The sequence below is a fragment of the Heterodontus francisci genome, chromosome 34, assembly GCF_036365525.1.
Source record: "Heterodontus francisci isolate sHetFra1 chromosome 34, sHetFra1.hap1, whole genome shotgun sequence".
NCBI classification, from domain to species: domain Eukaryota; kingdom Metazoa; phylum Chordata; class Chondrichthyes; order Heterodontiformes; family Heterodontidae; genus Heterodontus; species Heterodontus francisci.
Window position 1 is genome coordinate 9,372,624 of NC_090404.1, and position 71,452 is coordinate 9,444,075.

Sequence of the window (71,452 nt, forward strand, 5' to 3'; positions counted from 1 at the left end):
AAGCTTTAGATACTCACCCAGTATTCCTGATGGCATCAACGACCGCCGAATCCTGTTCTCAAGTTCGGGATCAGGCTCCAGCCAACTCCCCCTTGGTCCCTTTGTTCCCTTCGCCCACTGAAATCCTGGCCGTCACGTGGGACTCAGTCCTCTTAATTCCGGCTCAGGCTGGGTGATTGGGATATCACGGTCGCAGAAGAGTTGACTTACACCTGATCCTGCCGACTACGCCAATTGTTAGCGGGAATGAATCTAGAAGAATTACTCGACACTCAGGTCTGCTCCAATGTGAAACAGTTTATTTAGTTCCGCCAAAGGGGAGAGGCATCTGGACAGCCCAGTGACCTGCTCCCCGCTGGCATAACTAAACAAACTGTTTGACATTGGAGCAGACCCGAGTGTCGAGTGATTCTTCTCGATTCATTCCCGCTAACACCGAGTCTCAGGGCTGCTCCCTGGGGATCATCTTTTAACCATTGAGTTCAGAGAGTCTCTGAGCTGATCCACTGAGAGAATCCGTACTCACCTGCACAGGAACATTGATCAGATCTCCTTTTCAATATGTATAATTGTCTTATTTTAACCTGCTGCTTTTTTTTCTCTGTTACCTGTCTGAATTCTTTTCAATCTCGCTTTCTATTGATTTCCCGCGACTGTTCATGGCAAAGGGGAGCCTGGGGGTGTGGAGGGAATAGGGGAGATGGGGAGAAAGCAGCAAAAGGAAAAGCCGAACAGCTGGGGATAAATTGAGCTAAAAGAAAATCCGGTTAAAGCACAGAAAAAGAAACTGCTGGTTAAAATTGTGCAAGAGTGCAATGAAAGAAAAATCTGAGCAATTCACCAGTGGAAGTGAGTGAGACCCCCAGGGTTGATCATGCCGGGGCATGTACTCAATGTTTAGAAACTGAGCAATGTACCTGTGCAGCTGAGTGAAGCTCCCCAAGGCTGTATCCACGACTATCAACTTTCTGGGGGTGACCATTGACCAGAAACTGAACTGGAGTAGCCGCATTAATACTGTGGCTACAAGAGCAGGTCAGAGTTTGGGAATTCTGCAGCGAGTAACTCACCTCCTGACTCCCCAAAGCCTGTCCACCATCTACAAGGCACAAGTCAGGAGTGCCTGACTTGTCTGGATAGGTGCAGCTCCAACAACACTCAAGAAGCTCGACATCATCCAGGACAAAGCAGCCCGCTTGATTGGCACACCATCCACAAACATTCACTCCCTCCACCACTGACGCACAGTGGCAGCAGTGTGTACCATCTACAAGATGCACTGCAGCAATGCACCAAGGCTCCTTAGACAGCACCTTCCAAACCCGCGACCTCTACCAACTAGAAGGACAGGGAGAGAAAATACATGGGAACATCACCACCTGCAAGTTCCCCTCCAAGCCACACATCATCCTGACTTGGAAATATTCGCTGTTCCTTCACTGGGTCAAAATCCTGGAAATCCCTCCCTACCAGCACTGTGGGTGTATCTACACCAGATGGGCTGCCATGGTTGAAGAAGGCAGCTCACCATCACCTATCCAGCACCGCCCACATCCCGTGAAACGCATAAAAAAAACAACAGAGGGAGATAAAGATCAGATACAGTGATGCACAGATACACTAACAGGGGAGATAGATAAAGGTGAGACTGAGTACAGTGACACAGAGAGACACCAATAGAGGGAGATAGTTTAAAGTCATACTGAGTCTAGTGATGCAACTTGCATTGATGTAGCACCGCATCACCCTCTGCAGGAAGTCCCAAAGGCTTTCAGTGTGACTAATTATAGATGAACGTGACTACTTTATGCGCATAGATATCAGTAATAGAGAGAAGGTGGCTCTATTGCTTAATTCCTAACATCCTACCCCATGCATATTTCTGATACGTCGATAATAGTTTTGCTATATCTGAATCTGCAGTTTTTTTTATTCTTTCATGGGCTGTGGGCATCGCTGGCAAGAACAGCATTTGTTGCCCATCCCTAATTGCTCTTGCAACTGAGTGGCTTGGTAGGTCATTTCAGAAGGCAGTTAAGAGCTGACCACATTTGCTGTGGGTCTGGAGTCACATGTAGGCCAGACCAGGTAAGGACGGCAGATCTCCTTCCCTAAAGGAGATTAGTGAACCAGTTGGGGTTTTTTATAACAATCGATCAAAGTTTCATGACATCATTTACTATCATTATGGCACTAGCTTTCAATTCCAGATTTTTTTGTATTAATTAATTGAACTAATCAATCAATTGAATTGAAATTCCATCAGCTGCCATGGTGGGATTGGAACCTGTGTCCTCAGGGCATTGTCCTGAGCCTCTGGATTACTGGTGTCAGTGACGCTACTGTCTCCCCTACGTGTAAGAATTTCAATCCACACCTTAATGCGTGCCATCCCGTGCTCAAATCCACCTTTGAAATGTAGCAGTTTAATGAGCTCCCTTTGCTCGATGTGCTGGTTGAGAAATCCACTAACAGCTTCCCGATTACTGCCTATTGCAAGCTTATCTTGACTGGTCAGTATACGTTTTGGGATTCCTACAGCTGCACGCAAAATCTCACACATAGGGCCTGACCTATTTGCTCACCGTGCAAACGGGAGGCCAAAATAGGGCACATCAAGGCTATCCTGTGGGATAATGGCTACTCCGATGAGGTCACAGATCATTGTGTATCACACCTATTCACGAATGGGCGCAAGGCCTCAAATATCCTGGAATGGTTAAGGTATTTCAAAAATCTGAGCAACAGATGAAGCGAGCCGTTTCATGCTGCTGCAATGCGGTAGCAACACGAGTGGTACATTCCACTAACATGGTGCTGCTGTCACGCTGAAATGACGTTCTGTAACGCGGTATATGAATTTCAGTGCCAGTGTAAGGCCAGGTATGTAGGCTGTAGCTCCCAACAACTGGTAGATCATATCAAACAACACGTCTCTGCGGATGTTCGCAATAGGCAGAGTACTGACGACTCAACCAGCCCCTACTTGCAAAACTCAGAATGCCACTTAGAACCGAGATGAGGAGCAATTTCATTACTCAGAGGGTTGTGAATCTTTGGAATTCGCTACCCCAGAGGGCTGTGGAAGCTTAGTCATTGAGTATGTCGAAAGCAGAGATTGACAGATGTCTAAATATCATTAAGGAACACGGGGATAGTGTGGGGAAAAGACATTGAAGTGGATGATCAGCCATGATCGAAATGCATGTGGGAGCAGACTTGATGGGCTGAATGGCCTACTCCTGATCCTATGTTCCTAACGCAATGTTAGATGCAATTCCGTGATTGGATAACATTGCTGTACAATCTCGAGTGTGCTAAGAATTACACTGACGACCAATTTAAGATTATCAGTCAGGCTCGCAATGTGGCTCACTGACACTGCAAAGAACTACATATATTCATACACAGGGACATGTCCGGGTTTTCTGCCTTTTTTGAATTAAACAAAAGCGTGGGGGGACAATAGTTTCCTGGTGCATTCTCCATGGCAATCGGAGTCGGCTTGCCAACCAATCAGCACCCTTTTCTCATGTGGGATAAATTGTTCTCCCTTTGAAATTTTGCATTCTTGCATCTGTCTTGATGAGTGCAAGACAAAACCTCGACAGCATGTCTCTTTTTTCAGCAATACTCAAATATCTGTTACTATTCTTTAGTGGATCCTGATTGAAGGGAAGAATGTTGTCCTGGAGACAGTGTGGCACCATGGGAGATTTAATGTTATTGGTTCAGATTATCCCCGGAAAGACCGTATCCTTTCAGCACTGCACCGATTGGAAACCTGGTCAATACACACAGCTTCTGAAGTTGAGGTGGAATCCACAATCTGATTCTGAAACCAGAGTCGTCACTTTAGCCAAGCTGCTACGAAAATCCTTAATAAGATAAGATGCCATTTTATATTTACAATTTCACCATGACAATGATTAATACTGCTAAGTTACTGCTAAGCTGCTAATACCACAAAAATATGTAACTTCAGGGGATAATTTTAGAAAGTTTTAATTGATGCAACTGAAATTCAATAAATCGTGAAATCTGTCAGCAGGGGAGGAGGCCATTCGGCCCATCCTGTCAGCTCTTTGAAAGAGCTATCCAATCAGTTTCATTCTCCTGGTCTTTCTGCAAAGCCCTGGAACGAGCAGTTACACTAAAACTGAAATTCACAAATCCATTTGTGACACTGCAATTTACTTCTTGTCCTTTGCTGCCCTTTCCGTGCCTGCCTGCAATATTGAGCAGCTCTTTCCCCGTCTCCCCTGTCAGTTTCCCGGAGTCTTTGACCGAAGCCTGTTCACAGGGTTTATTTGATCAGAGTGTGTTGCTGATTCAGAGACCGTTTATACACAATGCACAGATTTCACAAGGTGGTGACTGTGATCTTTAAAACAAGCTCCTAGTACAGTTCCCCCTGTGTCCATTGTGCTTCAGGGTGTCTCCTTAATGCTGGAATGTTTTCTGTCACCATCAACAATCCCCATCTTGCTGGTGATAATTAACAGACCAGGGTTTCATTCCCACCCCCGGTCTCTAAATGTGCAACCATTCCCCTGTCAGGTCTCTGACTGGAACCCAGCTCGGGATGTTTCCATTCACTGACAGCCAGCTCACCACCTACCCGTCTCACATCACCACTGGGGACACAAGGAAGTGAGGTGAGAGAATCCTGAGACAGGACAGCAGATTATTGAGGGTGGGGATTAGAACGGGTGTCTTCAAATATGTGTCTGTGTTGGATCTGTCTGTCTGACTGGATTCTGCAGATTGTTTTCTCGGCCGCTCCTGGAAACAGTTGGGTGACAGTTTGATCCGAGGTTAATTTGGTTTCCTCTCGGTGTGTGTTTGAGAGCCTGACAGCGCGCTGCACATTGTGGCTGCATCTGAAGTTACATATTTTTGCGATTCTACGCAACCCCCAACAGACAGGAGCTCCCACCCACAGTCCAAAGGCAGTTTTTGTACAGGGGTGAGACTGCTTTCCATCACTGTGAGGCTGAAGGCGCAGTAATACACGGCAGCGTCAGTCAGCTGCAGCTCCGAGATGGTTAAACTGGTGAATTTAGTCGCTTTCTGGAGCTTTACAGAGAAACGGATTTTAGCAAAATCTGCTTTATATTCACCACCGCTCGAGTATTTCCTCAGTATAAACTCGGGCTGTGTATCTGGGTGTTGTCGATACCAGTATAATATATAGCTGCTCATTGTAGTATCATAGGTACAGCTTAAAGTCAACGCTTCTCCTTCTGTCTTAACATCTGAGGGCAGGAGCTGAGTGACAGAATCTCCATGACTCCGATCTGAAAAACATGTTTAAACAGGAAAAGATCAGACTGACGACTGTTTAAAATTCAGATTTAAACCATGTTTGTGAAATGGGAGAAAAGATGAAATGTGTTTAGTCCATAATTACCTGTCAGAAATGCTCCCCACACAACCCAGATGCTGAGCAGCCGCATTGTCGCTGTCAGCTCTGTAAAAGGGGAGTTGGATATTTGAAGACACCCGTTCTAATCCCCACCCTCAATAATCTGCCGTCGTGTCTCAGGATTCTCTCACCTCACTTCCTTGTGTCCCCAGTGGTGCTGTGAGAGCGGTAGGTGGTGATCTGGCTGTCAGTGAATGGAAACACCCCGAGCTGGGCTACAGTCACTGTGCTTATATGGGGAATGGTTCCGCTGTTGGAGACGTGGCGCTGCATTTTATAAGCTGCGCCCCAAAGTAGGCCGGGCGCAGGCGCGACTTGTGGGCCATGGGAGCTCATTTAAATAGAGCGGGCGGAATGCCGCTCCGATGACGTAATCGAAACGTTCGGTGCCACCGCGCAGGCGCCGGCGCCATTTTTAAAGAGCTTTAAAGCCCTTCAGATAAATTTACATTTTTAAAGGTCCCGCTGCACGAAACTTGTAAATATAATTTGATTTAAACTTCGAATTCTCTCTCCCACCACCCCCACCCCCACTAAGTTTCCCATAAATAAAATGACCTATCCCTCCAGAAAACCACCTTTTAGTGTGTCGAACATTCACCCACCAACGTCAGTACCTTTGGCCCTCAACGCCTTGCCACCATCCCCACAACCAATCGGAGCGGTTTTCCTCTCACACCCCCCCCCCCCCACCTCACCCCCACCCCTCCCGTCCTGCAAATTTCACTCCTCCTCCTCTCCTCGCCAGTGTCACGCCTCGGATCCCGTACGGAGATGGGATGGCCGTCGCTCCCAGGTAAGTGTTTATTCATTACTTTTAATATGATTGGCATATTCAGATGTAGGCATCGCCGCCGCCAGTAAAATGTGGTGGGGCCTTCCGGCGTCGGAGAGCTGGTAATATTCAGCCCGTGAGCCCGAGGACTGAAACCCACGGTCTGGTAAAGCCTTGATTAACCCTTCTATAACCCTGGTTATTGTACCGGAAACGTGAGATTGTTAATCGATTTGGTTAATTCTGGCGTCAATTCTTCCTCTCAAATTCCAGTCACTTCACCATCAGGACACTGGTAACCGTGACTGCAGTGAGATTTCCCTCACCGAACAGTTAACTAGTGAACTAACAATGATTCTGTAATTTGCCGGAGTGATTTATAGATCCGTCATATTGGAACGATGATATCTGCTGTTACAGAACGAACAATTGAACAGACATAAACAGAATAAACTCTCACTGTGATTTAAACAGCATGTCACTGGTTTGTATTTAAAATGCTGTCTAAATCCTTTCTGTTAAATTCTGACATTCTTTGTGCCCGTAATTATTAACTTAAATGTCCATAATCTACGGATCTACAGATTTTGGATTTGCAATGCGAGAAAATTGAGAGAGCGGCGCATCGATTTTTGTTTAACAATTTGCCGCTCATCGGCTGATAGTGGCGGGAGCAGAGCGCAGGGAGCGGGTTCAAAGCCTCCAGGGTGAGGTGTCGGGCGGATTCTCATAACAAGAACCCAACACCAACAGGACATGAAAATCTTCCCTTACAACTTTCACTCAGAATCGAAAAAGGAGTGGAGCAGAAAAATAAACAAAATGCAGGCGGTTTTGGTGGGTCTTTCTCTCCTTTGGCATCAATCTCCACTAATGGGTGCAGAATCAGATCTCATGTCAGATCAGATATCTCTCATTCACATTTTAATATACTTTTCCCATCTTCTACACCTCCCACTCATAGATCAGAGAGAGAGACAGCAGCAGAGGGCAGAGCTTCTTGGGGCAGTATCCATTTGTAAGGAACTGAATTAAATAATAAATTCCTCTTCGGAAATTATATAACTCGGCCTCGCTATAAAAGCTGCGGTACTGCCACATTCATTACGTTTTGGGGGAAAGAAGGCTCGGGACAGGAGTGTTAGCACTATTATGTTATGCAATAATAAGCAAAATCTTCCTCAGTGAGGTTGGTTTAAACCAGGGCTGAATCTATGGGCAGTTGGGTTGGAGTGGGTCTGAATGAAGGAACAAGTGTTTATATCTGTAATCTAAAGAGTGGAAGAAGGGAATGTATACAATTGTGGGTAAAGACTGGAGGTAGGGTGCGATAAGAAACACGTAGGGGAGGAAAGGGCATCAAAAGACTAAAAGGTGACGAAAGGCATCACAAAGTTGCACTCACAAATCTGCGCAGGTGGACCTCGCCTGTTGATGCTGAAGTTTCTAGTCAGTTGTAGTTTTAAGAATCCCCAGTGACTCTCACTGTGAAGGCGGAATTATTGCTTCTATTTATCGGTGTGAGAGCGCCCTCTGGTGAGCACTAACTGGAACTCTCAGTGTGGGTTTCTGCCCGGGATCTGCTGTACCTCGGCGGCAGGAATGGGGCTCATGCCACAGAAATACACGGCGCTGTCAGAGATCAGGGTGTTGCCGATCGTTAGCTCGGTAATTTTGGCAGTTTTATTAAACGTAGTAGAAAATGAATCAGTGATTTTTTTTAATTTCCAAAATATACTTTATTCATAAAAATCTGTAAAAATACATTACCAAACAGTTTCAAACAGCACCAATTCAAAAATTACTAACAGTGCAAAGGTGATCGGTTTCCTTCAATACAATCATGAGTTGCCTCACAACCCTTCCATTTCACATTTGTCGTGCCAGATACATTTTTACATTTTACAGGAGACAAAATTTTCCCGATACAATTCGAGGGCTTTCCCATGCATCCAGCTCCTCAGTTCAGCTTGGTGGGGGGACCTTACACAGTGGTCTTTCCCCATTGAGCCTTTGCTGCGGCTGCCCCAAGCTTTAGTGCGTCCCTCAGCACGTAGTCCTGGACCTTGGAATGTGCCAGTCTGCAACATTCGGCGGTGGACAACTCTTTGCGCTGGAAGACCAGCAAGTTTCGGGCAGACCAAAGGGCGTCTTTCACCGAATTGATAGTCCTCCAGCAGCAGTTGATGTTTATTTTAGTGTGCGTCCCTGGGAACAGCCCGTAGAGCACAGACTCCTGTGTTACAGAGCTGCTTGGGAAGAACCTCGACAAAAACCACTGCATCTCTTTCCACACCTGCTTTGCAAAGACACATTCCAGAAGGAGGTGGGCAACCGTCTCTTCCGTACCACAGCCACCTCGAGGGAAGCGTGCGAAGGGGATGAGACTTTGGGCGTGCAGGAAGGATCTGACGGGAGGGCTCTTTTCACCACCAGCCAAGCTACATCTTGGTGCTTGTTTGAAAGTTCTGGTGATGAGGCATTCCACCAAATGACTTTGGCGGTCTGCTCGGGGAACCATCCGATAGGGTCCACCATCTCCTTTTCCCATCGGGCCTTGAGGACATTCCGTGCAGACCACTGCCTGATGGACTGGTGGTCAAAGGTGTTTTCCCGCAGAAATTGCTCCACGAAGGATAGGTGGTACGGCACAGTCCAACTGGATGGAGCGTTCCGCGGCAATGTGACCAGACCCATCCTTCACAACACTGGGGACAGATAGAACCTCAGCACATAGTGACACTTGGTCTTTGCGTACTGGAGGTCTACACACAGCTTGATGCAGCCACACACGAAGGTGGTCATCAGGATGAGGGCGACGTTGGGTAAGTTTTTCCCGCCCTTATCCAGAGGTTTGAACATTGTGTCCCTCTGGACCCGGTCCATTTTAGATCCCCAGATGAAGTGGAAAATGGCTCGGGTGACCGCCACAGCACAGAAGTGGGGTATAGGCCAGACCTGCACCACGTACAGCAACAACGTGAGCGCCTCGCACCTGATGACCAGGTTCTTACCCACAATGGAGAGAGATCGCTGCCCCCACATGCTCAACTTTTGCTGTACCTTGGCTACTTGCTCCTCCCAGGTTTTGGTGCATGCCCCGGCCTTCGGAACCATATCCCCAGCACCTTCAGGTAGTTTGACCTGACGGTGAAGGGGACAAAGGATCGGTCAGCCCAGGTCCCAAAGAACATGAAAATTGATCAGTGATGTCGGTGTTCCTATATACATTCCCTCCAATAAGACGAAGCATGTAGTATGGAGATTTCCCGGGGTGCTGACTGTACCAGTACACATCAGGGTCAAAGGCGCTTGTGTCCAAGGTGCAGGTTACAGTGACGTTAATTTCTTCTTCAGCAGTTATTTCAACAACCGGCTTTGTTTCTTGGTGGCCCCATTCTAACATAAAAATAATAGAAATAGCACCATCGTATCATCAACTTCATATTGATCAACATAACTATCATCATCATCATCACTATTATTTTACCAACAAAAATATCTGGATTACAGCAGTCAGCGGGAGAATGGATTTTTACTGGGAAGGAAATACTTACTGAGAAGTGATATAATGATGAGAAGCTGTGAGAGACGGTTCCCCATGATACTTCCTGAATCTGTAACTCTGCAGTGCAGGAAACTCTCTGTCGGAACAGAAATACAGATCCCCGTCCCACTGCACTGCTGATCCAACCAATGACAGGAATAGACCCGCGGCAGCAATCCCTCCAATAACACAATCGGGTCAGAGCGAGAGCAGCAAACGGAAGCTGTGGGCGGGGATACCGCAGACTCAAAATTGAGCGAAGTGTGCGGAGACACTCAGCTGGACTCGGAACTGATGGAGCGGGAATAGCAACGGTTGAATCTCCAGAAGTCTGTGGCCATCCTGCACCTGCTCACTGTTCAATTGACCGGCAACAAATGGAGTGGGAGGGGCATGAAGAGACTGGAATAATAGAAACTTAGAGCACGGAATGAGGCCATTCGGCCTATCGTACTTGATCCTCCTTGACAGAGCTCTCCCATTCATCTTTCACTCCCTGCATTTCCACAAAGACCGGCATTTTTCCTTTTCAAGTTATATACAATCCCCTTTTGAAAGTTACCATTGAATCTTCTTCCGCCATCCTTTTAGGCAGTACATTCGAGATTTTAACAAATCGCAGTGAAATAAACCTCATCTTGGCTTGTCTTTTTTATCATTTCTCTTAAATCCGAGTGCTTGGGTTATTAAATTTTCTGCTAGTAGAAACAGCTACGTGTGATCTACTCTGTGGGCAATTCCTGTGTCTTTAGTCTTGTTCACAAAACAGTCGCTCATCCCAGGTACCACTTTCTCCAATGTTTTGACATTCTTTCCAAATAGTGGTGCCCAGAATTGGACACAGAACTCTAGCTGATGTCTGAACAGTGATTTACAAAGGTTTAACATCACTTTCTGGCATAAATTTCAACGACTGGGTCTAATGAGCTGCAATTTAGATTTCTAGGAGACAGTGTCAGACGTTCGTGTTTTTAGCTGTAATTCAATAAACCCTAAATCCACTCAATGGCCCCATTCTAAACCAGATTGAACAGAATCCGCCAGCAAAGGGCGCTAAACTCAAAATGGTAATTACAAAGTCATGTGATGCCAGCGCGGAGGCCAATAGGGATCGCAGGCTGAGTGAGGTCACAGTAGGACCGCCCCCTGCAGTGTGTGGGTGGAACAATGAACTGAACAGGTCACCTCTCTCCCCTTCTCAATCACTGGCTCATTCCATTCCCATTCACTGCGAGGGATTTAGTCAGACATGACCTTCTCCACGGTAAATACAGACGAGAATTATTCATTTTAGACCTCGCCCATTTCCCGTGGCTCCACACTGATCCTTAAGGGGACCTTCTCTCTCTCTCTAGCTACCCTTTTACTCTTAATATACTGATAGAATCTTTTAGGATTCGCCTTTATCTTATCTGCCAGGGAAATCTCATGACCCCTTTTTGCCCTCCTAATTTCCTTCTTAAGTGTACTCCTACATCCCCTATACTCCCCGAGGGACTCGCTCGATCCCAGCTGCCTATACCTGACATATGCCTCCTTCTTTGTCCTAACCAGACCCTCAATAAGGTTGAGGGCAAGGTTCCCTAAACTTGCCATCTAACAGGAACATGCTGGCCCTGAACTCTTCCTAAAAGATATTAATATCAATACAGATGTTAGCCTGGAAATTGGTCTCGGGTGACACGCGTGCCATCGGATCGGCCGCCCGTTCTACGCGGCGCCTGATATTCAGTTTCATTTCAGTCAATCGAATCAAATATCAGGCGCTGCCTATACCAGGCGATCAATCCGATACTGTCCTTTCTGTGCCTGAGACCAATTTCTACCTCATATATTTATGTGTGTTGGGTGGGTGTAATCATTTTTTGTATGGAGGAATATGCTTAATCGTGTTAATAGCTATCAGTAGCTGCGTGAAATTTCTAATTGCTCTGGTATTTTGTGGGTAGTATTTGTGTTGAAAGGATGGGGTGACTCTCCCAGAGATAAACTGGGATTGAGGGACAGGAATAAAGGTGAGCAATGGTGTATTGCACTTTTCACTACTTAGTAACAAACTCTGTTGTGTTAAACTTTGCTAATTGAGTCTTGTGTTGCATTGTGACAATTCCCCAGTTTTTAATGTAAAGGTTTTTTTTTGCCCTTGCAGCATTTTCAGTTTAGCTTTCACCTCACCTAGTGTTCGTGTTCCAAACAGTCGGGAACTGTGACTTCCCAGTACCGGCTGACGGGCTGCCGCAGGGTCCTAATGACCACCAATTATACCTCTCCTCTGATCATTAGAAAAAACTGAAATGAGAGCACATAATGTGTTATATATACGAGTGTATACGGCAGCGAGGCCTGGACAACGTATGCCAGCCAAGAGCGACGTCTCAATTCATTCCATCTTCGCTGCCTTCGGAGAATACTTGGCATCAGGTGGCAGGACTATATCTCCAACACAGAAGTCCTTGAAGCGGCCAACATCCCCAGCTTATACACACTACTGAGTCAGCGGCGCTTGAGATGGCTTGGCCATGTGAGCCGCATGGAAGATGGCAGGATCCCCAAAGACACATTGTACAGCGAGCTCGCCACTGGTATCAGACCCACCGGCCGTCCATGTCTCCGTTATAAAGACGTCTGCAAACGCGACATGAAATCGTGTGACATTGATCACAAGTCGTGGGAGTCAGTTGCCAGCATTCGCCAGAGCTGGCGGGCAGCCATAAAGACAGGGCTAAATTGTGGCGAGTCGAAGAGACTTAGTAGTTGGCAGGAAAAAAGACAGAGGCGCAAGGGGAGAGCCAACTGTGCAACAGCCCCAACAAACAAATTTCTCTGCAGCACCTGTGGAAGAGCCTGTCACTCCAGAATTGGCCTTTATAGCCACTCCAGGCGCTGCTTCACAAACCACTGACCACCTCCAGGCGCGTATCCATTGTCTCTCGAGATAAGGAGGCCCAAAAGAAAGAAAGATACGAGTGTGTGTGTTTATGTGTTGTGTCTATGTGTGTGTCAGTATACAAAATAAAACATCCTTAATGATTGCAAGGTCATTCCACAAAGATATGTAATTATTTCACCAGATTTTTTTCTGCATTTATTGCCTTTTATTCAAACTGTAATTGCATATTGTTTAATACCGTGTAACATAAATATAAATATGGGCTCGTGCAATAATAACAGGGAGATGGACTTAAGGTGAAACTAAAAGAAACACGGCTTTATGCAATATTAATTGAAACAATACTTTGCAAAATAATAGCTATAAGTGCTCATGGTGTAACATTAACAGAAGCAGCGTCAACTTTAACATAGCAGAAACAGGTTCCTATTGAACACTGACAGGTTTATAGTAATAATAATGGAGGTGGGAACTAGAATTGGAATAACAGGCAGGTTTTTTCTAATAATAACAGTGACAGGGTATAAGTGTAACAATTACAGTGACAGTGCCGAATACAATAAGAATTGAGACAAGGTCCGGAGTAATAACAACAAAAACGCAGCTTCATTTGAGTGTAACAAAGACAGTGTTTGATCCAATACTATCAGATGCAGGATGCAGTGTATTACTGAAGACATCACTGGATCCAGTGTGATGATAACACTGTCAGTATCCAGTGCACCAAAACTAAAGTTTGGGTCTCATATAATAGTGAGTGCGAGTCAGGGCCTACTGATATAGCAAATGCTTTGCCTAATGCCTGACAACAGAGTCAAGGACCAATGCTATCTGAATGAGATAGGATTAATGTAATAACACAGGCAGTGTCCAGTGTAGTGGCAACTGGGAACAGATTATGGCAGCATTGAGTAATTGATGACAGTCTCACCCCTGAATCTGAAGGTTGTGCGTTTAATCCCCACTCCAGAAACTCGACCATATAATCTAGGTCGATGCTCCCAGTGTCAGTATAAATGCAAGTCTTTCTGTTCCTTTGCCCACTATTTTATTAGACTCCGAAGGAGTGAGGGGAATGTCAGACAGAGCAATTCTGGACAATTTCTCCATCCAGCGAGGCAGGGGTTCCCAGGACATCATTGCAGGTTTAATGTGCTGCCCACACTTTTTTAAAAAATCTCTTCAACCTTGCTTTTGTGAAGGGAGAGATGACTGCAAGGCCCGGGACAGACTGGAACTGTGTATCAATAACAGAGGCTGCTTTTACTGTAGGTATTTTTACACTGAGGAAGACGGGAGGTGGGGGGGGGGGGGGGGCGGGGGTGGCTGCAATTAAATACCAGATGTCATAGGAAGACAAGGTGCAGGGAAACAATGATGTTTTGAGTCTAGTGCAGGCTTCTGTGTTATGGTGAGTGAAGCAGGGGTTTGTGTGATCAAATAAGAGTGGAAACATCATGACAGAGGCACGTGTGACCGACTCCACCTGACTAAGAGCCGATACACAAAAGGCGTTGACCATGAGGATATGACAGACTCCAGAGATTTCTGATATCTGAGGTGACAATGGTGGATCTCTCAGAGGAACTGAAAAGAATCTGTTTCTTTCCACCCTTCTGCAGCTGTCAGCTGTGCCTCCGTTGGTAACACTCTCACCTCTGAGTCACAAGATTCTGGATTCAAGACCCACTCCAGGGCTTGAACACAAAAATCAAGGCTGACACTGTAGTACACTACTGAGGGAGTGCTGCACTGCTGCAGGTGCCATCTTTCAGATGAGATATTAAACCGAGGCCCTGCCTGCTTGCTCGGGTGGATGTAAAAGATTCCATGGAACTATTTGGAAGAAAAGAAAGGGAGCTATCCCTGAGTCATGGCCAATATGCATCCCTTAGTCAACATCACAAAAACAAATGATCTGGTCATTGTCATATTGCTGTTTGTGGGAGTTTACAAGTGAACAAATTAGTTTCTGTGTTTTCTACATTACAACAGTGACCACACTTCAAAAGTACTTCATTGGCAATAAAGCATTTTGAGATGTCCGGTGGACGTGGAATGCAGGATATAAAAGCAAGTCTGTCTATTCTTTGCAGTCGCTGTGTTACACAGAAACAAAGCGGCTGGATCTTCTGTTTAAGGCACATTATGACTGAAAACAATTAAACTTCAAACCCTCACCAGAGGAAAATTCAGAGCACTGCAAAACTGAGTGAGCTGTCCAATTAGCCCCATTCCCCATAAAGCTGCGAATTAGCTTCCTGTCAGGTATTTATCCAATTCCCTTTGAAAGTTACTGTTCAAACTGCTTCCAGAGCCCTTTCAGACTGTGCCTTCCAGATCACAACGAATCGCTGTGTTAAAACAAAATTCTCCTCATCTCCCCCTCTGGTTCTGTTGCCAAATATCTTAAATCTCTGGTTGCAAACCCTCCTGCTATTGGAAACAGTTTCTCCCTATCTACTCTATCAAAAATCCTCCCTAATTTTGTACACTTATATTAAGTCTCCCCTTAACCTTCCCTGCTCAAAGGGGGGCATCCCCTGATTCTCTTTATGTTTTATATCAATAATCCCTCATTATTTTGAACAGCTCTATTCCATAGGAACACACATTTGGAGAAAGATACGAGAGAGAGAAAAACTGAAACTTTTAAAAAGGCAGAAACACAAGACGGTGAGAGATAAAAGCTGAGAAATAGAGGAAACAAGGAACACACAGAGAGAATGATATAAACTGAAAGGGAGCAAACTACCAGCTCCCGGCTTCAAAGAGCAGAGGGAGCTCAGTGACTGATCCACAGACATTGCCAGTTATGTCCTGGAGTGGAGACTCGAAACAGAAACAGCAGGTTCATTTGTAAATGTCACCACAATGTGATCTGTGTGACTCTGCACCGACTCTGTGGACAGATATAGGCCGCCTTGGCAGATGTTTCCACCAGATTGTGGCCCCTGGATTTATTTTCTGCTCAGAAGTGAGATGTGCGGTTTGGAAGCGGCAGCAGAGAAACAGGAAGTTGTGTTGCCTGAGAATGGAATAGCAGCTGTCAGTTTCATGTTATCATCATGAACAGTCCTCCTGCATGTGAGGGTGGATTCACTCTGACAGCATCAAGAACCAGCACACAGAATACTTCTGGTCTCAACATTGCCTTCACCTCCATTCTCATTTTTAAAAATAAAACAGATGGGTTTATCTGGGTTTTAATGTATTCACTGAAGGGGAAGATGGGCTGAGGGTTATCAATGGGTGAAATGAGGGGAAATTAACAAAATTAATTTTCCCCAAAGAGAATAATTAGAAAATAGGAGATTTTACATAAGTCAGGGAATGTCTGAGAGAGAGAGAGCGGAGAGAGTTTCAGTGAGTTAGATGCAGCCTGAAAAAGAGGAGAGAGGTTCAGTGAGTTCAGTGGTGTCTGAGAGAGGAGAGATGGTCAGTGAGTTCAGTGGTATCTGAGAGAGGAGAGAGGTTCAGTGAGTTCAGTGGTGTCTGAGAGAGGAGAGAGGTTCAGTGAGTTCAGTGGTGTCTGAGAGAGGAGAGATGGTCAGTGAGTTCAGTGGTATCTGAGAGAGGAGAGAGGTTCAGTGAGTTCAGTGGTGTCTGAGAGAGGAGAGAGGTTCAGTGAATTTGGTGGTGACTGAGAGAGGAGAGAGGTTCAGTGAATTTGGTGGTGACTGAGAGAGGAGAGAGGTTCAGTGAGTTCAGTGGTGGCTGAGAGAGGAGAGAGGTTCAGTGAGTTCAGTGGTGTCTGAGAGAGGAGAGAGGTTCAGTGAGTTTGGTGGTGTCTGAGAGAGGAGAGAGGTTCAGTGAGTTTGGTGGTGACTGAGAGAGGAGAGAGGTTCAGTGAGTTCAGTGGTGTCTGAGAGAGGAGAGAGGTTCAGTGAGTTTGGTGGTGTCTGAGAGAGGAGAGAGGTTCACTGAGTTTGGTGGTGACTGAGAGAGGAGAGAGGTTCAGTGAATTTGGTGGTGACTGAGAGAGGAGAGAGGTTCAGTGAATTTGGTGGTGACTGAGAGAGGAGAGAGGTTCAGTGAGTTCAGTGGTGGCTGAGAGAGGAGAGAGGAGAGAGGTTCAGTGAATTTGGTGGTGACTGAGAGAGGAGAGAGGTTCAGTGAGTTCAGTGGTGGCTGAGAGAGGAGAGAGGAGAGAGGTTCAGTGAGTTCAGTGGTGTCTGAGAGAGGAGAGAGGTTCAGTGAGTTTGGTGCTGTCTGAGAGAGGAGAGAGGTTCAGTGAGTTTGGCAGTGTCTGAGAGAGCAGAGAGGTTCAATGAGTTTGGTGGTGTCTGAGAGAGAGGTTCAGTGAGCTCAGTGGTGTCTGAGAGAGGAGAGAGGTTCAGTGAGTTTGGGGGTGCCTGAGAGAGAGGTTCAATGAGTTCAGTGGTGTCTGAGAGAGGAGAGAGGTTCAGTGAGTTTGGGGGTGCCTGAGAGAGAGGTTCAGCGAGTTCAGTGGTGTCTGAGAGAGGTGAGAGGTTCACTGAGTTCAGTGGTGTCTGAGAGAGGAGAGAGGTTCAGTGAGTTCAGTGGTGTCTGAGGGAGGAGAGAGATTCAGTGAGTTTGGTGGTGACTGAGAGAGGAGAGAGGTTCAGTGAGTTCAGTGGTGTCTGAGAGAGGAGAGAGGTTCAGTGAGTTCAGTGGTGTCTGAGAGAGGAGAGAGGTTCAGTGAGTTCAGTGGTGTCTGAGAGAGGAGAGAGGTTCAGTGAGTTCGGTGGTGTCTGAGAGAGGAGAGAGGTTCAGTGAGTTCAGTGGTGTCTGAGAGAGGAGAGAGGTTCAGTGAGTTTGGTGGTGTCTGAGAGAGGAGAGAGGTTCAGTGAGTTCAGTGGTGTTTGAGAGAGGAGAGAGGTTCAGTGAGTTCGGTGGTGTTTGAGAGAGGAGAGAGGTTCAGTGAGTTCAGTGGTGTCTGAGAGAGGAGAGCGGTTCAGTGAGTTTGGCTGTGTCTGAGAGAGGAGAGAGGTTCAGTGAGTTTGGTGGTGTCTGAGAGAGGAGAGAGGTTCAGTGAGTTCAGTGGTGTCTGAGAGAGGAGAGAGATTCAGTGAGTTCAGTGGTGTCTGAGAGAGGAGAGAGGTTCAGTGAGTTCGGTTGTGTCTGAGAGAGGAGAGAGGTTCAGTGAGTTTGGTGGTGTCTGAGAGAGGAGAGAGGTTCAGTGAGTTCAGTGGTGTCTGAGAGAGGAGAGAGGTTCAGTGAGTTCAGTGGTGTCTGAGAGAGAGGAGAGAGGTTCAGTGAGTTCAGTGGTGTCTGAGAGAGGAGAGAGGTTCAGTGAGTTCAGTGGTGTCTGAGAGAGAGGAGAGAGGTTCAGTGAGTTTGGTGGTGTCTGAGAGAGAGGAGAGAGGTTCAGTGAGTTCAGTGGTGTCTGAGAGAGAGGAGAGAGGTTCAGTGAGTTTGGTGGTGTCTGAGAGAGAGGAGGTTCAGTGGTGTCTGAGAGAGGAGAGAGGTTCAGTGAGTTCAGTGGTGTCTGAGAGAGAGGAGAGAGGTTCAGTGAGTTTGGTGGTGTCTGAGAGAGAGGAGAGAGGTTCAGTGAGTTCAGTGGTGTCTGAGAGAGAGGTTAAGTGGTGTCTGAGAGAGGAGAGAGGTTCAGTAAGTTTGGTGGTGTCTGAGAGAGAGGAGAGAGGTTCAGTGGTGTCTGAGAGAGGAGAGAGGTTCAGTGAGTTTGGTAGTGTCTGAGAGAGAGGAGAGAGGTTCAGTGAGTTCAGTGGTGTCTGAGAGAGAGGTTCAGTGGTGTCTGAGAGAGGAGAGAGGTTCAGTGAGTTCAGTGGTGTCTGAGAGAGAGGAGAGAGGTTCAGTGAGTTTGGTGGTGTCTGAGAGAGAGGAGAGAGGTTCAGTGAGTTCAGTGGTGTCTGAGAGAGAGGTTAAGTGGTGTCTGAGAGAGGAGAGAGGTTCAGTAAGTTTGGTGGTGTCTGAGAGAGAGGAGAGAGGTTCAGTGGTGTCTGAGAGAGGAGAGAGGTTCAGTGAGTTTGGTGGTGTCTGAGAGAGAGGAGAGAGGTTCAGTGAGTTCAGTGGTGTCTGAGAGAGAGGTTCAGTGGTGTCTGAGAGAGGAGAGAGGTTCAGTGAGTTCAGTGGCGCCTGAGAGAGAGGTTCAGTGAGTTTGGTGGTGTCTGAGAGAGAGGAGAGAGGTTCAGTGAGTTTGGTGGTGTCTGAGAGAGAGGAGAGAGGTTCAGTGAGTTCAGTGGTGTCTGAGAGAGAGGAGAGAGGTTCAGTGAGTTTGGTGGTGTCTGAGAGAGAGGAGAGAGGTTCAGTGAGTTCAGTGGTGTCTGAGAGAGGAGAGAGGTTCAGTGAGTTCAGTGGTGTCTGAGAGAGAGGAGAGAGGTTCAGTGAGTTTGGTGGTGTCTGAGAGAGGAGAGAGGTTCGTGAGTTTGGTGGTGTCTGAGAGAGAGGAGAGAGGTTCAGTGAGTTCAGTGGTGTCTGAGAGAGAGGAGAGAGGTTCAGTGAGTTCAGTGGTGTCTGAGAGAGGAGAGAGGTTCAGTGAGTTTGGTGATGTCTGAGAGAGAGGTTCAGTGAGTTCAGTGGTGTCTGTGAGAGAGGAGAGAGGTTCTGTGAGTTCAGTGGTGACTGAGAGAGTAGAGAGGTTCAGTGAGTTTGGTGATGTCTGAGAGAGAGGTTCAGTGAGTTCAGTGGTGTCTGTGAGAGGGGAGAGAGGTTCAGTGAGTACAGTCTGAGAGACAGAGAGGTTTCAGTGAGTTAAGTGACAAACCTGCTTGCCTTGGTAATGCAATGGTCAGTGTGAGATCGCTTTCTCAAGAAGAGCACACAACCGAATGGGTTGTGAATAATTGTGACTGTTCTTTAAACAATTTGCAATGTTATTACATTTTGAATAAATTGGATTTGAATAAAATGCTGAAAAACACTTATTGGACATCATTAGCTTGGTGTAATGTATTGCAAGCATTTAGAATTAGGTATTCTTGGCAAGCTGTCTCTGTTTTATTACACTGGACCCAGCCTCTGTTTATATTACACTGGACCCTGCCTCTGTTCATATTACACTGGACCCAGCCTCTGTTCATATTACACTGGACCCTGCCTCTGTTTATATTACACTGGGTCCTGCCTCTGTTTATATTACACTGGGTCCTGCCTCTGTTCATATTACACTAGACTGTTTGGTATCATATTTTGTTTCACAATGCCCTTGTAAAGCACCTCAGGACGTTTTATTATGCTGATGGTGCTATCTAAAGGCAGGTTGTTGTTGTTTCAGTGATTGGACTCTGCTGTTAATCACATCCAAGACTGAACCATGTTCATTCTGAAAGTGGAGTTTGTTTCTACTGATGTCAATAACCCCAACAACTGGGCTGGAGTTTAAATTTTATATTTACCACAATCAGACTTGTGTCAAACACACACTTGTTCAATCCTTGATTTTTCCAGGAGAGGAGACTAATTGATGTCCTGTTCCCTACTGTTCCATTTTTGGGCCTTTTCTTCTTTCTAACTCTAGATTATTTCAGTTCTCAAACCTTCAGTTACTCTCATGGACAAGATCCAGCTTCCCATCCCTTCCAGAGTACCTCTCCAACCTTGTGATCCAGGGAAGGTGTCAGTAACACACCCGGGATCACTAAACAGAAAACCCAGTCTATTGATCACTTTCAGCAACTGGGCTTAGTGTGTGTCCCACAGCATCTCTCTCACCTTCGATGTGTGAGTAGATCATCACACCTGCAAACCTGGTTTAAATTTAAACTTAAATCTTCTGAGCAAATGTATTTAACAACAGACGAACACCTCAAATAACTGGTAAAATATCAGTGAGTTGCTGTGATCTGGAACGCACAGCCTGAAAGGACGGTGCAAGCAGATTCAATAATAACTTTCCAAAGGTAATTGGATAAATATTTAAAAGGAAGAGTTTGCAGGGCTCTGGGGAAAGGCCAGGGGGGTGGGACTAAATGGCAACTCTTTCAAAGATGCTGCAGGCCCTACACTGCTGCTCCATATTGACAGGAGACAGTCTGATGTCCAACTCCCCGAGAATAAAGATCCAAACTCTCTAATAAATCAGTTTTATTTCAAACCATTTGCCCCACTTCCCTGTCCCCGGGGTACAAACACTGTGAGCTGCTGTGCCCTCTAATTATGGACCTGAGACCGCGCTCCCTGTTTAAAGTGCTGTGGCACCGCCTCCCTGCGGTTCAATCCTCTGCTGCCCCCACACTCACTTCCCTTCTTTCTGGAGATCTAACTGTTGCACCAGCAGTTAACAGGTTCGTGTGAAATCCTCCATCTGCTCTTTTCACGCAGACTTCAGCCAATTTATTTAAACCAGGTTTTTATTAAATGAATTAACGGCTGCCTAAAAGTGATCATCTCAGGTCTATCACACTAACATGTTCAAATGTTGTAGAATCATTACGAATCATTTTCAGACTAGAAACTTAAACCTGCCGTTTCACTTTCAGTCAGTAACAGATCACAGTTTTATACCAATCTGCCGTCAGTGAAGAGAGATGAGAAAGACCAAAGTGCTGTATGTCCCTCTTAGTGTGACCCAGAAGGACTGTGTCCAGGATGAAGTTCTGTTCCTGCCGTATGATCCTACCCCCAGATTGTCCTTTCTGAGCTCCAGCCAGGTGATGGTAAACACTCGGGTAGGAAAGTTAAAAACCTACAACACTGTATTTAAAACAAAGCTGATTTATTTCACATTCATCCAGAATATTAAACCTCAGCAACAAATCATGACTGTCAAAATGAATATGGTTCAGTTTTGGATGTGATTAACAGCAGTAATAACAGCAGAATCCAACCCTTAAAATCAGTTGTGAACTCGCTGGTGTGTTAGCAGGTGGGATGACTGAGTGAATCTTTTCCCACACACAAAGCAGGTGAATGGCCTCTCCCCAGTGTGAATTCGCTGGTGACTCAGCAGGTTGGATAAATGAGTGAATCCCTTCCCACACATGGAGCAGGTGAACGGCCTCTCCCCAGTGTGAATTCGCTGGTGTGTCAGCAGGTTGGATGAATGGATGAATCCCTTCCCACAGACGGAGCAGATGAACGGCCTCTCCCCAGTATGAATTCGCTGGTGATTCAGCAGGTTGGATGAACGGGTGAATCCCTTCCCACAGATAGAGCAGGTGAACGGCCTCTCCTGAGTGTGAACCAGCTGGTGTGTCAGAAGATTGGATGAACGGGTGAATCCCTTCCCACACACAGAGCACATGAATGATCTATCCCCCGTGTGCACTTGCTGGTGTTTCAGAAGGCTGGATGAATTCATGAATCCCTTCCCACAGTCAGAGCAGGTGAATGGCCTCTCCCCAGTGTGAACTCGCTGGTGAGTCAGTAGGGCAGATGAACGGGTGAATCCCTTCGCACACACAGAGCATGTGAAAGGTCTCTCCCCAGTGTGCAAATATTGGTGCGTTAGCAAATCCTCTTTTCTTTTAAAGCTCTTCTCACAGTCAGAACAATTAAAAAGTTTGGTGTTAGAGTGAACAAGTTGATGTGTCAGAAGATGGGATGATTGAGTGAATCCCTTCCCACACACGGAGCAGGTAAATGGTCTCTCCCCAGTGTGAATACGTTGGTGTATCAGCAGATCCTTTTTGCATTTAAAACTCTTCTCACAGTCAGAACATGTAAACGGTCTCTTATCAGTGTGAACAAGTTGGTGTGTCACAATGTGGGATGACCGAGTAAATCCCTTCCCACACTCAGAGCAGGTGAATGGCCTCTCCCCACTGTGAATTTTCTGGTGTGTCAGAAGGTTATAAGAATGGGTGAATCCCTTCCCACATACAGAGCAGGTGAACGGCTTCTCCCCGGTGTGACTGCGTTGATGAATTTCCAGCTGGGATGGGTAACTGAAACCCTTCCCGCAATCCCTGCATTTCCACGGTTTCTCCATGGTGCAGGTGTCTACCTGTGCCACTCCAGGTTGGATATCAGTTGAAGCCTCATCCACACACACGTATGGAGTTTCTCCCTGATGTGAATGGTACAGTGGTTTTACTGGCTTGTTAAAGCTCATTCCACAGTCAGTGCACTGGAACACTCTCACTTGGGTGTGTGTGTCTCGGTGCTTTTCCAGTCACACTGATGTTTGAAATTTTTCCCACAGACAGAACAGACAAACATTTCTCCTTCCACATTCAAAGGCCAATGATATTCAGGTCCTGATGAATCGAGGGACTGTGTCAAATCTTGATGTGATGTTTGGTTTGAGTTTCCTGTGCACAAATTCTCCCCTTCTAATACCCTGTAAAAGGAGTTTACAAAAGTCATCACTCTGAGTACAGGATAGAAATTCAGAACAGACAATTCTAGATTTTATGGAACATTTTTCCCTCTCTTGTTCCCCCAAAGTTGTAAATCCCCGTCCCACACACTCTCCTGCCTCCCTGTGTTGAAATCGAAACCCATCGCAGCATCTGCACCATTTCGTTCCTCCACTGTCAGTTTTCTCCTTCCCTCTACTCTGACTGGGTTCAGTTCTCCAGTCCGTGTGCAGAGTGAGAATCAAATCAATGAGTCAATGATTTTCTCTCCTGGTCACTGGGACCCTGAAGCTCCGCCCACTCTCTATTGCATCACCAAGATGGCCGCGCATGCCCGTGACACCGCCCTGCCCAAGATGGCGGCCAGCGCTCCCGCTCCCTGGCTTGTAACTGCGGAATAAACAAGGGGCCTGTAGCCTCTTATAGGGGCCTGAGGCCTACCTCAGCTGCCGTCCGGCAGAACACACAGGTGACGTTATCGGACCGTAAAGCCCTTCAGCAACTTTCTAACCCCAGCGGCGGGCGGTAGGATCACAGTCTCCCTGCAGTTTCTGAATCTCCCGATTCCACTTCCACCTACCTGCTCCAGAATCGCAGATCCAGCTGGTGACGGAGCAAGCCTCTTCCGCGCCTGCGCACCGGCCTCCTGGAACAATGATCGGGCGGATTCCACCCCGCGGAGCATTCTGGGAAACCACACCTTCCATTGAATGTCAATAATTGGGGAATTTACTGATACGACTGAGAAGCAGTTGAAGCGAAATTAAAGCAACTGAATGAAAATGTGAGAGCCATTAATATTTTGAATAAGGAGACTAAACTGCCGCCCTCCCAGACAACTTTAAATACAAATTTTAATTTGAACGCACGTCAATGATCCTTAAAAGAACAGTACTCTCCCTCCCCGAGGTTGGCAGTTAAAGGGACTGACAGAATTAAAGGCAGAGTGTCTCTCTGTGATGAGTCAGGCAGTTTGTTAAAACAAAGTGTGCAGAATAAATTCACTCAGTCAAGCACCAACATTTACACATTGATAAGACCAGCTCGTTCACACTGTCCAAAGATCTTTTAACTGTTCGAAAAATGAGAAGAGCTTAAAAAGCCAAAACAAAAAACCAATCTGCAGACAAATTAAACCACTCACTCAAGGGACAGACTGTTCACCTGCTCTGGCTGTGGGAAATAAATTACTCATTTACTACGAGTTCATATGTGACTACGGGGGTCAGAATCTGCTATTATTGCTTGTGTTAATCTCATCCAGGTTTGAATCGTCTTAATTCTGACAGTTAAGATGTGTTTATGCCGATATTAATAACCCTCAACTGGGCTGTAATTCAATATTCTGCATAGCTAATCAAAGGCTGAAGGGTCAGGTAAAAATCCTGTGTATGCCTCCAATTAGTTTATTTTTACTTTTGTGAAATACTTCACTCTTCAAAGGACTTCCTTCAAATACTTTTTTTGGAAGGTCTAATGTAGGTGGGAAGTATACAGTAAATGGCAGAACCCTTAGGGGTATTGACAGGCAGAGAGATCTGGGCGTACAGGTCCACAGGTCACTGAAAGTGGCAGCGCAGGTGGATAAGGTAGTCAAGAAGGCATACGGCATGCTTGCCTTCATCGGTCGGGGCATAGAGTATAAAAATTGGTAAGTCATGCTGCAGCTGTACAGAATTTTAGTTAGGCCACATTTAGAATATTGCGTGCAATTCTGGTCGCCACACTACCAGAAGGACGTGGAGGCTTTGGAGAGGGTACAGAAGAGGTTTACCAGGATGTTGCCTGATCTGGAGGGCATTAGCTATGAGGAGAGGTTGGATAAACTCGGATTGTTTTCACTGGAACGACGGAGGTGGAGGGACGACATGATAGAGGTTTACAAAGTTATGAGCGGCATGGACAGAGTGGATAGTCAGAAGCTTTTTCCCAGGGAGGAAGAGTCAGTTACTAGGGGACATAGGTTTAAGGTGAGAGGGGCAAAGTTTAGAGGGGATGTGCGAGGCAAGTCCTTTACACAGAGGGTGGTGAGTACCTGGAACTTGCTGCCAGAGGAGGTGGTGGAAGCAGGTACGATAGCGACGTTTAAGAGGCATCTTGACAAACACATGAATAGGATGGGAATAGAGGAATACAGTCCCCGGAAGTGCAGAAGGTTTTAGTTTAAGCAGGCATCAAGATCGGCGCAGGCTTGGAGGGCCGAATGGCCTGTTCCTGTGCTGTACTGTTCTTTGTTCTTTGTACTGAAAGCTACCACAAATGGAGCAAAGCTCCGTTAAACAACTGGTCATAAACTGAATTGAAGCTCCTTCCAGGTGAATCAGTCCTTCTATGTGTCCTTCTTTCAGTTCAGTATTGTGTATTCACTGCTCACAATATGGTCTCCTCTACACTGGGGAGACCAAACGTTGACTGGCTCACTGCTTTGTGGAAAACGTCCGTTCAGTCTGCAAGAATAACTCTTGAGCTGCTAACCTCCTCCTCCCTTTCACTGGCTCAAAACCTATTACATTTCTACCTTTTCCTAGTTTTGAAAAAAGCTCACAGACCTGAAATGTTAACTGTTTCTCTCTACATAGTTGCTGCCAGACCTGCTGAGTGTTTCCAGAATTTTCTGTTTTTATTTCAGATTTCTAGCACCTGCAGTATTTTTCTTTTGTGTTGAAGGTACAGATTGGGTTTGGTTTATTCTAGGAAAGAACCATTACAGCCTAGATAGGTCTGCGTCCAGGAGATGGAGGCTGGCCCTCCTTTAAGCTCCTCTGAGACAGCTCAGGATCAGACACTGAACATACTGCACCCCGCACAAATATCACAAACTGCCCCGTCCCTGGGGCAGCTCAAGGTCAGACATTGAACACACTGCACCCCACACAAATATCACAAACTGCCCCCTCCTTGGGGCAGTTCAAGGTCAGACACGGAACATACTGCATCCTACAGGGACATCACAAACTGTCCCCTCCCTGGGGCAAATCAGGGTCAGACACTGAACATACTGCACCCCTCAGTAACATCACAAACTGCCCCTTCCCTGGGACAGCTCAAGGTCAGACATTGAACACACTGCACCCCACACAAATATCACAAACTGCCCCCTCCTTGGGGCAGTTCAAGGTCAGACACGGAACATACTGCATCCTACAGGGACATCACAAACTGTCCCCTCCCTGGGGCAAATCAGGGTCAGACACTGAACATACTGCACCCCACAGGGACATCACAAACTGTCCCCTCCCTGGGTTAGTCATTGCTGGAGGGATTGCAGCCAGAATATAGGAACAGGAATAACTATTCAGTCCCCTCGAGCCTGCTGCACCATTCTATTAGGACATGGCTGATTTGCAGCTAAACTCTATTTTCCTGCCTTTGATCTATTTCCTTTGCTATCTTTACCTACATGAATCTAATGAGTCACATCTTGACAATTTCCATGGCCCCCGTCATTCAACCTTTTGGGGAGATTGATCCAGATTTCCACCACCTTTTGTGTGAACAGTTTATTCCTGATTTCACTCCAAGCTCTGATGTTTAGATTGTGCCTCCTTGTTCTGGATTCCCAGCAGAGGAAATAGTTTCTCTGTATCTCCCCTCACAAGCACCTTTATCATTCTAAAGACCTCCATTAGATCACCACTGAAACTTTCATACCCAAAGGAATACAAACCAAGTTTCTGCAGCCTGCTGACAGAATTTAACCCCTCCCACCCAGGTGATTCTGTGCTGGACCATCTCCAACACCGATATATCTTTCCTGTGGTTTGGTAAGTGGTGTGGAGGAAGTGGGTGAATAAACCTGGGGGGAATGGCTCCTGGGTTCACCCCGGTCTGAAAGTACAGTATAAGCGGCAAAAACTGCAGGAGGAACAGCAAGAGCTGGAAACTCTCAGCGAGCATCTGCAAATGGAGGAGAAATGGGAGTTGGGCAGGGAACGTCTGTAAATGGAGGAGAAATGGGAGTTGGGCAGGGAGCATCTGTAAGTGGAGGAGAAATGGGAACTGGGCAGGGAGTGTCTGTAAATGGAGGAGAACTGGAGACTGGTCAGGGAGTGTCTATAAATGGAGGAGAACTGGAGACTGGTCAGGGAGTGTCTATAAATGGAGGAGAACTGGAGACTGGTCAGGGAGTGTCTATAAATGGAGGAGAACTGGAGACTGGTCAGGGAGTGTCTATAAATGGAGGAGAACTGGAGACTGGTCAGGGAGTGTCTATAAATGGAGGGGAAATTCAAAAACTTTGAACTTCTATAGCAGTTTTCATGACCGTCGGACATCCGAAAGCACTTTACAGTCAATGAAGTAGTTTTCAAGTGTAGTTAATGTTGAAATGCCAGAAACACGTCAGCAAATTCGTGCACAGCAAGCTCCCACAAATGATAATGTGATAATGACCAGATAATCTGCTTTTGTGATGTTTATTGAGGGCTAAATATTGCCTTGGACACAGGGGATACCCAACCCCTCACCTCCCCTCCCCTCCCCTCCCCTCATCCCATCCCACACACACGCGCGCACACATACACTCTTTTGAAATAGTGTTATTAGATCTTTAACATCAACCTTGGTTTGACATTTCATCTGAAAGATGGCACCTCCAACTGTGCAGAACTCGCTCAGCACTTGGAGTGTCAGCCTTGATTTTTATGCTCAAGCTTTGGAGTGAAACATGAATACAGATGCTTATGAGTCAGAGGCAACAGTGCTACCAACTGAGCCATGACTGACAACTGGGGACCAATCAGTGAGAATCTGCAAATGAAAGAGAAATGGGGCAGTTGTAAGTGACTTGGGGACAGTTTTTTCCAAGGTAGACACAGAAGGAAGGGGAATGTGAGTGGTGAGGGATACAAGGAAGTGAACAGGAGTGGCGTGTGTTGAAGAGAATGAGAAGGGCGAGGTGATACTTGGGATTTTCTGCTTTACACTCATTTTCCTGTGTTTTTGTTAAAGAAAAGAAAAACTGATGTATTTGAATAAATGCCAAAGTGGCTGAAATAAGCACTGAAAATCATGAACGTTAATACTCAACTGAGCCTGCAGTCATTTTACCTTTGTGTTTTTTCCCAATATTGGTTTCAGCATTCTGGATATCATTAGGTGTATAACAATGTGACCTTCCGTGAGGACTGGAGGATAGTAACTGGAACTTGACTGAAATAATTGGACACAGATCAATGGCCTCAGTTGTACAGAATGAGGTTGCTTTAAAGGCAATAATATTGCAGTTGTATCCAGCAGTAGTCGAACTGCCCTGTACACCACATTCAGGCCCAGAGATTCCTCAGCATTTTCAGAGAGACGTGCAGTCTGGGCACAAACTATTTACGAAGCTTAAAACATTGTGCAGACTTGGATGGAAGTGAGATTGTGCTGACGAGAGGAAACTCCAGGCCAGAGTCTCAGACTGAACTCTTGAAATAAGCTGGGTATTTTTGTAACTCCATCACTGATGTCACTTCCAGCTTGCAATGTGAGAATCAGACTCTCTGAACTGAAATCAACTGTTTTTAATGTAAAATTTGCTTTTTTTGATTATTGGAGTGGTGTATAGTTGTAAAATGGTTACAATCAAATATCAAATTAATGCCAAAGTGACCAACTAGAAGTTAGAAGTGGTTTGTTAACAGAAAAGAGAGGAATTCTACAGGAGCCTCATCTGGGACCCTGGTGTTTGTACAATTCATTTGAAATAGAGAAATACAGAACAGGGGGCTTCTAGTTATCTGAAATTGACTGATTGGAGCAAACTTGAGTTAGAGGACCAGCATAAGGGGGATCATGGTCATCATGATCAAATGAATTATTATTTTTTTCAAATGCACACTGTGTCAGTCCTTAATTTCTCGAGATGTCCTGTTACCTACTGCTCCATTTATTGGGCCTTTTCTCCTTTCTAACTTTAGATTGTTTCAGTTCAGTTACTCTCATGGACAAATGCCAGCTCCCCATACTTTCCAGAGTACCTCTCCTCATTTTGTGGTGACCAGAACTGGATGCAATACTCCAGTTGCGGCCGAACCAGAGCTTTGTAAAGGTTCAACATCACTTACCTGCTTTTGTTCTCAATGCCTCAATTTATGAAGTTCAAGATCCCATATGCTTTGCTAACTACTCAATATGTCCAGCCACCTTCAAAGATCGATGCACGTGCACCCCAGGTCCCTCTGTTCCTGCACACACTTTAGAGCCATAATGTCTATATTGTCTCACCCTATTCCTTCTGCCAAATTGCATCACCTCACACCTGTCTGTATGCAATTCCATCTGTCCCACCACAGATGCTAAACTAACAGGCCTGTAGATGCTAGGACTGCCCTTACACCCTTCCTTGAATATATGTCACATATGCCACTCTCTAATCCTCTGGCACCTTCCCCATACTGAGGGAAGATTGGAAGATTATGGTAAGCCCTTCTGTTATCTCCTTCCCTCAATTCCTTTCGCAACCTGGAATGCAGGCCATCCAGACTAGAGGACGTATCTACCCTAAGCATCGTCAGCCTTTCCAATACTTCCTCTCAATTTTTACCCTATCCACTGCCTCCCTCCACTTCTACCGACATTTTGTCAGCATCCTCTTCTTTAGTCAACACTGATAGAAAGTACTCATTAAGTATTCTAGCCTTGCCCTGTGCCTCTAAGCATATATTATCCTGGGACAAAGGCAAAGCATGTGTTGAAAGACAAAGCATTAGTCCAGACAGAGTGCTAATAGTGGAATAATGAGCAGCTCTGACTGCATGAGAAGCAGGTACGTTGCCTTTGTCCCAGGACAGCTTTATTATTTAATCTCCCTCTGCCCTATCAAAAACCTTCCCTTTTGTTCTCTCCCCCACTCCCCTCCCCTTGCTTAGAACCCAATACTTTTCTAACCTTTGCCAGTTCTGATGAAAGGTCACAGACCTGAAACGTTAATTTTGCTTCTCTCTCCACAGATGCTGCCAGACCTGCTGAGTATTTCCAGCACTTTGTTCTGTTTCAGATTTCCAGCATCTGGAGTATTTCACTTTTATCATTCATGCCTAGACCTACACTGGCAGGTAAAACCCCAAACAGTTCCTTAGTAAGGATTCCTCTGGTTCCTCACCATATATTTGTCAGGATACTGAAACCCAGCTTTCGTACAGTCCACTCCTGGAAGCTCCACTCCCTGAGCCTACAACCTTCAGCAGGGTCAGTGGTGGAGCCCCACAGTGGGAATGATTCCAGAGTATCTGTCAGGATCGCACCCGTGAATGTTCTGGGTCATGTATTTTTAGTTATTCTGGTGTCTAACACAGACACATCAATAAAGCAAGGACTGAAAACACAATGCAAGACCTTCTTCATCTGGGGAAAAAAAATGTTGTGTAATTGCCCAAGCAGTTAACAGGCTCCTGTGTCTATTTCAATGACAACTTTATTTATTTTAGCTAGGTTTATTTTAAATGAGTTAACAGCTGTATTAAAATGATAGACTCAAGACTGACACACAAACATGTTAATTCATCGTAGAATTACCAGTGGTTTTTAGACTGGGAACTTAAACCGGACATTTCACTTTCAGTCAGGAACAGATCATAGTTTTACACCAATCTCTGATTTGACAACACGTTTCCAGCATTCACTGTTGTTCCTCCTGACTCTAAACACAGTTGTAAAGGAGCCTTCCATTCTGTACCCAGGAGCTCTGAACTATGGGAGAGCGCGGCTGGGACACATTTCTTACATTCCTCAGGATTAACCCACATGGGGACTTTATTCTCAGCAGAGAGATGAGAAAGACCAAAGTGCCGTTTGTCCCTCTCAGCATGACCCTGAAGGACTGTGTCCAGGCTGAAGTTCTGTTCCTGCCGTATGATCCTCCCCAGAGATTGTCCTTTCTGAGCTCCAGCCGGGTGATACTAAACACTCAGGTGGGAAAGATAAAAATCTACAACAATGTGTTTAAAACAAAGCTGATTTATTTCAAGTCTATCCAGAATATTAATAACCACTCTAACTGGGCTGGAGGTTATCAGTAGAAACAGACCCCAACTATCAGAATACAAATATAGAATATTTATAGCACAGGAAGCCATTCAGCCCATTGTATCTGTGCTGGCTGAAAAAGAGCTAGCCAGCCTAATCCCACTTTCCAGCTCTTGGTCTGCAGTCCTGTAGTTTACAGCACCGCAAGTGCATATCCAAGTGTTTTGTTAAAATGTAAGGGTTTCTGCCTCTACCACCTTTTCAGGCAGTGAGTTCCAGACTGCCACCACCCTCTGGGTGAAATGATTTCTCCACTCCCCCCTAATCCTTCTGCCAATTACTTGAAAACTATGTCACCTGATTATTAATTCCTCCGCTAATGGAAACAGGTCCTTCCTATCCAATCTTTCATCATAGTGAAAATTCTCCATCCCTGGCACATCTTCATAAATCTCCTCTGTATCCTCTCTGATGCCATCACACCTTTCCTGTAATGCGGTGACCAGAACTGTACACAGTACTCTAGCTGTTATTTAACTAGTGTTTTATTCAGGTCTAGCATAACCTCCCTGCTCTTGTAATAAAAACAGAAAATGTAGGAAATATTCAGCAGGTCTGGCAGCATCTGTGGAGAGAGAAGCAGAGTTAATGTTTCAGGTCTGTGACCATTCATCAATAGAAAATGCTGGAAATACTCGTTGCTCTTATATTCTATGCCTTGGCTAATATAAGAAAGTATCCCATATGCCTTCTTAAGTAACTCATTTACCTGTCCAGCTACATTCATGGATCTGTGGACATGCACTTCAAGAACCCTCTGTTCCTCTACACTTTTCAGGATCCGCCCACTCGTTGTGTATTCCCTTGCCTCGTTACCTCACACTTCGAATTCCATTTGCCTCTTTTCTGCCCACCTGACCAGTCCATTGATATCTACATGCAGTCTACAGCTATCTTTTTCATTATCAACCACACGACCAATTTTTGTATCATCTGCAAACTTCTTAATCATGGCTCCTACATTTAAGTCTAACTCATTGATATATACCACGAAAAGCAAGCAGCCTACTGCTGAGCCCAGTGGAAACCCAATTGGAAACAGGTTTCCAGTCAGGATTCATTTCTGGGTGTGATTAACAGCAGCAAGAGCAGAATCCAATCCCTGCAGTCACTCACTAACTTACTGGTATGTCACCAGGTTGGTTGACTGAGTGAGTCACTTCGCACAAATGGAGGTGAACGGCCTCTCCCCAGTGTGAACTCGCTGGTGTATCAGAAGCTCGGTTGAATCAGTGAATTCCTGACCACACTCACAGCAGGTGAATGGTCTCTCCCCAGCATGAATACGTTGGTGTTTCAGCAGATCCTTTTTGCTTTTAAATCTCTTCTCACAGTCAGAACATTTTAAAGGTCTCTCATCAGAGTGAACCTGCTGGTGTGTCAGCAGGGTGGATGAATGAGTGAATCCCTTCCCACACTCACAGCAGGTGAACGGCCTCTCCCCAGTGTGAGTGCGTTGGTGGTTGAGTAAATTTTTTGTGCTTTTGAAGCTCTTCCCACAGTCAGAACATTGAAAGGGTCTCTCATCAGAGTGAACCCGCTGGTGTGTCCGGAGATTTGATAAAACATTAAACGCCTTCCCACATTCAAGGCAGATGAAAGGCCTCTCTCCAGTGTGAACTTGCTGATGTGTATAGAGGCTGGACGAATGAGTGAATCCCTTCCCACACACAGAGCAGGTAAACGGCCTCTCCCCAGTGTGAGTGCGTTGATGGTTCAGTAAATCCTTTTTACTTTTAAAGCTCTTCTCACAAACAGAACATTGAAAAGGTCTGTTATCAGAGTGAACAAGTTGGTGTCTCAGGAGGTGGGATGACTGTGTGAATCCCTTCCCGCACACGGAGCAGATAAACGGCCTCTCCCCAGTGTGAGTGCGTTGGTGTGCCAGTAGATCCTTTGTGCTTTTAAAGCTCTTCTCACAATCAGAACATTTGAACGGTCTCTTATCAGAGTGAACCCGCTTGTGTTTCTGGAGAGTTGATAAAGCATTAAATCCCTTCCCGCATTCAAGGCAGATGAATGGCCTCTCTCCAGTATGAATTCTCTGGTGTGTATACAGACTGGACGACTGAGTGAATTCCTTCCCACACATGGAGCAGGTGAATGGCCTCTCTCCAGTGTGACTGCGTCGATGAGTTTCCAGTTCAGATGGGTAATTGAATCCCTTTCCACAATCCCCACATTTCCATGGTTTCTCCGTGGTGCAGGTGTCCTTGTCTCTCTCCAGGTTGGATGATCAGTTGAAGCCTTGTCCACACACAGTACAAGTGTACGGTTTCTCCCCACTGTGAATGGTGCAGTGTTTTGTCAGGCTGTGTAAATGGTTAAAGCTCAGTCAGTACTCTGGAACACTCTCACTCGGGTGTGTATCTCGGTGCTTTTTCAGTCACACTGATGTTTGAAATATTTTCCCGCAGACAGAACAGACAAACATTTCTCCTTCCACATTCAAAGGCTCCTGATATTCAGGTCCTGATAAACTGAGTGACTGTCCAATATTGATGTGATGTTTGGTTTGAGCTTCCTGTCTGAAAATTCTCTCCTAATCGCCTGTAAAAGGAATTTACACAGAATTACACAGAATATACAGCTTCGAAACAGGCCATTCGGCCCAACTAGTCTGTGCCAGTGTTTATACCCCACATGCGTCTCCTCCCAATCCATCTACCTCATCATAGTCTTTCAGTACATTGATCTACTCCCTTTGCTCTGATGTTCTCGTCTAGTTTCCTTTCGAGAAATCCAAGCCAGGGGTGTCAAACCTTTTCACGTGGGGGGGGGGGGGGGGGGGGCAACTTTTAAAAGCCCACCGGCAAACCCCACATCTGTCCAAAGTTTGGAAACTGCTGTTCCTGCTCTGTGTGCCTGTTAGCTATGGGAAGAAGTGTTAACGAGCAATAGGTAAAGATCTTAACTCAGAAATTCCAATTCAGCTGTGAAACTGACAGTGCAATTTGTTTTAAAGCCAGTCTGCTCGGAAAGAAACCAGTGGGAAATTTCTCACCCTGAAATTATCAGTGACGGACCTCAAAACTGTTTTTTAACCACAGGCAAGGATGAGAAACGGCTGCATACAGTTTACATCCATGGGCCGGATGGATACCTTTGGTGAGCCAGATCCTGGCCTGTGGGCCATATACTGGACAATCCTGATCTAAGCCATTTGCCTCAACCAGATCTTGTGATACGGAGTTCCACATTCTACCCACTCTGAGTAAAGGGACCGTGTCTGTTATATTTAAACTTGTATTTATTGCCCCTAAGGTTGGATTCTCCCACAAGTGGAAACAAACATTCTTTCCACGTAGACCCTGTCGAACCCATTCATAATTTTAAAGACGTCTATCAGGTCACCTCTAAGTCCTGCCCTTTCAAAAGAAAAAAGCCCCAACCTGTTTAATCTTTCTCAATAACTAATTATCAGTTTGCCAAAGCAATCACTGCTAGTCCAGGATAGAAATTCAGAAGAGACAAACATTTCACTTGGTTTGAGTTTGCTGTATGTAAATCTTCCCCTCCTAAGCTCCTGTAAAAGCAGTTTACGAAAACCATCACTGTCTACAATAGAAATTCACATTCCTCCTGCTTCCTTGCCCAGGATAACTGCGCATGCGCCCTACCGCCCTATAAAAACGGCGGCTGTTAACCCCGGGACTGTCACCAGGAGAAGCCTCACAGCTGTCTCCCCACTCGGTGCGTTTGCTTCTTATTCGGGGTTTGAGGCCTACACCAGGTGTTTACAAAGCCTCCCCGCCCACCTGCCGACTCAATTCCCCTCCTGCGCTTCTGACTCGCTGCGGATCCGACACAATGAATTCCTTCCTGCTCCAGCACTGTGCATGCTCATGCTCCTGTCACAGCCAGCACGGTGCCTTTCATAAATCCAGGTTGACTCTGCCCAATCATATTATTTTCTAAGTGTCTCATTATCATATCCTTTAGAATAGAGAAAATGTTAGAATCTACTACTGATATCAAACTAATAGGTCTGTAGTGCCCCATTTTCTCTCCCCCTCCTTTCTGGGGGATTACATTTGCTACTTTACAGACTGCAGGAACCCTTCCAGAATCCATCAAATTTTGAAAGATAATCACCAATGCACCCACTATATCCCTATAGCCACCTCATTTAACACTCTGGGATGTCGCTCATCTGGTCCAGGGGATTTATCAACCTTCAATTCAGTTAATTATTCGATCAGTCCCTCATTTTCACAAGTGCTTTGGTTCCCTAGTATTTCTGGGAGAATTTTGGTAACTTCCTCCGTGAAGACAGACAAAGTAATTGTTTAGTTTCTCCGCTATTTCCCTATCCTCCATTATAAATTCTCCTGTCTCCGCCTGTAATGGACCCACATTTGTCCTTACTGATCTTTTCCTTTTCACATATCTAAAGAAGCTTTTACAGTCCACCTTTATGCTACTCGCTAGCTTGTATTCACATTCTCCTTTCCCTTCTTTATCAGTTTCTTGGTCATCCTTTGCTGGATTCTAAATTGCTCCCAATCCTCAGGCTTAACACTTTTTCTGGCAACTTTATAAGCCACTTCCTTTGATCTAATGTAATGTTTAACTTCTTCTGTTAGCCACAGTTGATTCATCTTTCCCGTTGGGTTTTTGTGTTTTCGAGGAATGGTTATTTGTTGTAGACCATGTCATAATACTTTAAATATTAGCCTATGGCTGTCTGTCAAATCTTTTGGTGTATTTTCCCAATCCACCATAGCCAACTTACCTCTCATACCTTCAGTTTCTTTTGTTCAGATTTAAGACCCAAGTTTCAGAATGAATTACATCACTTTCAAATTTAATGTAAAATTCTATAATATTATGGTCACTATTTCCTAAATGCTCCTTTACAGCAAGGTTATTAATTCGCACTTTCTCGTTATATAATACGAAATCTGAACTAGCCCGATCCAGAGTTGGTTCTTCAACATTCTGCTCCTGAAAACCATCTCGTACACACTCCAGTAATTCATCCTCCACAGCATTAGTGTTGATTAGGTTAACCCAGTCTATATGTAAACTGAAGATGCCCATTATTACTTTATTACCCATGTTACATACACCTCTAATTTCCAGATTTATACCATGCCCAACATTACCACTACAGTTTGGTGGCCTATAAACAATTCCCACCAATGTTTGCTGCCCCTTGCTGTTTCTTAGCTTCACCCAAACTGATTCTACATCTTGATCCTGCGATCCTCTCACAAATGTATTGATCGTGTCCCTAATTAAAAACATTACCCCACGCCCTTGTCCTTTTTTCCTATCTTTCCTAAATGACGATTATCCTTGACTATTCAGTTCCCAGTCTTGGTCACCGTGTAAACATGTCTCTGTAATGGCAATTTAATCATACCAGTTCACCTCGATTTGTGTTTTCAAATCATTTACCTTCTTGCATTCAGAGTGCCCTTAACTTTGTCTTTTTAACATATTCTGCATTCTGATCCTATTTGATGCTTGCCTTCACTTCGTCTGACTTCTAATTTTGCTTACTACTTCCTGTTAGCAGTTTTGCTTCCCGCCAATCTCCCCTTCCTACCCCACACTCAGATTATCAATTCCCTTATTGCTACGTTGCTCTCTTGCCTTCTCCTCTCTCTCTCTCTAAATGATCACATCTTCCCTCACTCGATTCCTCGCTCCCACTATTTAGTTTAAAGCCCTCTCCACCGCCCTAGTTACACGACTCGCCAGAACACTGGCCCCAGCACGTTTTAGGTGAAGACCATCCCAATGGTACAACTTCCACTTTCCCCAGTACTGATGCCAGTGCCCCATGAATGGAAACCCACATCTCCCACAACTCTCTAATCTTATCCACCCTATTTCAATATGCTCGTGGCTCAGGTAATAATCCAGAGATTATTACCTTGAAGGTTCTTTTTAATTTAGCCCCTAATTGCTTATATCCCAGCTCAGAACATCTTTCCTAGTCCTATCTATGTCATTGGTCCCCACATGGACCACAACTGGATCCTCCCTCTCCAAGTTCCTCTCCAGCCCTGAGCAGATGTCCTGAACCCTGGCACCAGGCAGGCAACACAGCCTTCTCACACTTCGTTGCAGAGAACAGTGTCTATCCCCCAACTATACTGTCCCCTACTACCACTACATTCCTATTTACCCCTGCTTGAATGGCTTCCTGTACCACGGTGCCATGGTCAGTTTGCTCATCCACCCTGTAGCCCTCACTCTCACCCATATAAGCTGAAAGAACCTCAAATCTGTTGGACAATTGCAAGGGCTGAGGCTGCTCTACTTCTGCCTTCTCTATCCCCTTCGCTGCTTCAATCGCAGTGATACCCTCCTGTCCCTGTTCAAATCAGAACTCCCTATCCCAAGGGGTGTGACTGCCTTCTGGAACAAAGTGTCCCAGTAACTTTCCCTCTCCCTGATGCATCACAGTGGCTGTAGCTCAGCCTCCAGCTCACTGACTTTGAGGCGAAGCTCCTCGAGCCGCAGACATGTTTGCCATGGATCACACTGGCGTCCACCAGCTCCCACATACTGCAGCCACAACACATCACCTGCCCTGTCATCTTTATAATTTAATTTTTTTTTTTAAATTTATAATTAATAAACTCCACAATACTAAGCCCCACTACGAGTAAGCTTTAATACGGCTGTTAACCCTTCCTACAACTAATGAAACTGTAATAATTTACCTCGGTCTCAGAAGATTCTTAGGTTTATTATTCAAATTGATGCTAGATTGATTAAATTAAAATTCCCTAGTTTAGATAAGAGAAAATGATCACAACCAATCACTTGTCTTCCATGTTGAAAAGTCATTGTCAATTCCTCTTTCCTCTGCACCGAATTCCCACCTGAACCAAATTCCCACTTTCACACCTTGACTATATACCACTCTGGTGAAGTCTCCACTCCGTGTGCCCGAGCGATAACCATTATTAGTGACAGTGGCTATATTTCAGTCAGCATAAGTAAGACTTGACACATGTCAATGTCTGAGCAGTACTATCAAAGTACAACAGCATTAGAATCATTGAAAGCTAAAGGCACAGAAAAAGAGGCCACTTGGCGCATCGTGTCTGTGCCATCCGAAGAACGATCCACCTATTCTAATCCCACCTTCCAGCATTTGGTCCACAGCCCTGCAACTTACGGCACTGGAGGTGCATATCCCAACTCCTTTTGAATGAGTTGAGAGTCTCTGCCTCAACTACCCTTTCAGGCAGTGAGTTCCAGACCACCCTCCGGATGAAAATGTTTTTCCTCATCTCCCCTCTAATTTTTCTACCAATCACTTTAAATCTATGTCCCCTCATCACTGACCTCTCTGCTAAGGTGAATAGACCCTTCACCTCCACTCTATCCAGGCCCCTCAAAACTTTGTACATTTCAATCAGATCTCCCTTCAGCCATCTCTGTTCAAAGAACAACCCCAGCTTATCCAATCTGTTCTCATAGCTGCATTTTTCCAATCCTGGCAACATCCTCGTAAATCTCCTCTGTACCCTCTCGAGTGCAATTACATCCTTTCTGTAATGAGGTGAGCAGAACTGCACACAGTACTCAAGTTGTGGCCTAACCAGTGAGTTATACAGTTCCAGCATAACCTCCCTGCTCTTGTATTCTATACCTCAGCTAATAAAGGAAAAGATTCCATATGCCTTCTTAACCACCTTATTGACATGTCCTGCTACCTTCAGGAATCCGTGGGCATTCACTCCAAGGTCCCTGACTTCTTCTCATCTCTCAGTATTTTCCCCATTAATTGTGTATTCCTTTGCCTTGTTTGACCTTCCCAAATATATCACCTCACACTTCTCCAAGTTGAATTCCATTTGCCACTTTTCTGTCCATCTGACCAGACTATCAATATCTTCCTGCAGCCTACAGCTATCCTCCTCGCAATCCACCACATGGCCAATCTCTGTGTTGTCTGCAAACTTCTTGATCATGCCTCCCTACATTAACATCCAAATCGTTAATATAGACCACAAAAAGCAGGGGACCCAGTAGAACACCACTGGAAACAGCCCTCCAGTCGCTAAAACAGCCGTCAACAATTACCCTTTGTTTCCAGCCACTGAGCCAATTTTGTATCCACCTTGCTGCATTTCCCTGGATCCTATGGGATTTTATTTTTTAAACAGTCTGCCATGTGGGACCTTGTCAAAAGCCTTGCTATAATCCATGTAGACCACATCAACTGCACTACCCTCATCTATCTTCCTTGTTACTTCTTCAAAGAATACGATCAAGTTCGTCAAACAAGATCTTCCCTTAACAAATCCATGCTGACTATCCTTGATTAATCTAGGGTCCAAGTGACAGTTTATCCAGTCTCTCAGAATAGATTTCAATAATTTGCCCACTACTGAGGTTAGACTGACTGGCCTGAATTATTCAGTCTATCCTTCGCTCCCTTTACCATTACGCGCTGGGTATAAGTGCAATCTCCACGTATCCCACTCCCTGGCCCTGCCCCAAGTACCGTTGCATCAGTCAATTCAACACATAAAAACTTTATTTCTGTGCTCGGGGAATTTCCTCTTATACTTTCTTCACACAGCAAAGCTAAAGAAGACAGATTAATCCAATCATCACCTCGGTATTATTTAAACAGCCCAATTACAAAAGATGTCACTGAACCATCTGCCCGTCCAAACCAGGTCAAACTCTCACGATCGTTGGCTTCCCACATTCCGACACCCATCAGCTCGTAACTACTACAATGCCAGTGCCTGGGCAAAACAAGGAGAACATGGTGCCCCTGGCACCCCGGTGTCTTGTCTAGGATTCTATTGCTTTCTCTGCCCTCTGTCAGGACCTCTGGAATTCTGCGAGGGTGTTTATCATTAATTCTTACAAAGCAGGCTGTCTGTTTTCATGCTCTGCTGGATTTCTGCTGAACTTTTACCTTTTGACCATTTGGTCAATGAAGGTCCAAACCAAATGAAGGTCCCATCATGTCACCTCTTAGCCGTTTTTACCCATAGAGTATCAGAAAAACGATTCAATATATAATTCAGTATAAGATTCAGTATAACAATGAAATTAAAGAAATGTACAATCATAGATTTTAAGAGAGTTTCATTAATTAGCAAGAAAACCTAATGTAGGGATTTCTGAGGATTCTTACAAAATGATGAAACACAGCTCCACACGGTCTGCAGGAATTCCTTCCCACAGTGTGCAGTGACATTCAAACACAGCTCCAGCAAACCACAGCAAACACAATCCAGACAAAGAGGACATGTGTCCTCCTTATAGAGAAACCAGACAAAGAGGACGTGTGTCCTCCTTATAGAGAAACCAGGCAAAGAGGACGTGTGTCCTCCTTATCGAGAAACCAGGCAAAGAGGACGTGTGTCCTCCTTATAGAGAAACCAGGCAAAGAGGACGTGTGTCCTCCTTATAGAGAAACCAGACTAAAAGGACACGTGTCCTCCTTATAGAGAAAAAGACTAAAAGGACGCGTGTCCTCCTTATAGAGAAAAAGACTAAAAGGACGTGTGTCCTCCTTATAGAGAAACCAGACTAAAAGGACACGTGTCCTCCTTATAGAGAAAAAGACTAAAAGGACACGTGTCCTCCTTATAGAGAAACCAGACTAAAAGGACACGTGTCCTCCTTATAGAGAAAAAGACTAAAAGGACACGTGTCCTCCTTATAGAGAAACCAGACAAAGAGGACGTATGTCCTCCTTATAGAGAAACCAGGCAAAGAGGATGTGTGTCCTCCTTACACAGAAACTGAACAAAGAGAACGTGCGTCCTCCTTTTGGAGAAACTAGACAAAGGGGACATGTTTCCTCCTTGGAGAGAAATCTAGACATGTTAAAATACTAGTTATTACAATCAATGTTGCAGCTGCTGAAAGGCTGACCGTACTGAGGTTTGTGGAGATGGAGCTGGCAGACGTGTTGCACTGAAGTGTGATATCTCACCCCTGAAGAGTCTCTTACTGTCATATTGTAATTCCCTTTTTCTGTTGCCTGGTGTCAGGAATAGAAATCAAAGGGAGATGATGTCCCACTCTATTCATCAACTATCTGACACATTTCCAAGCATTTCCTTCCTGATTTTACAAAGATCCCGACTCCATTAGTTAACAATGGATTGTCAGTCTGCCAAAGTTTAGTGAGGTTTGAAAGGATTCACTGTGAAGCTACACTTACCCATCTGTCTTTGGGCCTGTGTTTGGATTGTGTTGGACAAGAGTCAAATATCTCACCTACATCCGGTACGTTGTGTGACGTATTAAGACTGGACTTGGAAAATGTTGAGTTTGAACCTGACAATTCTGGAATTGGGAACAGTCAATGATTTTTGTTTTTCACATAACTATCTAGTGATGAGATCAGTCAAAATAAATTTAAAGATGATGCTGCGATTTACTTAACGCAACTGAATAATTCTACAAGGACGCTAGCGCAGTCTTCCTCAGTATTAACCACATCCCCCAATGTGGTTCACCTGCAAATTTTGAAATTGTATTTCTGATCTCAACTCCAAATAGTTTATGTAAATGGTGAACAACAGTGATCCCAATCCCTGTGGAACACCACTTCCCACCTTCCACCAGCCTGAGTAAATACCTTTAACCCCTACTCTGTTTTCTGGTTTGTAGCCAGCTTGCTCTCCATTCTGCTGCCTGGTCACTAAGGCCGATTGAATTTCCAGGTACATTACATACTGGGGCGGCACAGCGGCGCAGTGGTTAGCACCGCAGCCTCACAGCTCCAGCGACCCGGGTTCAATTCCGGGTACTGCCTGTGTGGAGTTTGCAAGTTCTCCCTGTGTCTGCGTGGGTTTCCTCCGGGTGCTCCGGTTTCCTCCCACATGCCAAAGACTTGCAGGTTGATAGGTAAATTGGCCATTAGAAATTGCCCCTAGTATAGGTAGGTGGTAGGGAAAATATAGGGACAGGTGGGGATGTGGTAGGAATATGGGATTAGTATAAATGGTGGTTGATGGTTGGCACAGACTCGGTGGGCCGAAGGGCCTGTTTCAGTGCTGTATCTCTAAACGTCTACTCTTTCTGTTCCTTCTTCAAAGGATTCAATAAGGTTGGTCAAGCATCACCTTCCCTTTTGAAATCCATGCTGGCTGCTCTTCATTATATTTTCCGTTAGATGTTTTTCCTTTACATCTTTGAGTACAGACATCATCATTCCAACCACTAAAATAGAAGCTAAATACTGCAGATGCTGGAAATCTGAAATAAAAACAAGAAATGCTGGAAATACTCAGCAGGTCTGGCAGCATCTGCGGAGAGAGAAGCAGAGTTAACGTTTCAGGTCAGTGACCCTTCTTCAGAACTGGCAAATATTAGAAATGTAAAAGGTTATAAGCAAGTAAAGCGGGGATGGGGCAAGAGATAACAAAGGAGAAGGTGTAGCTAGGACAAGGTCACAGAATAGCTGACCAGAAGGTCATGGAGCAAAGGCAAACAATATGTTAATGCTGTGTTGAAAGACAAAGCATTAGTGCAGATAGGGTGTTAACAGACTGAAAATTGAATAACCGCAAGTACAAATATGAAAATAAATAGTGGGTAAGCAAACTGAACAAACTAAGATGAAACAAAATAAAACAAAAAAATATATAAAAAAGAATAACTAAAGATAAAAGTGGAATACACCTGTTCAGTTCGCAAGCATGACCCTGAGCTTCTGGTCACCAGTCATCTCTGTTCCAATCCCACTCTGCCCTCAGCCTCCTACACTGTTCTAATGAAGCTCAACAGAAGCTCGAGGAACAGCTCATTTTTCAATTTGGCACTTCAGTCTTCCAGACTCAACACCGAGTTGAAAATTTCACATAATTTCTCTTACAATTCAGTGGGATGTAAACAGTAACCCCGGCACTTACCAGCATCTTAAAGAGTGAGAAAAAATTTGGCTGCAAATTGTGTCCTAATATCCTATTAAAGGTGTTTACCAAAGTCATTAGGCCCTTGAAGCCCCGCCCACTCGGTGTCACCAAGATGGCCGCGCATGCGCTCTACTCCCCGTCCAGCCAAGATGGCGGCTGCTAACCTCTTCTCGGGAGAAAGTCCCGGAGCTGCAAACGAAGACCTGGAGCTTTTTATTCGGAGCTTGCGGCCTACAACAGATGTTTCTGAAGTCTCCCCGCTCACCCGCCGGCTCCATTCCTCCCCTGCGTTCCGTCGACACTCATCTGCTGCAAGAGAGTCTCCACCACTCGCACAGCTCTGATCAAAGTGACACTACGCATGCTCCAAATACAGTCCAGCACTGCGCCTGCGCACTGGGCTCCTGCTGTCAATCCACTCCCCATCAACTATTGTCTTTTCTTTTGGGCCTCCTTATCTCGAGAGACAATGGATACGCGCCTGGAGGTGGTCAGTGGTTTGTGAAGCAGCGCCTGGAGTGGCTATAAAGGCCAATTCTGGAGTGACAGGCTCTTCCACAGGTGCTGCAGAGAAATTTGTTTGTTGGGGCTGTTGCACAGTTGGCTCTCCCCTTGCGCCTCTGTCTTTTTTCCTGCCAACTACTAAGTCTCTTCGACTCGCCACAATTTAGCCCTGTCTTTATGGCTGCCCGCCAGCTCTGGCGAATGCTGGCAACTGACTCCCACGACTTGTGATCAATGTCACACGATTTCATGTCGCGTTTGCAGACGTCTTTATAACGGAGACATGGACGGCCGGTGGGTCTGATACCAGTGGCGAGCTCGCTGTACAATGTGTCTTTGGGGATCCTGCCATCTTCCATGCGGCTCACATGGCCAAGCCATCTCAAGCGCCGCTGACTCAGTAGTGTGTATAAGCTGGGGGTGTTGGCCGCTTCAAGGACTTCTGTGTTGGAGATATAGTCCTGCCACCTGATGCCAAGTATTCTCCGAAGGCAGCGAAGATGGAATGAATTGAGACGTCGCTCTTGGCTGGCATACGTTGTCCAGGCCTCGCTGCCGTAGAGCAAGGTACTGAGGACACAGGCCTGATACACTCGGACTTTTGTGTTCCGTGTCAGTGCGCCATTTTCCCACACTCTCTTGGCCAGTCTGGACATAGCAGTGGAAGCCTTACCCATGCGCTTGTTGATTTCTGCATCTAGAGACAGGTTACTGGTGATAGTTGAGCCTAGGTAGGTGAACTCTTGAACCACTTCCAGAGCGTGGTCGCCAATATTGATGGATGGAGCATTTCTGACATCCTGCCCCATGATGTTCGTTTTCTTGAGGCTGATGGTTAGGCCAAATTCATTGCAGGCAGACGCAAACCTGTCGATGAGACTCTGCAGGCATTCTTCAGTGTGAGATGTTAAAGCAGCATCGTCAGCAAAGAGGAGTTCTCTGATGAGGACTTTCCGTACTTTGGACTTCGCTCTTAGACGGGCAAGGTTGAACAACCTGCCCCCTGATCTTGTGTGGAGGAAAATTCCTTCTTCAGAGGATTTGAACGCATGTGAAAGCAGCAGGGAGAAGAAAATCCCAAAAAGTGTGGGTGCGAGAACACAGCCCTGTTTCACACCACTCAGGATAGGAAAGGGCTCTGATGAGGAGCCACCATGTTGAATTGTGCCTTTCATATTGTCATGGAATGAGGTGATGATACTTAGTAGCTTTGGTGGACATCCGATCTTTTCTAGTAGTCTGAAGAGACCACGTCTGCTGACGAGGTCAAAGGCTTTGGTGAGATCAATGAAAGCAATGTAGAGGGGCATCTGTTGTTCACGGCATTTCTCCTGTATCTGACGAAGGGAGAACAGCATGTCAATAGTCGATCTCTCTGCACGAAAGCCACACTGTGCCTCAGGGTAGACGCGCTCGGCCAGCTTCTGGAGCCTGTTCAGAGCGACTCGAGCAAAGACTTTCCCCACTATGCTGAGCAGGGAGATTCCACGGTAGTTGTTGCAGTCACCGCGGTCACCTTTGTTTTTATAGAGGGTGATGATGTTGGCATCGCGCATGTCCTGGGGTACTGCTCCCTCGTCCCAGCACAGGCATAGCAGTTCATGTAGTGCTGAGAGTATAGCAGGCTTGGCACTCTTGATTATTTCAGGGGTAATGCTGTCCTTCCCAGGGGCTTTTCCACTGGCTAGGGAATCAATGGCATCACTGAGTTCCGATTTGGTTGGCTGTATGTCCAGCTCATCCATGACTGGTAGAGGCTGGGCTGCATTGAGGGCAGTCTCAGTGACAGCATTCTCCCTGGAGTACAGTTCTAGGTAGTGCTCAACCCAGCGGTCCATCTGTTTGCGTTGGTCAGTGATTATGTCCCCCGATTTAGATTTGAGGGGGGTGATCTTCTTGATGGTTGGCCCAAGAGCTCTCTTCATGCCATCATACATTCCTCTGATGTTTCCGGTGTCTGAGGCCAGCTGAATATGACTGCATAGGTGTTGCCAGTAGTCGTTTGCGCAATGCCTAGCTGTTCTTTGTGCAGTACTTCTGGCTGCTTTAAGTGCTGCGGATGTTAAATCGCTGGGGGCTTTCTTGTAGTTCAAAAGTGCAATGCGCTTAGCGGCTATGACAGGTTCCAGCTCTTCATTATGAGATTGAAACCAGTCTGCATTTCTCTTCGCACTTTTGCCGTAGGTGGTCAAAGCTGACTCATAGATGGCGTCTCTGATGTGGGCCCACCTGGTCTCAGCATCCCCTGTGGGAGTGTTTTGAAGGGCTGTTACAAGTGAATTTAGAAATTTTTGTAACAGCTGTGGGTGAGAAATTCTGCTCGTGTTGATGCGCGGGTGGCCCTTCTTCTGCATCAACTATTGTAAACTGCAGCTAAAATGAACTTGTGCAATAATACCGTGAGCCTTCTGTCCGGCACCTCAAACATCTTTTGACAATCCATCTAGACAACATCCACTGCATTTCCTTTCTCACTACACCGTGCTATTGCCTCAAATAATCTCTGTTGTTTGTCCCGAATGAAACCATTTCGCGAACAAATGTTGAAATGTTTGCTTCAAATGCAAGGCTTCATCTGTTTTCAGACAGAAAAGGGCCATTTTTCTCCTGGAGTTTGAGTGAAATCAGGTTGAAAATGATGCAGGGTTTCAGCCAAGGAGGGAGATCTGGGTTGAGCCCCGCTCACCCTGTGCTGAAAGCCCCACCCCTCATTTACTCTGATTCGTTGGAGGACCAAACACCCGCTCAGTCCTCCAGCCATGCCCCACTCTTCCCATTGGCTTGAAGCTGATGTCAATCATCCTGGCATTGTGTGGTAACCATGGGTAGGCTGATAACAAATTGTACTGAACATCAAAATATCCCAAGCCGCTTCACAGGAGCATTATAAAACAAAATATGAGACCGAGCCAGTTGACCAAAAGAATGGTCAAAGAGGTAGGTTTGAACATACGAACTAGGAGCAGGATCCCCTCGAGCCTGCTCAGGCATTCTCTAAGATCAGGGCTAATCTGTGGAAGGCTTTTGACAGGATATCACACACCTACACGATGGACGTGCTCTCCAAAATGGGGTTTGGGGAGGGAGTTTGCAATTTAATCAAACTGCTCCACACAAACATCAATAGCGCAGTCTCAATCAAGTTTCCCGATCCAATCTGGAGTCAGACAGGGCTGACTTCTCTACCCTGTCTTGTTTGTTTGCTGTATCGAACCTTTTGCTGAGTCCATTAGGAAGGATGCGAGCATAAGCGGGGTTACAATCCCAGCCAGTGGAGGCACTCAGGTAAAAACCTCCCTGTGCATGGACGGCATCGCCGTCTTCTGCTCTGATCCGCTGTCCGTTCGCAGACTGCTGAGCATCTGCGACCAGTTCGAACAGGCCTCAGGAGCCAAAGTCAACCACGGCAAGAGTGAGGCCATGTTCTTTGGGAACTGGGCCGACATATCCTTTGTCCCGTTCACCGTCAAGTCAGACTACTTGAAGGTGCTGGGGATATGGTTCGGAAGGGCCAGGGCGTGCACCAAAACCTGGAAGGAGAGAGTAGCCAAGGTAAAACACAAGCTGAGCGTGTGGGAGCAGCGATCTCTCTCCATTGTGGGTAAGAACCTGGTCATCAGGGGTGAGGCGCTCACGTTATTGCTGTATGTGGCGCAAGTCTGGCCCATACCCCACTCCTGAGCCGTGGCAGTCACCCGAGCCATTTTCCGCTTTATCTGGAGATCCAAAATGGACCAAGTCCGGAGGGACACGATGTTCAAATCTGTGGATAAGGGCGGGAAAAATGTACCCAATGTGGCCCTCATTCTGATGACCACCTTCATCCGTGGCTGCATCAAGCTGTGCGTAGAGCCCCAGTTAGCAAACACCAAGTACCACTATGTGGAGAGGTTCTATCTGTCCCCGGTGTTGCGAAGGATGGGTCTGGTAAAATTGCCGCAGAACGCTCCATCCAGTTGGACCGTGCCGTACTACCTATCCTTCTTGGGAAAGTTTCTGCGGGAAAACACCTTTGACAACCAATCCATCAGGCAGTGGTCTGCACGGAATGTCCTCAAGGCCCTACGGGAAAAGGAGGTGGTGGATCCTGTCGGATGGTTCCCCGAGCAGACTGCCAAAGTCATTTCACAGAATGCCCCATCAGCAGAACTTTCAAACAAGCACCAAGACATAGCTTGGCTGGTGGTGAGAAGGGCCTTCCCTGTCAGATCCTTCCTGCACGCCCAGAGTCTCGTCCCCTCCACACGCTGCCCTCGAGGTGGCTGTGGTGGGGAAGAGACAGTTGCCCACCTCCTTCTGGAATGTGTCTTTGCAAAGCAGGTGTGGAAAGAGATGCAGTGGTTTTTATCGAGATTCATCCCAAGAAGCTCTGTAACACAGGAGTCTGTGCTCTACGGGCTGCTCCCAGGGACGCACACTGAAATAAACATCAACTGCTGCTAGAGTACCATCAATTCAGCGAAAGACGCTGTTTGGTCTGCCCGAAACTCGCTGGTCTTCCAGCGCAAAGAGTTGTCCACGACCGAGTGTTGCAGACTGGCACATTCCAAGGTCCAGGACTACGTGCTGACGGATGCACTAAGCTTGGGGCAGCTGCTGCAAAGGCTCAATGGGGAAAGACCATTGTGGAAGGTCCTCCCACCAAAGTGAACTGGGGGACTGGACCCATGGGAAACACCTCAGGCTGTATATACCAAATATGGGTTTACTGTAAAACGTACATGGCATGTAAAATGGAATGGAAGGGTTGTGAGGCAACTCACTCCTGTATCGAAGAAAACGGATTTCCTTTGCACCTTTTGGAATGTCAACTTGGTGCTGTTTTGAACGGTTTTGTAATGCACTGTTTATACAGATGTTTATGAATAAAGTATATTTTTGGGGTAAAAAAATCTGTTTGTGGACTCGACTCCAATTTCCTGCCCACCTCCCGATATCCTTTGTTTCCCTTGTTTGTTAGGAATCTGTCTACCTCTGCCTTAAAAAGATTCAATGACCCTGCCTCCACCACTCTCCAGGAAAGAGATTTTCAGACTCACAACCCTCAGAGAAAAATTTCTCCTCATCTGTCTTAAATGGGAGACCCGTTATTTTTAAACTGAGTCCCCTAGTTTTAGTCTCTCCCCAAGGGGAAACATCCTTTCAACACCCACCCTGTCAAGTCCCCTCAGGATCTTATATATTTCTATCAGATCACAGAATCATTACAGTGCAGGAGGCCATTCAGCCCATCATGTCTGCACCGGCAATCCGGAAACCAATTCCCTCAATTCCATTCCCCTGCCTTCTCCCCATAACCCTGCACATTCATTCTTTTCATAAATGTCTAATTTCCTTTTGAATGCGTCAATTGAACCTGTCTCCACCACGTTCTCAGGAAGCGCATTCCACACCTTAACCACTTGCTGCGTGAAAAAGTTTTTCTTCAGGTCACTTTTGCTTCTCCTAGGAAATACTTTAAATCTGTGCCCTCTCGCTCGCAATCCTTTCACAAGTGGGAACAGTTTCTCTCTATCTCCTCTGTCCAGACCCCTCGTGATTTTGAATACCTCTATCAAATCACTTCTCAGCCTTCCCTTCTCCAAGGAGAACAGTCCTAACTTCTCCAATCTAAATTAAATTCCTCATCCCTGGAACCATTCTCGTGAATCTTTTCTGTACTCTCTCCAATACTCTCGCGTCTTTCCTAAAGTGCGGTGCCCAGAACTGGACGCAATATTCCAGCTGAGGCCGAACTAGTGTCTTATACTTCCTTGCTTTTGTACTTTATGCCCCTATGTCTCTATTAATAAAGCCCAGGATACTGTATGCTTTATTAACTGCGCTCTCAACCTATCCTGTCACCTTCAATGACTTATGCACATATACACCTAGGTCCCTCTGCTCCTGCAACCCCTTTAGAATCGTAACCTTTATTCTATATTCTCTCCATGTTCTTCCTACCAACATGAATCACTTCACATTTCTCTGCATCGAACTTCATCTGCCACCTGTCTGCCCATTCCACCAACCTATCAATGTCCTTTAGAAGTTCTACACTATCCTCCTCACAGTTCACAATGTTTCCAAGTTTCATATCATCTGCAAATTTTAAAATGGTGCCCTGTACACCAAGGTCTAGGTCATTAACATACATCAGGAAAAGCAAGGGTCCCAACACTGATCCTTGGGGAACTCCGCTACAAACCTTCCTCCAGCCCAAAAAACATTCATTAACCACTACTCTTTGTTTCCTGTCGCTCAGCCAATTTCGTATCCATGTTGCTACCATCCCTGTTATTCCATGAGCTACAAGTTTGCTCACAAGTCTGTTGTGTGGCACTGTATCAAATGCCTTTTGAAAGTCCATGTACACCACATCAACAGCATTGCCCTCATCAACCCTCTCTGTTACCTCCTCAAAAAACTCCAAGTTAGCTAAACATGATTTTCCCTTAAGAAATCCATGCTGGCTTTCCTTAATTAACTCGCATTTGTCCATGTGACTACTGATTTTTTCCCAAATTATTTTTTTCTAGAGGTTTTCCCACCACCGAAGTTAAACTGGCCAGCCTGTAATTGCTGAGCTTATCTTTACACCCTTTTTTGAATAAAGGTTTAATGTTTGCAATTCTCCAGTCCTCTGGCACCATCCCAGAGTCTAAAGAAGACGGAGAAATTACGGCCAGTGTCTCTGCAATTTCCACCCTTAATTCCCTCAGTATCCTTGGATGCATCTCATCTGGTCCTGGTGCTTTATCCACTTGAAGTACAGACAGCCTATATAATACTTCCTCTTTATCAATTTTAAACCCCTCTAGCATTTGACTTACCTCCTCTTTCAACATTGTCTTGGTTGCATCTTCTTCCTCGGTAAAGACGGATGCAAAATATTCATTTAATATCTCAGCTATGCGCTCTGCATCCATGTATAAATCCCCTTTTTGGTCTCTAATCGGCCCCACTCCTCCTTTTACCACCTTTTTACTATTTATATACCTGGAGATCGCCTCTCATCCTTCTAAACTCCAATGTATACAGACCCAATCTATCCAATCCAACCTTTCCTCATAAGATAACTGTCTCATCCAGGAATCAGTCAAGTGAAATAAAAACAAGAAATGCTGGAACCACTCAGCAGGTCTGGCAGCATCTGTGAAAAGAGAAGCAGAGTTAACGTTTCGGGTCAGTGACCCTTCTTCGGAACTGCTTCTCTTTTCACAGATGCTGCCAGACCTGCTGAGTGGTTCCAGCATTTCTTGTTTTTATTTCAGATTTCCAGCATCCGCAGTATTTTGCTTTTATATCAGTCAAGTGAACCTTCTCTGAACTGCTTCCAATACAATTATATCATTTCTTAAATAAGATGACCAAAACTGGACACAATACTCTAGATGTGGTCTCATCAATGCCCTGTACAACTGTAACAAAACATCTCTACTTTTATATTTTATTCCCCTTGCAATAAATGACAACATTGCATTTGCCTTCTTAATCATTTACTGCACCTGCATACAAACATTTTGTTTTTCATGTACTAGGACAATCATATCCCTCTGCATTTCAAAGTTCTGCAATCTCTCTCCGTTGATCCTATTCTATTCTATCCAGCCAAAGTGGACAAGTTCACACTTTTCCATATTATACTCCATCTGCCAAATCTTTGCCCACTCACTTAACCTATCTATACCCCTTTGCATAATCCTTATGTCCTCTTCACAACATACTCTCCTACCTATCTTTGTGTTAGCAGCAATTTTAGCAACCATGCATTGGCCTTCATCCAAGCCATTGATATAGATTGTAAATAGTTGAGGCCCCAGCACTAATCCTGCAGCACTCCATTAGTTACAGCTTGACAACCTGAAATAACCCATTTACGCATACTCTCTCTTTCCTCTATCCTCTATCCATGCTAATATGTTACCCCCCTTTAGAATGAGCTCTTATTTTGTTTAGCAACCTTTGATGTGGCACCTTGTCAAATGCCTTCTGGAAATCCAAGTACACCACATCCACAAGTTCCCCTTTATCCGTGTTCCCTGTTACTTCCTCAAAGAACTCTAATAAATTAGCCAAACAATTTCCCTTTCACAAAACCATGTTGACTAGGCCTGTTGCATTGAGATATTCTAAATGACCTGCTATAATCTCCTTAATAACAGAATCCAGCATTTTCCCTATGACAGATGTTAAGCTAACTGGCCTGTAGTTTCCTGCTTTCGGTCTTCCTCATTTCTTGAATGGCGGAGTTACATTCGCTATTTTCCAATCTGATGGTACCTTTCCAGAATCTAGGGAATTTTGGGAAATTAAAACCACTTCTTTGAAGACTCTAGGATGAAGTCCATCAGGACCTGGGGACTTGTCAGCTTTTCATTCTAGTAATTTTCTCCGTACCCTTTCCCTGGTGATGGTAATTGTTTTAAATTCCTCCCTCCCTTTCAACTCTTGATTAACAATTATTTCTGGGATGTTATTTGCATCTTCTAAAGTGAAGAGAGATGCAAAAAAATCTGTTCAATTCCTCTGCCATTTCCTTATTTTCCATTATCAACTCCTCAGACTCACTCTCTAGAGGACCAAAACTCACTTTACTTACTCTTTTTCTTTTTAATTACCTGTAGAAACTCTTACGATCCATTTTTATATTCCTAGCTAGCTTTCTCTCATACTCTAATTTCTTTATTATTCTTTTAGTCATTCTTTGCTGTTTTTTTATATTCTCTCCAATCTTCTGACCTGCCAGTACTCTTCACTGAATTGTACACCTTTTCTTTCAATTTGGTACTATAATTAACTTCCTTAGTTAGCCACGGATGTTGCGACCTTACCCTGGAGTCTTTCTTTCTCACTGGAATGTATCTTTGTTGAGTATTATGAAATATATCCTGAAATGTCTGCAACTGCATCTCTACAGACTAATTAATCTAATTTCCCAGTTTAATTTAGCCAGCTCTGTCTTCAAACCCTCATAATTACCCTTCTTTAAGTTTAAAATGCTAGTCTTAAGTCCACTCTTCTCACCTTTAAACCATATTGTGATCACTGCTACCTAGGGGCACCTTTACTCTGAAGTCATTCATTACTCCTGTCTTGTTACACATTACCACCTCCAGAGCAGGCTGACCGGCTCTAGAACATACTACTCTAAGAAACTGTCCCAAAAACACTCCATAAACTCATCTTCCAGACCAACTTTGCCAATCTGATTTGTCCAATCTATCTGTAGATTAAAATCATGATTATACGTTTCTCCCAAGCCCCCATTATTTCTTCCTGTAGACCCTTTCCTAGTGTGGTTACTTTTAGGGGGCCTATAAACTACTGCCACAAGTGACTTCCTACCTTTACTATTTCTTATCGCTACCCAAACTGATTCTACATCTTGATTTTTAGAACCAAGGTCACCTCTCTATTGTATTAATGTCATCCTTAATTAACAGAGCTGCCCCTCCACCTTTCCCTAGTTTCCTGTCCTTCCAAAATGTCATGCACTCTTGAATATTCAGGTCCCAGCCTTTGTCATTGTGGGAGCAATTTTGCTGAGTTTTGCTTCTATACCTATTATTTTGTAGACAGATTAATATAATCCTAGTGAGAACGTATACACATATTCTCTCTTATATGAGTTGAAAGTATAGCCACACATTGATACAAAATGGAGTTTTATCCCGAGGCACTGTGGGACAGAGCTCACAGTTGGCGCCTGGTACAGCATAACACAGATAACGAGAGGGGGCCCCCTCTTATCAGTGAATCTACAGACTGCCCGGCACCTTCAGGAATGCAGGCCCATTTAAGGTGATAATTGGGAGACTTCAGGATAATGGATGGGACCTGAGCTCATCAACTGATGATCAGGGCCGGCATAAGCTGATCATGTTGCCACATGATGACTAATCAATGATTTAATTGGTACTATGTGTAATGTATGTAATCAATAACCATTCTGATTGGATTGTGTCCAGCCAGGATGGGCTGAGTAACTGTATATCCGTTGTGGATTTCCTTTGTTCTACAGAGTAACACTGGACCGCTTTTAGGTAAGGTGTGCTCTCCATGATATCATGCATAAAGTCTGTTTATTCTCAAAGTCGGAGTCCGGAGAATTTGTTGAATCATTGGGTTAACTGGATTTTCTCCAACAGTCATCTTGCAGCCATGTCTCTCTAATGGCCATCAGATCATACATATTTATTTCTATTTGAGCTAACAATTCATTTGTTTTGTTACAAATGCTAGGCGCATTTAAATACAGAGCCTTTAGTTTTGTCTTTTTACGATTTACGCAACCACTAGCCTTAGCTGCTCGCACTCTTAATTTTGTACATTCTGTCCCTTCCTGCAACACTATTATTTCCCTTCTTACTACCTTGCCTTGCCCTCTCTCTTTAATTTATCATATCTTCTCTCACTTGATCCCTCGCCCTACACGCACCCCCCCCCCCCCACCCCAGCATGGTTCAGGTGAGAACCATCCCAATGGTCCTGGACTCCGATCAGAGCTACCCCTCCTCCTTTTCCATTCTGCCTGTCTTCTTGAAATATTGTGCACACTGGAATATTTATTTCCCAATCTTGGTCACCGTGTACCCATGTCTCTGTAATGGTGATGAGATCTAAACCATTTATCTCTATTTATGCCACTAGTTCATCTATCTTATTGTGGATGCACCGCACATTCAGATAAAGTGACTTCAATTTTAGTTTTTACTACTATTCCCTGCAGGGTCCTTACTCTCTGATGCACTATCACCATTAAACTCTCTGTCCCTTCCTGTCCCCCTCAGCCTCTCTTTACCCACATCGATATACTTTTGTACTTTCCCAACTTTCATCTTTGGATTTCTAAATCTCTGTTCACCAGAACCCTCCTCCCCCTCTTAGTTTAAAGCCATTTCTCCTGACTCTGACCTTATCTGCTGTTGCACTCTTATGTTTGCACACTCTGTCCCTTCCTGCTTACCATTACCTGTATCACTACCCTGCACTATTGCCTTGTCCTTTCTCTCCTCACGTGAAGCCACTCCACTCCCCCACCCCACCAATTGTTTATCTGAAAGCCCTCTCTACTGCCCTAGTTATATGACTCATTAGGACACTGGTGCCAGCATGGTTCAGGCAAAGGCTGTCCCAATGGTACATTTCCCTCTTGGCACCAGTATGGGTGCCAGTCACGCATGAATCAAAACCTAGTTCTCCCACACCAATCTTTGAGCCACGCGTTAATCTCTCTGATCTTGTTTACTCTAAGCCAATTTGCTTGTGGCTCAGGAAATCATCCAGAGATTATAACCTTTGTGGATCCGCTTTTTAAATTTAGCTCGTAGCTGTTCATACTCCCTCTTTCTTAGTCCTACCTCTGTCATTGGCGCCCACATGGACCACAACAACTGAATCCTTTCCCTTCCACTTCAATTTCCTCTCCAGCCCCGAGATGTTTTTAACCCTGACATCGGGCAGGCAACACAGCCTTCGGGACGTGCTCTCAGCTGCAAAGTAAATATCTAACCCTCTGACTATACCGTCCCCTACAACAGTTATTTTTACTCCCTCTACTTGAATGGCCCCCTGCACTCCAGCGCCATGGTCAATTTGCTAATCCTTCCTGCAGTCCCTGCTCTCATCCACACAAGCTGCAAGAAACTCAAACAAGTTGGACAACTGCAGGGACTGAGGCTCCTCCAGTACTAGCTTTTGGAACCCCACACCTGCCTTATTCGGAGTCACACCCTCCTGTCTTTGACCACGGACCAAATCTGAAGTAGCTAGCCTAAGGGGTGTGACTGTCTCCTGGAACCAAACCTCCAGGTGACTTTCTCCCTCCCTTCCTTGATGCATCACACTGTCCAAAGCTTCGACTCCAGCTCATCAACTCCAAACCGAAGTTCATCAAGCTGCAGACATTTACTGCAGATGTGGTTGCAGTGGATCACACTGGCATCCACCAGTTCCCGCATGCTACAGCTGCAACATATCACCTGCTCTGCCACCTCCATTGTATTTTATTTAACTAATTAGGTTTCAAGTTTAGAAATAGCACTGATAATATAACTACAAACTAAGTAGTTTAACTAGTTAACCTACAATAAAAGCAAAATACTGCGGATGCTGGAAATCTGAAACAAAAACAAGAAATGCTGGATTCACTCAGCAGGTCTGGCAGCATCTGTGGAAAGAGAAGCAGAGTTAACGTTTCGGGTCAGTGACCCTTCTTCGGAACTGACAAATATTAGAAAAGTCACAGATTATAAACAAGTGAGGTGGGGGTTGGGCAAGAGATAACAAAGGAGAAGGTGCAGATTGGACCAGGCCACATAGCTGACCAAAAGGTCATGGAGCAAAGGCAAACAATATGTTAATGGTGTTTTGAAAGACAAAGCATTAGTACAGATTAGGTGTGAATATACTGAATATAGAACATCAAGTGCAAACCTGAAGAAAAACAACCTGAAAAAAACAGTGGGTAAGCAAACTGAACAAACTAAGATGAAATTAAATAAATGCAAAAAATGTAAAAAGGAATGCAAAAAAAAAAGGAAGAAAAAATAACTAAAAATGACTAAAAATGAAAGTAAAGTGGGGGGCTGTCATGCTCTGAAATTATTGAACTCAATGTTCAGTCCGGCAGGCTGTAGTGTGCCTAATCGGTAGATGAGATGCTGTTCCTCGAGCTTGCGTTGATGTTCACTGGAACACTGCAGCAATCCCAGGACAGAGATGTGAGCATGAGAGCAGGGGGGAGTGTTGAAATGGCAAGCAACCGGAAGCTCAGGGTCCTGCTTGCGGACTGAGCGGAGATGTTCCGCAAAGCGGTCACCCAGTCTGCGCTTGGTCTCCCCAATGTAGAGGAGACCACACTGTGAGCAGCGAATACAGTATACTACATTGAAAGTAGTACAAGTAAATCAATGCACTATTTATATCTCTCCAGTACCAGTTTAAACAACTGAAACAGTTTACAAAGGGGAAAAAAACTTAAAACTCACCAACCAATAACCTACCTGCTCCCTAATGACTACCTCTGGGCTTCAGCTCTCAGGTCTCACCGTCTCAAACTCCCTCTCTCGGATCATTGCTTGTTCTGTACAAAACCAGAACAGCATCTCCTCCCTCACTGCACCAAATTCCCACACTCAGCAAATTCCCGAGTTCAGCACTCTGTTTCGCAGTTGAGCAGATCTTTGTGCTGCTTACTTTGTGCATCAGCAGAACCTCCTGTATTTCTACTAGGTGGAACTCTAGAGACCTGAGTCAGGCCTTACTGACTAGCGAACCAATTCTAACTAGCTACCTAAGTAATCAACTGTGCAGCCGAGACTAGCAGGCAGCTTGTTTACCACTGGCGAGACTGAAAGAGACTACAAATTAACATTAAAGTCAAGTTAAATACTAAATGGAAAAATGACAAGATTTTAGAAAGAGATCAACCTTTGAAATTCCCACACTTACCAAATTCCTGAATTAAGCACGTCACACAGCACTCAGTCGTGGTTCTGTTACATGAATCCAGAGGCCGTGAGTTCGAATCCTGCCATGGCAGTTTGAGAATTGGAAGTCAAAATCTGAAAATAAACAAGCTGGTTGTCAGTAGAAGTGACCATGAAGCTGCTGGATTGCCTAAGAACATTCATTTATACAGCCTTTCCCAACCTGAGGGTCTTCCAAAGCACTTTTCAACTAAATAAGCTCATTTAAAATGTGTACTCACTCTTAAAATGTAGGATAATGTGGGCAGCCCAAGCTGCGCACAGCAAGATCCCAAAAACAGCAAAGGGATAAAGGACTGGATAGTCCACTTTTTCCACAATTGGTGTAAAATTGGTTGTTAATGTCTCTCAAGAGATGGAAACCTGCCATCCTTACCCAGTCTGGGCCTGTATATGTGACTGAAATCTTGCATTAATATGGGTGACTAGTAACTGCCCCTGAAGTGGCCGAATGATCCACTCAGTCGTATGAAACCGGTTCAAGGAGGCGGCCGCCCACCACCAGCACCTTCTCAAGGGGAGACTAGGGACAGGGTAATAAATACCAGCTTTACCAGCGATGCCCACATCCCAAGAATGAATTAGTAAAAACTTGCAGCCAGTCCTTTCCTCAAAGGGACTGGTGGAAAATCTGAAGCCCACCCACTGGAGACACCAAAACCCATCCAAGCTCAGTCATTATCAACCAGGTTTTCTGTCACCCATTGCCTCCCCCTCGAAGGTTGTAACATTAAAATCCTTGTGTTTCAGTGTTTTGGGTGGCCCCAGTCAGAGTGGTGTCCTCCCCAGGAGAGAGGCCAGCCCGGAGCCTGCCGGCTGCCACTCAAGCCCCAGGCTCTCTCCGCGGCCTTGCTCCTGGCCGCTCACCTGCTGCTGCTCAGCTCGAGCTCGATGGCCCACCTGTGCCGGCGCGCGCCGTTACCAAGCCACGCCCCCGCAGCCATGGCAACGCCGGCGACCGTTAACCATTTCCCGCTCAAACTTCTCGATGCGAAAAAAAATCCTCCGCGCGCCTCATAACAACCGCCACTCTCGCAATTCGCGCACGCGCAGCTGCTCAGCTCGGGGTGAAATGTCAAACCCCGCCCCCATCGTCGCCATCTTTGTTCGGGGCAAATCTGCACGAACGCGATTAAACCAGGCGAAATGAAGTATCGCAGCCCCATAGAAAGATGGACGTCACTCCCGAAAAGGACCTTTCACAATATTGTTTGTTTTTTGAAAAAAAGTATTTATCTTTTGCAAGTTGCGTTGAACCTTATTTTCATTTCTTCTTGGGCGAAATATTGTGCAGCTATATTTTAATTTTAATGTTGATTTACTTGTACCCATTCGTCTCTTTTTACAAAGATGTCTGAAATCTCTGAACCTGCCTTTGGGGTTTTCAATGGCGGGTTGGTTGACATTCTTCCATCTACAGAAAGATGATGGACTCGCAGCAAACAATCCATTTAAGTGGGGTGTCTTCTCTTGGTTCACCTTTGCTGTTGCTGTGAAGGCCAATCCTTGGGAGGCAGATTCTGCCACAAGTGCTGCAGGTGAAGCTGCCAAGTGACTGTGTGAGTTGTTGTTTTTGACATTGACGCCTGTTGTGAAGCTGCTGCAGCAACTGGTCATCGTGGTCGTGCAAACCAGTCCACAGGATGTGTCACCATTTCCCACTTTCATCAGCTAGTGATTCCCAGGTGCGATAGTTCACTGGTCCCAGTCACCTCACCATACAGAAGGTCCTTGGGTATGCGACTGTCTTCCATCCTGTGGATGTGTCTGATCATTCCCCGTGGAAGTGAATGTGCCTTATTCACACTACAGGAGCCCAGCGCGCAGGCACGGTGCTGGACTGTACCAGGGGCTTGTGCAGTGTCACTTTGACCAGAGCTGTGCGAGTGCTGGAGACACTTTCACGGCAGCTGAGAATAGGGATAGACACCGACATGTTGCACCACGGACATTTGACAAAATTATTGAGTCAGCCATGGACATGGGGCAATGAAGCTGTATATAAAATCTATAGCCAATCAAATGCCATCAAAATACAGTCTGATGTAAAACACATTTCTCCTTATAAATAAAGTAGCTATAAATAAAAACACCAATGGAGAGCAGCACGTATTAGCTAGCTAGCAAGCAAAATATTATTCAATGCCAATGCAAATTACTTTTGTTGACGGAGTAGAGCTAACTGCATCATGACCTCTGTGGATTCACACTGTGTCACAAAGGCTTGCTTGGGTCTGCAATTGAAACCCGACCCGAGCTCAACAGAACCACATCCGACCTGAGCCCAACCCGGCGCGAGTTCTTTGATTTTTTTTCCCGCGCCCGACCTGATTTGACCCGACCACTGGAATGAAGTTGATTATATTAAAGTGGTTGTGCTCTATCTCTATCGCTCACTGCAGACTGGTGCGGAGTCCGGATTCATGCTCCCTGCCTTGACGTCCTGGCTGTCACTGTATCCGACCTGAGCCCAAATGCCGGACCCGGAAGAACGACCCGACCCAAACCCGATACATGTTGTCGGGCCCGGTCGTGTTGGGTAGCCATGCTGTACTGTGTTAGGAGTGCAGATTCATCCAATAAACCATGACACTCAAGGAGAGGATTGTTATTGTGGTCATTGAGGTAAGACGGTAGAAAAATCAGCAATAGGAGGACGGACCATTTCTCACACTGCTTTTGTCACAAGTCAGTTATGGTCTCTGTTTGTGCAACTTCTCCACCTGCTTGTAATATGTATCTGAAGACATGGCAGCCAACAAAAGGGCAATGATCTCCAAATCAGGAGAATTTTATCGGGTGAAGCAGATAGTACTTCAGAAGAGTCATGTAAAACAGAAAAGCAGAGTGGGACATGAAGGAACAGAGAAATTAACAGTAGGCAGCCAAGACTAGTTTATTCATCTTGACAGGCTGTGAAACCAGGTCCTGGATTCTAAAATACAGAAACAGAATCTCTCATTGACAAAATGTCATTTGCTCACCAAAGCTGGTGATAAAATTAGACACAATTACGAATAAAGAGCACCTTTCAGTTCCTCCAATCAAGCGATTCTCTTAAATTCACTTATGTCTATATCTCAGTCTATCACTGTCAATTCAGATTCAGCTCTGACAAGATAATTATTAACAAAAAGCTTTTCTGCAATATGTTGAGCAGTTGTTACTGCATGTATTATTCAGTTACAAAATGTTTAGTCACTATCTGTAAGATTCTACTCCAGACAAACCAATTTATGTCCAAGCCAAATCTCTTACCTGTTAGCAAAGGTGCACATTTAATGTAATGCAATTATATGATACAGACAACTTTCAAATGACATTGGCCACTCAGGTTATCTGCCCTCAAACTGGACAGTAAATGATGCACTTTGCAGTTACTGATCTTTGACATACTTGTAAAACTTGTCCTTTAATCCAATTTACAGCAAAGAAATCAGTTAATGACATGCTTCAATGACCATGTTAGAAACAAATAAGTTTTTACTATGTCCTTCCTGACAGTTTTTAAACCTGCAAATGCAGCATAGAATTTGTTAAGAAATCGTAGTTGGCTCATCATAGATTAAGGTTTATTAAAGCTTTCCGTTACATTGTCTTTACTAACTATTGCATACTGGACAGCAAAATCCTGTTTTTGCCAATATCACTCAGCCCCATTAAACCGTATTATTGTATTCATGAGGAACTTACAGAGCTGACTTATGGAGATTCCTTGGATTTTCTTGCCTGTTTTCCCCTCCACACAAGTTCAGAAAGAACATGATTCCAAATGGATAGCAGTGGAATTGTGACATTCATATAGAAGTAAAAGTCCAGCAACTTTCAACATGTCAGTGAGCTTGTGTCCCAGGTAAATATAATGCGTGCCAGAGTGCAGAAATTGAGACATTACCTAAGTGACATTTGCCATTTTAAAATGAGGTTACATAACACAAGCCTTTAAACTTGTGTTTTAAAATTACCTGGCTGCCAGCTTATTTGAAAACACAAGGTTAAAGGCTTGAAGTAGGGGTGTCCAACCTTTTTTGCGAGGGGGCTACATTACTGTTTTTGTCTCGCATGGGGGCTGGTGAGACAATTTCAGAAGGATTCAGAAAAATTTATCTTACTATTGATCAAAACAACAACAAATGTGCATTTTTGTCAAGACGCTTGAAATGAGAAGACTAATTTATTGATTTACTTTCTCTTCACAATGTTGGACACTGATTTAGAGATTCCTGGCATTTTTTGAATGCAGAAGTAGTCAATTTCCACCCCTCTCTTTCTCCATCCCTCTCACCTTCTCCTTTCTCTGTCCTCTCTCTCTCTCCCTATCCCACTCTGTCTCTCCCTGTCCTCTCTCATTCCCTTCTCTCTCTCTCTGACAGTTGTAGAAAGTGGGAACTCTCAGCTGATCAGCTTTGTGGTTGGTCCTTTTTTTAAAAGAAACCCAGCTGTCAGTTTCACAGCTGACAGGCACTTCAAGCAGAGACCGCGCTTCCGAACCTCAGACAAGTTCAGGGTCAATTTCAGAAATCGAGACATTCCCTAAGTGACTTTTTCCATTTTAAAATGACTTTACCTAACACAAGACTTTAAACTTGTGTTTTAAAATAACCTAGCTGCTATGTTATTTTAAAACGCAAGGTTAAAGGCTTGAAGCAGGGGTGTCCAACTTTTTTGCGAGGGGGCCACATTACAGTTTTTGTCTTGCATAGGGGGCTGGTGAGACAATTTCAGGGTCCTAGTTATGCCTGTCTTTTTGTGGGATATGTCAAACATTCCTTGTTCCAGTCCTACGCAGGCCCCCTCCCACAATTCTTTTTTCGGTACATTGATGACTGTATCAGTGCTGTTTCCTGCTCCCGCCCCGAACTGGACAACTTTACCAACTTTATTTCCAATTTCTCTCACCTTTACATGGTCCATCTCCGACATGTCCCTTCCCTTCCTCGACTTCTCTCTCCATCTCGGGGGATAGGCTGTCCACTAATATTCAGTATAAACCCACCGACTCCCACAGCTACCTCGACTACACTTCTTCACACCCTGCCTCCTGTAAGGACTCCATTCCATTCTCACAGTTTCTCCGTCTCCGACGCATCTGTTCTGATGATGCAACCTTCCACAACAGCGCTTCTGATATGTCTTCCTTTTTCTTCAACCACTGTGGTTGACAGGGCCCTCAAGCATGTCCGGCCCATTTCCCACTCCTCTACCCTCACCCCTTCCTCCCAGAACCACAACAGGGTTCCCCTTGCCCTCACTTTCCACCCCACCAGCCTCCACATCAAAGGCTAATCCTCTGCCATTTCTGCCACGTCCAGTGTGATGCCGCTACCAAACGCATCTTCCCCACCCCATCAGCATTCCGAAGGAATCATTCCCTCTGCGACACCCTGGTCCACTACTCCATTACCCCAACACCTCGTCCCCTTCCCACGGCACCTTCCCATGCAATCGCAGGAGGTGTAATACCTGCCCTTTTATCTCCTCTCTCCTCACTATCCAAGACCCTAAACACTCCTTTCAGGTGAAGCAGTGATTTACTTGTATTTCCTTCAATTTAGTATACTGTATTCGCTGCTCACAATGTGGTCTCTACATTGGGGAGACCAAACGCAGATTGGGTGACCGCTTTGCAGAACACCTCCGCTCAGTCCAAAAGTGTGACCCCGAGCTTCCGATTGCTTGCCATTTCAACACACCCCCATGCTGTCATGCCCACATATTTGTTCTGAGCTTGCTGCAGTGTTCCCGTGAACATCAACGCAAGCTTGAGGAACAACATCTCATTTACCGATTAGGCACACTACATCCTACCGGACTGAACATTGAGTTCAATAATTTCAGAGCATGACGGGGCCCCCCATTTTATTTTCAGTTATTTTTTTCTTTTTGCTTTTTATTTTAGTTTAGTTTGTTTCATCATTTTTTTTTTTTACCATGTACCTGCCCACCCTTTTTTTTCATGTTTGTGCTTTGGGCCAGGGCTGTTCATTTATCTGTCAGTTAACACCCTCTCTGCACTAACGCTTTGTTTTTCAGCACACCATTAACAAACCGTTTCCTTTTGCTCCATGACCTTCATGTTAGTTATTCTCTGTGATCCTGTCCTATCAACACCTTCCCCTTTGTTATCTCTTGCCACCAACCCCCCCCCCCCCGCTTTATTTGCTTAAAACCTATTACATTTATAATCTTTGCCAGTTCTGATGAAAGGTCACTGTCCTGAAATGTTAACTCTGCTTCTCTCTCCACAGATGCTGCCAGACCTACTAACTATTTCCAGCATTTCTTGTTTTTATTTGGGTCAGTTTCACAGCTGACAGGTACTTTGAGCAGTGACCACGCTTCCGTACCTCAGTTAGGTGTGGGGTTTTCAGCGGGCTTTAAAAAGAAAAGGAACCTGCCAGAAAACCACGAAGTTGTCCAAGGTTCAGAAGTGCTGTCCCTGCTCTAAGCGTCTGTCAGCTCTGAAGCTGACAGTTGTGACTTTTTTTTTTAAAGCTGGTCTGGTTGGAAAGAAGCCAATGGGAAATTTCACATCCTGAAAATTACCAGTCACAGACCTTAGAAATTTTACCACAGACACTGGTGTCTGTGTACGGACACGTTGCCGACCCCTGGCTACGCCTGAGGGAGTTGCCTGTCTTTCACCGGAATCTCAGTCTAGAACTTGGTCGCCTCCAGTCAGGGCACTTCCCCCGCCGACGGAAGAGAGGCTCTGGCTATCCAGGCTGCCGACTCTGGGAACGGTCCAACGGGTGGAGGAATAGCCGAAGCCTCCAGGGCGCCCCTCACCGCTCGGCCGGAACTGCTCATTGGACCAAGTCCCGAAACCCTCCTGAGGAGCTGGTCCCACACATTCTGCCCTCCATGCCATTCCATACTGTGCGGAGCAGTTTTCTGTACAGGCTGTTCCTGCAAACTCTCCACTTCCTTGCCCTGGTCTGCCACCCGGACACACCATGGCAGTCTGTGATGCCATCTGGCAGCAAGCGGAATCCCCGTGGAGATCTCTCTAGGTGGGTGTCCTCCCCCTTTACATCAGGGACCTGGGTGGAGAGTGCTGCACAGGGCAGTCCTGTGCAATAGGCTTTTAAGTAGGCTCACGGGCTCCCAGGCTGCCTGTCATTTCTGCGGCCTGGATGAGTCCACATACCATCTGTATGTGGAGAGTGTGAAGTTGCAACCCCTCTGATTATTTGCCTAATCGGTAAATGAGATGCTGTTCCTCGAGCTTGCGTTGATGTTCACTGGAACATTGCAGCAAGCCCAGGATAGAGATGTGAGCATGAGAGCAGGGGGGAGTGTTGAAATGGCAAGCAACCGGAAGCTCAGGGTCCTGCTTGCGTACTGAGCGGAGGTGTTCCGCAAAGCGGTCACCCAGTCTGCGTTTGGTCTCTCCAATGTAGAGGAGACCACATTGTGAGCAACGAATAAAGTATACTACATTGAAAGAAGTACAAGTAAATCGCTGCTTCACCTGAAAGCACGTCAACGCAAGCTCGAGGAACAGCATCTCATTTACCGATTAGGCACACTACAGCCTGCTGAACTGAACATTGAGTTCAATAATTTCAGAGCATGACGGGCCCCCCATTTTACTTTTATTTTTAGTTATTTTTTCTTTTTTACATTTTTTACAATTTTTTAATGTTTATTTCATTTCATCTTAGTTTGTTCAGTTTGCTTACCCACTGTTTTTTTTATGTTTGTACTTGCTGCTGTTCAATCTTCAGTCCGTTAACACCCTATCTGTACTCATGCTTTGTCTTTCAACACACCATTAACATATTGTTTGCCTTTGCTCCATGACCTTTTGGTCAGCTATGTGGCCTTGTCCAATCTACACCTTCTCCTTTGTTATCTCTTGCCCCACCCCCGCCTCACTTACTTATAACCTCTAACATATCTAATATTTGCCAGTTCTGAAGAAGAGTCACTGATCCGAAACGTTAACTCTGCTTCTCTTTCCACAGATGCTGCCAGACCTGCTGAGTGGTTCCAGCATTTCTTGTTTTTATTTCAGATTTCCAGCATCCGCAGTATTTTGCTTTTATTTTACTGAGTAGCTGGTGAGTTTCTTTTGAGTAAAGGTTTATTTTAACTGGTGAACTGTAATGATTAGTAGTAGGATTTATCAGTACTAGTAAGGTTTTATTCATAATTCTAAGGTGATTTATTATTTGTAACTTTTTTTAGCAGCAGATAAAGATCATCTAATAAATAAAGGAATGGCAGGGTTGCATCAACCTTGAGAGTGCACCTCCTGTGCTATCTGGGAACTCCAGGATGCTTCCTGTATCCTGGAGAACCATTTGTGCAGGAAGTGTTGTCAATTGCGGCAGCTTGAGCTCCGGGTTTTGGAACTTGAGCGGTAGCCGATGACATTGCAGTGCATTTGTGAGGATGCGAGCTACATGGATAGCATGTTTATAGAAGTGGTCACCCCACAGCTTTAAGGTATGCAGGGAGAGGGGGAATGGGTGACCACCGGGCAGTCAAAAAGAAACAGGCAGGTAGTGCAGGAGACCATACTGAGGAAGGTAATGGTTCATCTGGGAAATTCAGCCAGAGCCAAATCCATGGCACTATGGGTAGCTCAGCTGCACGGGGGGTGGGGGGTGGGGTGGGTGGGGGTGGGGGGGGACAGGGAATACTGGAAAAGCCATAGTGATATGTGATTCAACAGTCAGGGGAATGGACAGGCGTTTCTGTGACCGCAGATGTGAATCCAGGATGGTGTGTTGCCTCCCTGGTGCCAGGTTAAAGGATGTCACTGAGTGGTTGCAGAGCATCCTGAAGGGGGAAGGTGAACAGCCAGCAGTCGTGGTCTATTTGGAACCAACGACATAGGGAGAAAGAAGAATGTGGGCCTGCAGTCAGAGATTAGGGAGCTCGGTAAGAAATTAGCAAGCAGGACCTCAAAAGTAATCTCTGGATTACTCCCAGTGCCACTCGCAAGTGAGTGTAGAGATAGAAGGATAAGACAGATGAATACGTGGCTGGAAAGATTGTGCGGGAGGGAGGGCTAGAGATTCTTGGGACATTAGGAAATTGGGAAATGGGAGGGACCTGTACAGGCCTGATGGGTTGCGCCTGAACAGAGCTGGGACTGAGTTCCCTGCGGGATATTTTGCTTGTGCTGTTGGGGAGGGTTTAAACTAGTTTGACATGGGGATGGGGACCTGAAGGTAGACTCAGTTGGGACAAAATCAGAAATTAAAGTGGAAGGCAGAAAATTAATGGATGAGTCTGGAAGACAAAAGTTAGAAAAGAAAAGAGTTTGGCAGTGCTCAAGGGTATCTATTTCAATGCAATGAGTATAACAAATAAAGCAGATGCACTGAGGGCACAGACTGACACATGGCAGTGTGATATCATAGCTATCACAGAAACATGGCTTAAGGAGGGATAAGAATGGCTACTCAACGTTCCTGGTAGGGTTTTCAGATGCAATATGGAGGGGGTAAGAAAGGAGGGGGAGTGGCAATTTTGGTTAAAGAAACTATTACAACTGTGAGAAGGGATGATCTGTTGGAAGGTTCATCAAATGAGGCCATATGGATCGAGCTAAGGAACAAAAAAGGGGCAATCACACTGCTAGAAGTGTATGATAGACCCCCAAACAGTCAGAGGGAAATAGAACAGCAGATATGTAGGTAAATCTCTGAAAAGTACAAGAAACATAGGGCAGTAATAGGGGATTTTAACTACCCCAATATTAACTGGGATAGTTTTAGTGTGAAAGGAATTGAGGGAGCAGAGTTCATATTCCCTTTCCCCGATTAACTGAGGTATAGAATAAAGGAGTAGGGAGTTTATGCTGGAACTGTATAAATCAATGGTGAGGCCACAACTTGGGTACTGTGTGCAGTGCTGGTCACCTCATTAGAGAAAGGATGTACTTGAACTCGAGAGGGTACAGAGGAGATTTACGAGGATGTTGCCGGGACTGGAACATCTGTGATGCTGGGGACTTAAGGAGGCCGAGATGGATCATCAACTCTGCACTTCTGGCTGAAGATTGTTGCAAATGCTTCTGCCTTATCTTTTACACTGATGTGCTGGGCTTCCCCATCATTGAGGCTGGGGATATTTACGGAGCCATCTCCTCCAGTTAGTTGTTTAATTGTCCACCACCATTCACGACTGGATGTGGCAGGACTGCAGAGTTTCGATCTGATCCGTTGGTTATGGGATTGCTTAGCTCTGTCTATCGCATGTTGATTATGCTGTTTGCAAGTAGTCCTGGGTTGTAGCTTCACCAGGTTGACACCTCATTTTGAGGTATGCCCTCCTGCACTCTTCATTGAACCGGGGTTGGTCTCCTGGCTTGATGGTGATGATAGAGTGGGGGATATGCCGGGCCATGAGGTTACAGATTGTGGTTGAGTGCAATTCTGCTGCTGCAGATGGCCCACAGCACCTCATGGATGCCCAGTTTTGCATTGCTAAATCTGTTCAAAATCTGTCCCATTTAACACAGTGGTAGTGCCACACAACACGATAGAGGGTATCCTCAATGTGAAGTCGGGACTTCGTCTCCACAAAGACTGTGCGGTGCTCACTCCTACCAATACTGCCATGGACAGATGTAGCTGCGCAGGCAGATTATATTTTTGCCTCTTGTTGGTTTCCTCACCACCTGCCGTATACCCGGTCTAGCAGCTATGTTTAGTTTAGTTTAGTTTAGAGATACAGCACTGAAACAGGCCCTTCGGCCCACCGAGTCTGTGCCGACCATCAACCACCCATTTATACTCATCCTACACTAATCCCATATTCCTACCACATCCCCACCTGTCCCTATATTTCCCTACCACCTACCTATACTAGGGGCAATTTATAATGGCCAATTTACCTACCAACCTGCAAGTCTTTTGGCTTGTGGGAGGAAACCAGAGCACCCGGAGAAAACCCACGCAGACACAGGGAGAACTTGCAGACTCCACACAAGCAGTACCCAGAATTGAACCCGGGTCGCTGGAGCTGTGAGGCTGCGGTGCTAACCACTGCGCCGCCCATCCTTCAGGACTTGGCCAGCTCGGTTAGTAGTGGTGCAACCACACCAATCTTGGTGATGAACATTGAAGTCCCCCACCCAGAGTACATTCTGCGCCCTTGCCACCCTCCGTGCTTCCTCCAAGTGGTGTTCAACATGGAGGAGTACTGACTCATCAGCTGAGGGAGGGCAGTAGGTGATAATCAGCAGGAGGTTTCCTTGTACATGTTTGACCTGATGCCATGAGACTTCATGGGGTCTGGCGTCGATGTTGAGGACTCCCAGGGCAACTCCCTCCCGACTGTATACCGTGACACCACCTCTGCTGGGTCTGTCCTATCGGTGGGACAGGACATACCTGGGATGGCGATAGTGGTGTCTGGGAAATTTTCTGTAAGGTGCGATTCCGTGAGTATAACTACGTCAGGTTGTTGCTTGACTAGTCTGTGAGACAGCTCTCCCAACTTTGGCACAAGCCCCCTGATGTTATAAGGAGGACTTTGCAGGGTCGACAGGGCTGGGTTTGCCATAGTCGTTTCCAGTGCCTAGGTCGATGCTGGGTGGTCCGTCCGGTTTCATTCTTTTTTATGGACTTCATAGCGGTTAGATACAACTGAGTGGCTTGCTAGGCCATTTCAGAGGACATTTAAGAGTCAACCACATTGCTGTGGGTCTGGAGTTACACGTAGTCCAGACCAGGTAAGGACAGCAGATTTCCTTCCCTAAAGGACACTAGTTCTTAGGCAATCCGGCAGCTTCATGGTCACTTCTACTGACAGTCAGCTTTTTTTATTTTCAGGCTTTGACTTCCAATTCTCAAACTGCCGAGGCAGGATTCAAACTCACAGCCTTTGGATTAATGTCACAGAACCACGAGTGTTTAATTCGGGAATTTAAGTGTGGGAATTTCAAGGGTTGATCTCTTTCTAAAATCTAATCAAAGTTGTATTTAGTATTTAACTTGACTTTAACATTAAATTGTAGTTTCTTTCAATCTTAGTCAATGGTAAACAAGCTGCCTGCTAGTGTCAGCTGCACAGTTAGTTACTTAGGTAGCCAGTTAGAACTGGTTCCCTAGTCAGCAGGGCCTGACTCAGGTCTCTGAAATTCTAGTTAGTATAAATACAGGAGGTTTTTCTAATGCACAAAGATCTGCTTGACTGAGTCTTGAAGACTAAGTGCTGAACTGGGGAATTTGGTGCAGTGAGGGAGGAGGTGCAGTTCTGGTCTTTTACAGAACAAGCAGTGATCCAAGAGCGGGAGCAGGAGACAGTGAGAGCTGAAGCCCAGAAGCATTAATTAGGGAGCAAGTAGGTGATTGGTTGGTGAGTTAAGTTTTTTTCCCTTTCTAAACTGGGTCAGTAGTTTAAACTGGTCCTGGCAAGATAAAAGTATTGCATTAAATTTGTGGCTTAACTAGTTGAACTACTTACTATAACTACAAATTATCAGTGCTATTTCTAAACTTGAAACCTAACTAGTTCAACAAAACCCAATAAAGATGGACGGGCAGGTGATGTGTTGCAGCAGTAGCATGTGGGAGCTGATGGATACCAGTGTGATCCACTGCAACCATATCTGCAGTTAGTATCTGCAGCTCGAGGAACTTCAGCTCAGAGTTGAAGTCCATATTTTGGACACTGCAATGCATCAGGGAGGGGGAAAGTTACTGGATGCTTTGTTCCAGGAGGCAGTCTCACCCCTAAGGATAAGTACTTCAGATTTGGTCCATGGTCAGGGACAGGAGGGTGTGACTGTGAGTGAGGCAGGTATGGGGATCCAGAAGGTAGCACTGGAGGAGCCTCTGTCCCTACAATTGTCCATCGGATTCGCGGTTCTTGCAGCTTGTGTGGACGAGAGCAGGGACTGCAGGGTGGATGAGCAAACTGACAAGGGCACCATGGTACAGGGGGCCATTCAAGTGGGGGGAATAAAAAGGAATGTAGTTGTAGGGGACTCGATACTGTTGTGTACAGCAGAAGTGTGAGTCCCGAGGGCTGTGTTGCCTGCCCAGTGCCAGGGTTAAGAACATCTCCTTGGGGCTGGAGAGGAAGCTGGAGTGGGAGGGGAAGGATCCAGTTGCTCTGGTGCATGTGGATACCAAAGACACAGGTAGGACTAAGAAAGAGGTTCTGCTGAGGGAGTGTGAGCAACTAGGGGCTAAATTAAAAAATGAGAATCACAAAGGTGATCATCTCTGGATTACCACTTGAACCACAAGCAAATTGGCTTCGAGTAAATAACAGCAGAGAGTTGAATGCATGACTCAAAGATTGGTATAAGAGAGAAATGGGTTTCGATTGATGGGTGACTGGCACCAGTACTGAGGGAGGAGGGAGCTGTACCGCTGGGACAGGCTTCACCTCAACTGTGCTGGGACTAGTGTTCTGATGAGTCATATAACTAGGGCTGAGCTGCAGAAAGGACTTTAAACTAAACAGTTGTGGGGGAAGTGTGGGTTCATGTCAGGGGAGATTTGAAAAGTTAAAGCCAAAGGACAAGGCAATAGTGCAGGGTAGCGATACGGGTAATGGGTGTGACAGGAAGGGACAGTGTGTACCAGCAAATATGGTCAGAGTCGGGACAAAAATGCCTTTAAACTCACAGAGGAGGAGGGTTTGGTTGAAGGGAGATTTAGAAATCCAAAGGTGAAAGTTAAGGTAATAGAAAAGTATATTGATGTGGGTAAAGACAAGCTGAGTGGGACAGGAAGGGACAGAGAGTTGAACAGTAATAGTGCTTCAGAGAGTAAGGACCCTGCAGGGAATAGTAGTTTAAAAAAATAAAACTGAAGTCACTTTATCTGAATGTGCAGAGCATCCACAATAAGATAGATGAACTCGTGTCATAAATAGAGATAAATGGTTTAGAGCTAATCGCCATCACAGAGACATGGTTACAAAGTGACCAAGGTTGGGAAATAAATATTCCAGGGTACACAATATTTCAAAAAGACAGGCAGAATGGAAAAGGAGGAGGGATAGCTCTGATAATAAAGGATGACAAAAGGATATTAGTGAGAAAGGATCTTGACTCAGAAAAACAGGAAGTAAAATCAGTCTGGGTGGAGACAAGGAATAGCAAGGGTAAGAAAACGCTGGTGGGAGTAGTTTATAGGCCCCCTACCACTAGATTGGTCCCTGGTTTGAGAGGGTTGTCCGACGATGAAAGGCTGAGTAAATTGGGTCTCTATTCTCTGGGGTTTAGAAGAATGAGAGGTGATCACATTGAAACATTCAAGATTACAAAGGGGCTTGACAGGTTAGATACTGAGAGATATTTTTTTTAAATGCAATTAGGGTTTCTACCTCTACCTCCCTTTCAAGCGGAGAGTTCCAGACCCCCATGAAAAAAAATCTCCCATGTTCCCTGCTAATCCTTCTGCTAATTGTTTTAAATCGATGCCCCCTCACTATTGACCTCCCTGCTAAGGGAAAAATACATCCTTCCTATTCGCTCTATTTTGGCCCCTCATAATTCTATACACTTCAATAAAATCCTCCTTCAGCCTCCCCTCTTCCAAAGAAAACAACCCCAGCCTATCCAATCTTTGCTTGCAGCTGAAATTCTCTATTTCTGGTACATCTTTGTAAATCTCCTCTCTACCTTCTCACTGTCTCCCCTCTACCCTCTCTAGTGCGATCACATCCTTCCTGTCACGTGACCAGAACTGTACACAGTTCTCCATCTGCGGTCTAACTAGTGTTCTAACATGAACCCCCAGATCTTATATTCTGTCCTTGACT

The 71,452-nt window shown here is 45.4% G+C and overlaps 3 protein-coding genes and 1 gene segment (V, D, J or C); 1 reads left to right on the forward strand and 3 right to left on the reverse strand.

Moving 5' to 3' along the window:
- Positions 1 to 2,729: 2,729 nt before the first annotated feature.
- LOC137348594 (T cell receptor alpha variable 38-1-like) lies at positions 2,730 to 5,659 on the reverse strand. The segment is given in 3 exon segments: positions 2,730 to 2,908; positions 4,944 to 5,300; positions 5,414 to 5,659. Coding segments are annotated over 3 exon segments (582 nt in total).
- Positions 5,660 to 21,078: 15,419 nt separating this feature from the next.
- LOC137349018 (zinc finger protein 229-like) lies at positions 21,079 to 57,745 on the reverse strand. Of its 4 annotated transcripts, none has more exons than XM_068014275.1 (4): positions 57,611 to 57,745; positions 56,673 to 56,785; positions 23,444 to 23,635; positions 21,079 to 22,844 (listed from the first exon to the last, which is right to left on the reverse strand). In XM_068014275.1, exon 4 carries the CDS (start codon positions 22,614 to 22,616, stop codon positions 21,399 to 21,401), a length of 1,218 nt encoding a protein of 405 aa, XP_067870376.1. In that variant the 5' UTR covers positions 22,617 to 22,844; positions 23,444 to 23,635; positions 56,673 to 56,785; positions 57,611 to 57,745; the 3' UTR covers positions 21,079 to 21,398. The 4 variants fall into 4 exon arrangements, with proteins under 4 accessions (XP_067870376.1, XP_067870374.1, XP_067870375.1 ...); XM_068014273.1 differs by having other exon boundaries at positions 57,578 to 57,745; XM_068014274.1 differs by lacking the exon at positions 57,611 to 57,745 and adding an exon at positions 56,932 to 57,545.
- On the reverse strand, positions 30,789 to 43,069 carry LOC137349021 (zinc finger protein 551-like). 2 transcript variants are annotated; one of them, XM_068014279.1, is made up of 2 exons: positions 42,899 to 43,069; positions 30,789 to 33,423 (listed from the first exon to the last, which is right to left on the reverse strand). In XM_068014279.1, the coding sequence occupies exon 2, from the start codon at positions 32,963 to 32,965 to the stop codon at positions 32,030 to 32,032; it is 936 nt and encodes a 311-aa protein (XP_067870380.1). In that variant the 5' UTR covers positions 32,966 to 33,423; positions 42,899 to 43,069; the 3' UTR covers positions 30,789 to 32,029. The 2 variants fall into 2 exon arrangements, with proteins under 2 accessions (XP_067870380.1, XP_067870382.1); XM_068014281.1 differs by lacking the exon at positions 42,899 to 43,069 and adding an exon at positions 42,732 to 42,879.
- A 6,982-nt stretch (positions 57,746 to 64,727) lies between the features above and the next one.
- The window catches only part of LOC137348595 (gastrula zinc finger protein XlCGF8.2DB-like), a 10,630-nt gene continuing 3,905 nt past the window's right edge, over positions 64,728 to 71,452 (forward strand). Inside the window, exon 1 of the mRNA XM_068013879.1 lies at positions 64,728 to 64,776. The gene's annotated coding sequence lies outside the window, so the exon portion shown is untranslated. The remainder of the gene's footprint in view (positions 64,777 to 71,452) is intronic.

What these genes read in the sequence shown, in the direction of transcription:
- LOC137349018 (XM_068014275.1), bottom strand. Translation starts at nt 22,616, where the DNA reads ATGAGCTTTAACAAGCCAGTAAAACCACTGTACCATTCACATCAGGGA.
- LOC137349021 (XM_068014279.1), bottom strand. Translation starts at nt 32,965, where the DNA reads ATGTGTGGGAAGGAATTCACTCAGTCGTCCAGTCTGTATACACACCAG.